The sequence below is a fragment of the Rosa rugosa genome, chromosome 6 (assembly GCF_958449725.1).
Source record: "Rosa rugosa chromosome 6, drRosRugo1.1, whole genome shotgun sequence".
In the NCBI taxonomy this organism is placed as follows: Eukaryota; Viridiplantae; Streptophyta; class Magnoliopsida; order Rosales; family Rosaceae; genus Rosa; species Rosa rugosa.
Window position 1 is genome coordinate 38,923,836 of NC_084825.1, and position 60,948 is coordinate 38,984,783.

At 38.0% G+C, this 60,948-nt stretch overlaps 6 protein-coding genes and 1 long non-coding RNA gene across 10 annotated transcripts; 4 read left to right on the plus strand and 3 right to left on the minus strand.

Annotated features, from left to right (window-relative positions):
• Nucleotides 1-21,700: 21,700 nt before the first annotated feature.
• Nucleotides 21,701-22,299, minus strand: LOC133716757 (uncharacterized). Its single transcript, XM_062143419.1, has 2 exons — nt 22,247-22,299; nt 21,701-22,205 (listed from the first exon to the last, which is right to left on the minus strand). The coding sequence occupies exons 1-2, from the start codon at nt 22,297-22,299 to the stop codon at nt 21,701-21,703; spliced, it is 558 nt and encodes a 185-aa protein (XP_061999403.1).
• Nucleotides 22,300-26,342: 4,043 nt separating this feature from the next.
• On the minus strand, nt 26,343-28,608 carry LOC133716758 (uncharacterized). Its single transcript, XM_062143420.1, has 4 exons — nt 28,056-28,608; nt 27,704-27,860; nt 27,485-27,647; nt 26,343-27,383 (listed from the first exon to the last, which is right to left on the minus strand). The coding sequence occupies exons 1-4, from the start codon at nt 28,606-28,608 to the stop codon at nt 26,343-26,345; spliced, it is 1,914 nt and encodes a 637-aa protein (XP_061999404.1).
• Nucleotides 28,609-33,043: 4,435 nt separating this feature from the next.
• LOC133713941 (jasmonoyl--L-amino acid synthetase JAR6) lies at nt 33,044-37,688 on the plus strand. 3 transcript variants are annotated; one of them, XM_062139961.1, is made up of 5 exons: nt 33,044-33,376; nt 34,798-35,098; nt 35,201-35,302; nt 35,561-36,339; nt 37,077-37,688. In XM_062139961.1, exons 2-5 carry the CDS (start codon nt 34,806-34,808, stop codon nt 37,619-37,621), a joined length of 1,719 nt encoding a protein of 572 aa, XP_061995945.1. In that variant the 5' UTR covers nt 33,044-33,376; nt 34,798-34,805; the 3' UTR covers nt 37,622-37,688. The 3 variants fall into 3 exon arrangements, with proteins under 3 accessions (XP_061995945.1, XP_061995946.1, XP_061995944.1); XM_062139962.1 differs by having other exon boundaries at nt 34,806-35,098; XM_062139960.1 differs by lacking the exon at nt 33,044-33,376 and adding an exon at nt 33,476-34,048.
• Nucleotides 37,689-40,050: 2,362 nt separating this feature from the next.
• On the plus strand, nt 40,051-40,611 carry LOC133716759 (uncharacterized). Its single transcript, XM_062143421.1, has 2 exons — nt 40,051-40,062; nt 40,207-40,611. Exons 1-2 carry the CDS (start codon nt 40,051-40,053, stop codon nt 40,609-40,611), a joined length of 417 nt encoding a protein of 138 aa, XP_061999405.1.
• A 7,710-nt stretch (nt 40,612-48,321) lies between these two features.
• On the plus strand, nt 48,322-53,435 carry LOC133714527 (protein ENHANCED DISEASE RESISTANCE 4-like). 2 transcript variants are annotated; one of them, XM_062140650.1, is made up of 5 exons: nt 48,322-49,148; nt 49,769-51,947; nt 52,104-52,164; nt 52,264-52,487; nt 53,009-53,435. In XM_062140650.1, the coding sequence occupies exons 1-5, from the start codon at nt 49,031-49,033 to the stop codon at nt 53,061-53,063; spliced, it is 2,637 nt and encodes an 878-aa protein (XP_061996634.1). In that variant the 5' UTR covers nt 48,322-49,030; the 3' UTR covers nt 53,064-53,435. The 2 variants fall into 2 exon arrangements, with proteins under 2 accessions (XP_061996634.1, XP_061996633.1); XM_062140649.1 differs by having other exon boundaries at nt 48,324-49,148; nt 49,637-51,947.
• A 1,791-nt stretch (nt 53,436-55,226) lies between these two features.
• On the plus strand, nt 55,227-58,039 carry LOC133717331 (protein trichome birefringence-like 25). Its single transcript, XM_062144028.1, has 3 exons — nt 55,227-55,711; nt 56,191-56,468; nt 57,237-58,039. Exons 1-3 carry the CDS (start codon nt 55,408-55,410, stop codon nt 58,020-58,022), a joined length of 1,368 nt encoding a protein of 455 aa, XP_062000012.1. The 5' UTR covers nt 55,227-55,407; the 3' UTR covers nt 58,023-58,039.
• A 412-nt stretch (nt 58,040-58,451) lies between these two features.
• LOC133717332 (uncharacterized) lies at nt 58,452-60,110 on the minus strand. The gene is made up of 2 exons (XR_009849536.1): nt 59,892-60,110; nt 58,452-58,748 (listed from the first exon to the last, which is right to left on the minus strand). It is a non-coding gene; the product is annotated as an uncharacterized LOC133717332 (long non-coding RNA).
• Between the last annotated feature and the right edge of the window lie 838 nt (nt 60,111-60,948).

Sequence of the window (60,948 nt, forward strand, 5' to 3'; positions counted from 1 at the left end):
TACAGTAGCAAAGAGCAAGCTATCCTTATCTTAACACATTTAATTCCTTTCAACTAGAAGTAATGATAAAATTGTCAGCACAAATACTTCAATAATGTATATTGAAGCATGAATTACCCAAATAATTTAGTAGAAAATAACAAAAACCAATGTACCAGTCCACAACATTTCTTCATAAAAATAAAAGCTAATAAACAAGAGTAACTAGAAGCATCAAAACCAATCAACCCTCAATAAAAAACACAAACCCTTGCTGAAACCCACCCCCACCCCCACAAACAACCACTCCTTATCTCTGAAACCCCCCTCAACTCATATTTGTATAATTTTCCTATGGCAAAATCTTTCATATTCTAGCATAATATAGTAAAGCAAACCATGTCTATAATCATAAGGCTATCATAATTAGGCTGCTGTAAAGTTATATAGTTGCTCAATGGATTCAAATACACCAAATATTTTCAGTTAGAATTTTACCAAGAATTAATGATGGATTCAAAAGGACTCGAATGATCACTGAACTCATATTTTTCTCACATGTCTCCATTGCCAATCAAGTGTAAAATTTTCTCCAAAGATGGGTCTAAAGTTGCTTGTTCTACTTTGATTGAACTTCAGAGCATCACATTAGAGAGATAGAATGACTATGCTAGAGAAGTTTTGATGGGAAAAAAAAAATTGAAAAGAGTTTTGAAGTCCTTTGTGCTTGCGGGAAAATAAGGATTTAGGATTTGGGAATGATTGAATTGCCAAATAGAAAAAGAAGAAAAACTTAATTGCAAGAGAGGGTAATTAGGGTAATTTGTAAAAAAATGATTTAAAGTAATAGAAAAATAGAGGGGGTGTGTGAATAGAGAAAAATGGTGTGTGAATAGCACCACCCTTTCTTAAATGATGTTACTCCCTGAGGTTTAGGGCCAACATCATGTTAGTCCCTGTGGTTTCAATTTAATCAAGAACACCCCTATACTATAAAATTTCATCAACCGTGTCCAATTTTTCTTGCTCCGTCCAAATTGGACGTTAACTCTAGTGATGAGGCCCACTTTAAGGGCTAAAATGGTCATATCGCGACAAGAAAAAATCCCACGACGAACAAACTCATCTGCTACTATTCCACTCACTCTCAGACTCAGCTTCACAGTCAACACCACAAAACTGACTCGCCCAGAACATCCTCACCTAGGACCTCGCCGACAAGCTGGTCCTCATCGACCCACCCCGCCTTCATCCCTCTACTCCGACCAGTGAAACTCATAACCTGCAAACCAAAATTAGACCAAGCCCACCAAATATCAAATACCCATCAAAGAATTCAGAATAATCATCATCTTCTTCATAACTTTTCCGAATTTCAGATTCAGCTCTTTCCGGTACCGAAATTCCTCATCGCTCATCACCACCCTCTTCTCGTTACTGGGTCTCCAAGATTTCATCGAACCCGACAATGCCTGGTCTGACCCGCCCTACCCAACTAGGATCCCTGAATTCCAGTCCGTCTTCGCCTTGCTGATCAGCGAAATCCTCCCCGTCATGAAGTTCTCAAACCTGGTTGACCCGCCTGAGTCTTGCGTCATCTGTTGAGAAAATCTCTTCTTTGACGAAGAGAGTGCTGAAAAATCTGAACACAACAGAGTCGAAAAACTGAGCAATCATTTGCGGGAAACACTAAAATCCAAGTCGGTATTTACCTCATATTGAAATTGGGATCGATTTGAGACTTGCCCAATTTGGGAGAGATCGAAAATTAAAGATTTGATCCTTCTCTCCTTCCATCAAGAACTTCGATGCTTTAGCAGTCCATCTCGGAAATGAGACTCAAAGATTGTATCGACCGGGAAAGAGAGCAACTTGTGTCGGCGGAAAGTATGGGGAGGATGATATCGTTTTCGAGCTTGTAGCCTCTGACTAGCCCTTTGAAAACCAAGGGAGTGGAGAAGTTTCTCAATTTGGGATTTGGGTTCGACTTGTTCAAGATCTAGTGGTGGAGGTCATGGCGGAGGTGGTGCAATAGACTGTCGTGGGGTTACGCTTATTATTCTAACTTTTTTTCCTTTTTTTTTCTTTTTTCTTTTTAATGTTGTCTTATTTGTATTTTTAAAATTCTAAATAGATCTGAGGGTTACAAACGTAATTTAGCCCTCTAGGTGGACCCAAGCATGGGAGAATGAACGTCCACATCAGCAGTTAACGTCCAATTTGGACGGAGCACGAAAAATTGGACACGGTTGATGTAATTTCAGAGTATAGGGGTGTTCTTGATTAAATTGAAACCACAGGGACTAACATGATGTTGGCCCTAAACCTCAGGGAGGTAAACTGAAATTAATCATTTCTTAAATATTGTTGTATTTTGTTTAATGTGCTATGTTGACTGACGAACAGATAATTGAGAGGGTCATGGGAAATGATCAAGATGTTGAAGCTGAAGATGATATATAGTTCTACTATGGAGCTTGTTTCACGAAAGGAACCACTCAAAACAGTGATGACATTGAATAATTTTTTGTTGCAGCATGAGAAAATCACACCAGAACTTCTTACTATGTTAAGAAAAGTAAAAAAAAAAAAGAAGATCTAATGTGACATTGTTAACGTTAGTGATCCGTGGGGATCTCTAGTTAGCTATAAATAAAGAAAGAGAGAGAGAGAGAGATTGACACAAGATGTATAGTGGTTCGCCTCCGCATGAGTGGGAGACTACGTCCACTTGAAAGCTTATACTAGTGTGTCGAGCCTTGCGGCCTAACAAGATTACAAGGGATGTAATGAATGTGTTGAGTTGTGGGAGGAGGCATTCCTTTTATAGATGAAGGAATGCTTCTCATTTACTTGTTCTTCGATGTGGGACAAGCAAAGTTACTATTCTAGTCTTTTTAACATGCAGAAAACTATGTTATGGAGGCATGTTGGCAAGGGCGGAAAGGTGGCTTCCCGGTGGCGGATTTGTGACTTCCGGATACCGCCGCGTAGCCTGAACATAGGGCTACACGATGCATGTCTCAGTTGGGCCTTGCCATGTCTTGTGGATGTCCCAAAGTGGGTGTTACTTATGCTTGGTGATGTAGTAAATACTCCATATTATTGGAGGTATGTACAAGTCCCCGAAGTCCCCAAGTAAGAGGAGCTTCTTGGTTGGGGAGTTCAAATCATGAAGTCATCAAGCATAAGTAACCGGGCGGTACGGAGCCCCTACAAGTCCCCGAACTCCGTAAGCAAGAAGGGACTCGTGAACCTGCACAACAAAAACAAAAAGCAGGCATACGTAGAATGCGCGTTGCATGGAGCAACAAATGTGAATTTGTATGGATATGCGTTGGCATATATAAACGTATGAGGTGCGTGATACATGTTGATGTATACACGCGAATGGCGTCGAGGACGATCGATTATGACGTACAAGCTCGAGAGCGCGTATGGTCATGTGAGCATATGGATTGCAAATGATAAATGCAAGTTGTATGAGTGCTGCGAAGGTAAGCGTTTGTAGCGTGTAAATGATGAGTACGTGAACGTTTGTGTTGGGTTGGCTATCGCTCGTATTAATGGAACGTGAAAAGAATTCAATTTGTCGGGAGCGACAAATGGTAGAAGAATTCCATGTTCCATTAACGTGTGGTGTGTCGAGTAGACATGAATGTGAAGATTGGGAATGCCGGGAAGGCGTGAGCGGGAAGCTCGAGGATTGCCGGGAAGGCATGAGCGGGAAGCTCGTGAGCGGAAGCTCAAGGGGTGCCGGGAAGGCATGAGCGGGAAGCTCGTAAGCGGAAGCTCGTGAGCGGAAGCTCAATGGGGTGCCGGGAAGGCATGAGCGGGAAGCTCGTGAGCGGAAGCCCAATGGGGCGGGCCCCTGGTAGGCCCCGCTAGAGAGTCCCCGACTCCCCAGCCATGTTTGTTGAGGGGGAGCTGCACGGAGCAGAGGGTGTTGGGAAGCGATCCCAATCTTTGGTACCCAAGCGTCGGGGTTAACTGCCGGATCAATGGCTGCCGTAGGCTGCGTTAACTAGTCCCTTGCTGCTGGATCAATGGCTATTATGAGGCGTTGCCTGACCGCATGGCGGTTTTGGTCGTAGACCGTGGATGTGTACAGTATGTATCTTATGCCGATTTGGAGCAAGTTGGAGTTGGCCAAGCATGACGCTCCATTGCTTGTGGCGGATAAAGTACTCTGATAATGTACATCAACGCGTAGTTGAGGTTGAATGCTCAATAGAAATAGTGGAATTTCCTTGAAACAAAAGGAATGATTAATATGTGGATTTGTAAAATCGACACCTATAATTTGTATATGTGCAGCAGCCTATAGACCGAAGAAGCTAAATGTCTGCATGGCATGAGTTCAAACAATTGCATGTTATGCGCCTATTAACCAAGTGTGGTTGCAGTAGCCGCCATTGAACACAAACATGGTATGAAAGGAAAGTAGGCCAGTTGGAGTTAATTGCTTATTCCGTAGCTATACAAGAATATATGCATGTGGTCACTTTAATTGAAATGTACAACAGTGTCACTTGCGCCGTGGGACGTTGTCCAGGCAAATGTACTGATGCCCATTAAAATAGCTGCAAGATTAAGATAAAGGAGCCACACGTGCATTATGGACGGCCATGAGTGTTTGTGTGCCAATATAATAGCTGCAAGATTAAGATAATGTAGTTGCCGACATACCATTAGTTAGATTAAGATGATCTATGCATGGGGGGACTCATGGTATTGAATATAATATATATATTACCATGAATCATTTTAACCTCTGTGGCGCCCCATACCCATGCATGAAGAGCATGTTGTAAGTGTAATGATTAAATATGCTTGTGCTGTATGTGTGCATGGCAGACAAGGGAACATATGGCATAGCATTTTAGTTATGTCTCTGTTGACTTCTACGCTGATACTGAGCAAGTGGTGGGCACATCAAATAAAAGAAGACCCAGAAGACTTATCTCGTTGGCTTCTGCTGCAAGCGGAATTGACGAAGGACCCAACATTCAGAGCAAGAGTTGCAAGTGACCGGCAGAAGTGAGCATTGGCTCGGTGACAGTTGCAATTGCAGATTGCAGATTGGCCAGCGGGGAGTGCTACGTAGCTGAGCTTTGGTCGGCGGTGAAGCTATCCGGCGGTGGAGTTCAGCGGAGAACTTGCAGCGGTGAAGTTAGGATGTGAAGCTATCCAGCTGTGGCGGAGGAAAATTAGGCGGAGAAAGCTTGCCGGTGGAGCTCGTTCGGCGGGAAGCTTGGTAGCGGTCAAGCGTGCTGTTGGCGGAGCGCTGCCTATCAGCGGAAGCTCGGGGCTATAGTTGGGCGGATGTATTGCCGGCGGTCTGGCTAGCTGCTGGTGCTGGAGGAGCGCCGCTGGTGGTAGTGTCCAGCGGTGATGGTTCGTCGAAGAGAGGCTGGCGGAGGTAGGCTAGCTGAAGAGTTCAGCGAAGGCTTTGCTGGTCAGCGGAGCTTCGGAGCGCAGCAAACATAGCTCGGCGGTGGCTCCGAGTTCGGCGGTGCCTGACCGCTTGGCAGAGGTGATGGTTGAGCGGAGTCTGTCCGCTGATAAAGTACAGCAGAACAAGTCCGGCGGAGCTATGGCCGAATGGAGGCCGCTGGTGACCGGCGGAGCGGAGCCTTGTGCTCACTTGGAGCTCGACGGAGATTCGACACTAGCTCAGCAGAGGATTCGAAGTTCAGCGGAGAGGTGTTGCTCAGCGGAGGAGTTGCAGCTGGCGGAAAAAAATTTGAAAACAAAGGAAATGGGTGCCCAGAGAAATTTTCTGGGTGCCTAGAGCATTTTGCCGCCACCCTTTTTTTTTTTTTTTTTAGGCAGCCAGCGTTGACCTTCATGGGTTGGGCGTTGACCAACCTTGACTGGCGTTGACTGAATGTTGATCGGCCCCAATGGGCGTTGACCAGCTATGATGGGCATTGACCGACTCCGCCGGGCGTTGACCGACCCTGTCGGGCGTTGACCAAGCATTGACCGCCCCACATGCTGGTGTTTTGAGCAGTTTCTGCAAGTTGACCACTTCTTGGGCGTTGACTAACTCCGCTGGGCGTTGACCACGTGTTGACCAGCCTGCAAGGTGCAAATTTCTGCACACTCTGCTCTAGTTGCCGCCCAGAAACATTAATTCAAACATAAACTCAAAGAAGGAAGGAATTTCTTCAAGCTCCGCTAAGCAGACTTAGCTCATGGAAGGTGACGAAGCCATTGTGTTGGCTTCCCACAGACGGCGCCAATGTTAACGTTAGTGATCCGTGGGGATCTCTAGTTAGCTATAAATAAAGAAAGAGAGAGAGAGAGAGATTGACACAAGATGTATAGTGGTTCGCCTCCGCATGAGCGGGAGACTACGTCCACTTGAAAGCTTATACTAGTGTGTCGAGCCTTGCGGCCTAACAAGATTACAAGGGATGTAATGAATGTGTTGAGTTGTGGGAGGAGGCATTCCTTTTATAGATGAAGGAATGCTTCTCATTTACTTGTTCTTCGATGTGGGACAAGCAAAGTTACTATTCTAGTCTTTTTAACATGCAGAAAGCTATGTTATGGAGGCATGTTGGCAAGGGCGGAAAGGTGGCTTCCCGGTGGCGGATTTGTGACTTCCGGATACCGCCGCGTAGCCTGAACATAGGGCTACACGATGCATGTCTCGGTTGGGCCTTGCCATGTCTTGTGGATGTCCCAAAGTGGGTGTTACTTATGCTTGGTGATGTAGTAAATACTCCATATTATTGGAGGTATGTACAGACATCAATTTCAAGAAGAAACAAACAGCGATTTAGTTATTCTTTACGAATGCCACATAATCGAATTATAAACACTATGTATCAAGAAATTATTACATGGAGTCTATTTGATTTTATTAAAATGTATTATCTTATAAAATTAGCGAATTATTAATTTAGCACGTTGTCCCAAAATCGGGACCTGCCAAAAATATTATTTAATTGAGGTTATTAATTTATTGAGGTTTTATTATATAATCTTACTTTGTTGATCATATTGTGACATGTACTTAGATTTCTTTGAATGGTAGAACAGATTATTGGAAAGTTGGAATAGTACACACACCAATACAAGACATAGGCCTACACCTACATTGGTACATCAACTACTCCAAAATATGTTAAAGCACATGAGTCTAAAACTAACAAAAGAAACTTCGCCTTCAGAAGAAAATATAGGTTGTCGCTAAACCTTCGCCGAGCATGCAATTGTGGTACGCACGTTGAGCAATACTTTTAAGAAGACTCATAGAAGATCTTCAACTAGGACAGACTAGGTCAACCCTAAGCAAGCACCATATCCTTCCCCTTAAGGTTGGAGATCCCATTTGCACGAGCTTTCATCTTCTGCTCTGGACTTAAGTTGAACTTGCATTAGCATTCTTGGGCTCAAAATTGAGCCCAAAAGCAAGAGCACAAAACCCAATGGGCATTACAATCCCACTTGCTAGAAATCTTGGGCCCAAACCCAATAATGCATAAATAACAACTTAAACATTATCGATATCACAACACGTAGCGCCACCGTCGATTGGAATCGCAGCATACATGTCGCAGTTGAATCGTCGCCCATGAGAACAAGGAAACCAGTCACATCGAGACACCAGTTCTGCAGCGCTTGTCAAGGTTTCAGATTGAAGTCGGGCCGCCGCGAAGGAGTCGGCAGCCACCAAGCGAGATGGAGTTTAAGGTCACCGTCGAGAGCCAACCGCGACCATATGAAACCTGAAAGAAAGCCACCAGCTCAAGAGGGCGGTCTAACCATTGACGTATCAGAAACATCATGGTCATCACCACCAAATCCTGACAGATTTAGATGAGGAAGTACGAGAAATCGACGATCAAGGGCCATGGGGAGGAAAAAGACATCCTAAAATTGATTGACTAGAGCCGCTGTGATCCTCACCGCCACACAGAGGCAACGCTAGAAGTAATGCAAGAGAATGCCCCGCTAGAGAGAATATAGAATTTCTCTGACAATTTTATATTATTTAAACAAGAGGTGACATGTACTTAAGATTGTTCCAACACTTACCTAACTTGAAAGTTAATTTATTATTAATAAATCTAATTAGTATAGGTGGCAAACGGGCCGACCCGGCCCGACCCGACCCATTTTAAGCGGGCCTAGTCGTGCTTCGTGCCGGCCCATTTATTATCGTGTCGAGCTCGTGCCGGCCCATTTACTTAAACATTAAGCCCGGTCCGGCCCATGGCCCGAGCCCATATCGTGCCGGGTCAATAAACGGGCAGTGCTCGTGCCTACCCACTATAAAGCACGATTTTAAAATCTTAATTTGAACAAATAAAAATTAATTTTATTTAACTATTTTGAAAATTAAAATAAATTCAGTTCTACAATGTTTTTCTTAATCTTAGCTTTTTAAGATTAGTTTTCTAATATTTTTTTATATTCCACTATAAGAAAGAAAGAAAAAAATAACTCAAAATAGATTGTTTTTAGTATATTATTGTGAGATTATCTTTATTAATATAATGAAGATTTAGTATCATATTATTCTTTCCTTCATTCTATAGTTGTATTATTATGAGATTAGTCTTTATTAATAAACATATATTTAATAGCCAATAGAGAAAAAAACCCTAAGCGGCCTCCACTTTGCCGCACCAAACCCTAAGCCAACGTCGACCATTGTTGTCGTCGTTCTCCACCATTTTTCAACCCCTACATCATCTCCTTCAGAACTCATCATGTCGAACATTGATTCTGTCACCAAAAGCTTTGCTACCTCACTGGCTATTGCTACCAATGAGGTTGTGGACATCTCCTCCATGGCGGATGGGAGAGCACAGCGGAATGCTCAATCGTATCTTCTGGCAAGGCCTCTGACTCTGAAACCAACAAATGTTGCTGACCTGCGTAGGCATTTTCCTCGCATTTGGGTGCTGAATAAAGGCTCCAGCGTCCAGCAAAAAGCTCCGAATCGTTTTCTTTTCTCCTTTGATCTTAAGGGAGATAGAAACAAGGTATTAATGGGTGGACCGTGGAGTTTTAATCGGGCTTTGGTTGTTATTCAGCCTTATGATGGAGTGGCACCTCTGCAATCTGTAGAGATGGAGGATCTTTTCTTTTGGGTTCGGATCACCAATATGCCACGAGCATATGAGCAGAGGAAGACTACTATTGCCAATGTTGCCTCTGTTGCGGGTAAATTTCTTCATCTGGATCAAAAGCTATTTGATGCAACTCGTGATATTAGGGTTAGGGTTTCTCATGCAATTTCGAAACCCTTTTTCATGCAAAAAAAACCCTAAAGTTTGCCACACCAACAAGAGGTTCACTTCTTCTTTGAGAATATGGTGGGCAAATGCAATACTTGTCATTGTGTGTATCATAAGGATGATGCATGTAAGGTTGAAGATACCACACCAACAAGCATGGCTACTCCTTCGCCGGCGGCGAGAAAATTGGAACTCGATGGTCCTTTTTTCTGTTTTCAAGCAAATTAATTCAAGGTCTTAGGTAGCATGGCTATTCCTTCGCCGGATGGACTGTTTCACTTCCAAGGTCTTACTACCCCCATTCTTCCGCCTGTGGGAAGATCTCTTTTTGGAGGGGCTGAGACAAGTAAGGTACGCAAGCCCATTGTTATTCGTAATGCAGAGAAAAAACAAGCTAATGAGGATAATGCTTTGGCTCTGGTACCCGTGGACACTGACCAGTCTACAAAGAGGGATCGTCCATTTCCATCTCCAAATAAGCTGCAATTTTTGATGTCTGATTTAGTGGAGGGTAAAACTAGCCCTATTGCTCCCTCAAAGAAAGTGAAGATGCCTGAATTCCCTACAAAGTTTAATGCAAAATCTCTTGGATTAGTGGAGACACTAGGTGGTTTGCTAGTGCATGTGGAGGTTATGATGCCTAAACCGGTAAAAGTAGAGCTTCCTGAAGGCAAGAAGAAGAGAGGGAGGCCATTGGGAGCCAAGAAAAAAAATGCCTAACCTGGTAAGATTCCTGCTGAAGATGTCCTGAGTGTTCTGTATTCGGGTAAGCCTCCAAGCCCTAGTCTAAAGGGCAAGGAGAAGATATAGGGTTTTTCTTTATGTTTAGCCTATAAACTATGAAAATGTCTTGCATAGTTATAGGCTCGCTTTAATAAGTGAGCGGTAAGTTCTAATATAGTTGGTCTGTCCTATGTACCACTGTGGCTCCTCCACGAAGTCTTGTCTAGACATTGGAATGTGTCAGCGGATGGGTATGTAATGGCCTTCTTGGTATGAGTTTTTATCAATGAAATTTCATTAGTTCAAAAAAAAAAAAAAAAACATATATATAAGATTTAGAAAAAATACTTATGTCAAAACAAGGATATAATGTTTTATTTCACTATTTTGACAACATAAAAGAAAAAACATTGGTGGAATTGTCATGAGATTTTAAATAAAGATGTATAATATTCAAATCTCATCATTGTAGTTTTTAAATATTTTTAAAAACAAAATGAAATTTTGTGTTTGTAACAGGCCGGCCCACAATATGTCGTGCTCGGGCCGGGCTGGACCAATGGGCCAATATTCCTAGGCCCAACCCAACCCGTTATTCTAACGTGCTCGGGTCGTGTCGGGCCACTAACGGGCTTGGACCGTGCCAAGCCGCTTTTAAACGTGTCGGGACCGTGCCGTGCTCGTGCTTAGCGACCTATTTGCCACCAATGAAATGAGGTCAAATAAATTAAAAAGTCTTGTGCTCAACTTTAACCTAATAAAATGTTAGAAAAATAGAAAAAGTGCTCTAAGGTTTTAAGAAGAAAGTTTCTTCTTAAATCGTGACTACACGTCTACTCAGTAAATTATTTTTTAATCTCGTATCACCTTACCTTTTCTCAATGATTGTCATATTAACTTGTAGTTGTTCCTGTGCCTAACAACAACCTACGAGCTGTATCCCCATTCTGGGTTCAATGATTAGGAACAAGAACCATAAACATTCGCATCAAAAAAGAACCATAAACATGGTGGTAGCGACAAGACCATATATGATATATGACAATTTCTTCCAAAGATCTAAAAGATAATTTAAAATAGAGGCAATGGAGATTTTTTTTTTTACTTTTATTTTTATTTTTATTTTTTTTGTTGGTATATATAAGTCACTTCTAAAAATGCTTTGAAATAAAAAAGTGATACATAGTAAAGCCAAAATTTAGATGATCAACCCACTAACCTAAACATGATCGAAGAACCTAAAATATAACTTAAAAAATCGTTTGTGTCGGCAGGTTTTTTTGTTTTGTTTTTTTGGGTGGGAAGGGTGGGCACCGGGCAGTTTTCGAGACAAGCGTCTGCTAATTAAAGTGAAAATATTCCCAGAGAAAATTATTGGTGGGGATCAATTGTTCTTACAAAAGTGGGATACAATTTTTTTTTGATGACAAGTGGGATACAATTTATCTAGATCCTTTGGTGGATTTCAAACCACATCACTGAAGTACTTAATTGTGTGCTTGTTTCTAACCATAATTAAGTGTGAAGTAATGTACAACTTAATTATGATTAGTCTACGTACCAGTGGGTGATTAAAATATGTAAATCAATTACGTAAGTGTAGCTAGAGGAAAATGTCCGGCATGATTAATCAAACTTATGATCTAAGATATATGTGAAATTCAGTTTACTATTTGAATGTTATACTGAAAATCATATCAGTCCCTAATATTTTAATTTCGTTACCAACACTCTTTCTTATCAATTTAATCAGTTTAGTCTCATCAATTAGTTTTGATTGCTAAGTGATGATATCGCTTGATAGGATCCATATTTTTTTAAATATGACACCGATGACTTAGGATTGAATAATGACAAATGGGTCTCAAACCAAAGTTAAACCCTCAAAATTGCCAATTGGATCCAAATTGGGTATTCCAAGTCAACATCACGTCATAAAAAATGTGGGTTATACTTCAGCCACGTCAACACTTAATTGTCAAAATTGACGGATTGGACTATACTGATCTAGATTGACATAATGTTCGGTGTAAAATTCAAGGTAGTGAACTGATGTGCTCATATTTTCCTATATTTCTATGCCTCTTAATCTTGATATTTATGTTTAGTTCTCTTGATTTATGATTCATTTACATCTTTGAGTGTTTTTGTAGGTTTGTTCCATAGAAAGAAAAAAAGAAGATAAAATGAGCTAACTAGGATTGAAAAGACAATGTGCAATCTGAGACTGGGAATCTGCCTGTGCAGAACATCCAACTTCACCGAATTACTGGGAGTTATCCAGATCGAATCAGATAATGAGCCTTATATCATTGGAAAGCTACGGATGTCTACTTTCTGTAGAATTTTACGGATATTGATTTCAATACTTCTGGACAAAGTTATGATTATTTGAGTGAAGATAGGTCGGACAGGAAATCTGCTCGGGAATTTACAACCATTCGTGGAGAACTCAAGTTCCGTGGCACAAGATCATCAATCCTAATGTTTCAAGGAAGTTAATTCAGATGAGTATTCAATGATGAACTTATTCCTACTTCTACAAGAGATATTTCAAGGTTTTCCCATTCCAAATGAAGAAATGAATCTAAATCCAAGTTTTACAAGGAAACATGAAGCCAAAGATGAGCAGAAATCTTCCCTATATAAGGAAGCACGAATTTACATGAGAGAAGAGTCTGGGAGCACAATGTAGACGCCTAAGGAGCAGAGACGACTCATCCATCCTTCCCCTTCTTTTCCCCTTCCATTCTTTTTATGTTTTTCCTATATTTTATTTAGTTATCTTTTGTTAAACTTTTTTTTAGGGTTAGGATAATGCTCTATCACGATTGTTTATGTACTTTGATGTTTTATTGATGGATTTATAGTTTCTTTATGATGAATGCTTAATCACTATTTGAATTTATGCTTTATGTTTAAGTTCTTTGATTGATCACCTTAGGGCTTTGCATATAGTAATTGGAAGACAAATTTGAAGCAGAGATGCAATATAATTTGATTAGCTTCTTGTGATTAAGTGTGGTAAATTACATTATTACTTGAGAAAGACTAATGGTTTGCTTGATTCCCTTGTTTTCTAAAGCGTAATGAGTCTTGCATGTTAAATTTATACCTGAGAAGGATAAACTGCATAGTTAGGATATAAGATCTTTACCCGAGAGGGAGAGCATCATACACTTAAGGAAAACTATGGTCTAGAGTACCTGAGAAGGACTTAGATACGGGAATTATCATCTAGAGAAACAAAAGAATCTGTTAATTGCATTGAAACATAAATAGGATTGTTAGTGGTTGATTCCGAAACCCTAGGTTTTATCATTATTTGTTTCTTTCTTTCTTTCTTTAATTTTCACATTATTTGTTTAGTTGAAAACCTCAAAACCATATCTTCTTTAGCTTGATTGTTTATATGATTTTGTGTTTGGATTAATTAGGTTAGGATTTAAATTGATTATCAATCCTCAGTTGGAACGACCTCGTACTTGCACACTATACTAACGACGATTCGTGCGCTTGCGAGTTTTAATTAAAATTTCACAACATGAACTGAATTTAGTCATAATATGTAAAAAAGAGAGAGAAAGGTTTCAAATAATTAGAATACCGACATGGGGCTGTCACAGACCCTCTGATGATCAAATCATATGAAATTCAATAAGTAATAAGCTTAGAATATGGTTTTGTAGGTTACCTCTTTATGGCATAGATAAAGGTTTATAATGTAGTTAAATAGGGTACTTGAAAGGTAGGAGTTCTTAAGTCACAATAATCGGGGATCTTTAAAGGTTAAGTAAAACTTATTAGGATTAGGTTATTTTTTCTAGAAGTATTCCACTATGTTCTATTCTAAATATAATATGTTAGTAAGTAATTTTTTTATCATGTATTAAAAAGTTCTAAAAAGAAACAAACCCTAAAACTCTCTCTCTCGAGAACACTAAGCTTGCGGCGGCATCGGCAGCTCTAGCCCTCGTCTGGTGGCTCTCCGACGTCGCCTTGATGTTGTGGTGATGCTGCCGGACGGGCGACACATGGTGTAGCCCTCTGGGATCTTTGCTTATGGTTTTGACAGGTAGCTGGGCTTATTTGGATTGAAACAGCTTGGGGCTGGTGGTTCGTGCATACCGGTTCAGATCGACGGCGACGACTGGTTTTCGTTTCATCCCTTACGACGGCGGCTGGGTTTCGATTCGGACGGCGGCGGCTAGGTTTTGCTCCAACCGGCGGTGAGTGTGCGACCCATACCATATTGGGGTTGAGTTTCAATATGTGGTGCGGTTCGTCCCTCTCTTCTGGGTTGGGCGCGAGCTCGGAGGCGGTGGCGGCGAGGCGGGGTCACGGCGGCAATCTGCAGACTTGCGTGGAGCTTGAAGGCTTGGGGCTGTGGAGAGAAGATAGGCTGGGCTTCGCAGTTGGGCCTGGCAGGATGTCCTTTAGGGCTGCTGGTTATTGGCCTGGGTCTTCACTTTGTCTTTTGGGCTAAGTATTGATCCTAGAGCTCCTAATTGGGTCTGTTTGGCCTCCAAAATTAGATAGATTTTTTCTTTCTAAGTTATACCCTATTTTTTTAGGGACCTATGCACTTTTGTTTTATTTTGTGCCTATTTGCTATGTATGTTCATAGTTCATAGGCTCACTGAATAAGTGAGCATTGGTTGTCTAATGGGTGGTGCTAGCATACCACGTCCTAAACTTGCCCTAGAGTTGGCAAGGGAAGGTATGTATCCGTGCCATTCTGGCTTGAGATGAATGAATGATTATTGGTTCAAAAAAAAAAAAAAAAATGTTCTATTCTAAATCTGAATTAGGCTCGAGTCATAAATTTACTTACTGAATTCAGAACTGAGACCTTAGAGATTTTTAGAGACTCGAACTCAATCCCAAGTTCCTCAATAATTCCTTATTCCCAAAAACAATGCTAGAAAGTGCTAAATGATGTTGTACAAAGAACGCTTGCTTCAATATTTATATATTACCGTGAGCGTTGTCTGATTATCGCCAGTCCCTTTTCATTGAATAAAGAAAAACAAAAATCGGGATCGAAAGAAGGAAGTTGTTCTGAAAACAGAACATAATTTTCCCTAATCAAGGGAAAGGTCCCCAAATAATTGACCCTACCGCACGGGGCCGACTCAAGTCAATAACCTCAGCAAACTTTTCTCGGAGATGATCATAAAAGGCGACACTTGCACTGTTGCACAAGACTTATCAACCCACTTTTCCAAAACTCACCAATAAAACTCGGGTTTGGCTTAATTGCTATCATGCCTAAACCATCCATACTCCACAAATATTCAATCAAGAAAGCTGCAACCTGTATCGCTAAAAGTAACTTCTCTTATCCATAAACTTTGTTAGTGGCTTCAAACTGGAGTTTTGGTCCAAGTAGAAAACACTTGCAATGCTTTATTCATTTGCCGCAAATACCATGTTTTCCACGCGAACTTTCGTTTTGTGTAGGGAAAAGTATCACCGGCTAAAATCGAAGCTCGAATATCTTGTTTTAGGGTTAAGCCAAGGCCGTCGATATCCAGGGATCCATCTGAGAGTTGCAGCCATTAAGCTAAAAAACAATGCATGTTTTTCATGCGTGTATATTTATAAACACACACCGATATATACTTATAGATAGATATACCAGTGTAGGGTACTGAGGCATTTTTTATGGTTCTCTGTCGAAGTTGATCGATCAGGAACTCAGAAAGTAGTGAACTACAACTCTACAAGGATCCAAATGCCACATACGATAAAGTTTCTTTCTGCACGGGTTTAAAACTTTAAATTAAATTGAAATACGGCTGAGCTACTTCATTGTTCGTTACTTCGTTTCACATGGATAGATGCAATTCATTGGAAGTCGGATGGTACCTCTTTTCCTGACTTGAAAATAATTGAAGTGATGAAGTCTTTTCCTAATTATATTCATATATAAAAAACAACATTAAAATACGGGTGATGGGTCTTGATCAGATCTGTCACGGAATTGATATATGATACGACTTTAAGAAACTATTGGAAGTTAAGAGGAATTGTCTTTTGGTTAACTATCAGTATATCACATACCTGTCATACTTGCGATGAATTAGGGTTTGGAAGATGGAAATGACTCGTATTTGGTCCTTGTTAATATAATGCGGCACGTGAATGTATTTAATATAGAGACTAAGGTCTGCTCACCTAAGTGATAGTTTTTAAGGGACTGTGAGGGACAAGTGAATCTGACGACTGAAAATAAATGCACAGTTTTAAGTTATTATAATATCTGCTTTTATATTTAATACATGTGGTTGAGATGCATTTGTCCCTCACAGTCCCTTAAAACTGTCTCTTAGGTGAGCAAATCTGTATGGAGACTTGCGAAAATTCTACTATGGACCATGGTCATGGTTAAATTGGAGGCGTGCATGAGGTATGAAATGTGATCTGCTCTTCGAGCTCTACGTGACTGTATTGTGTATTGACGGATGGATGATTTGTATTTTTCGTTGTCTTTGGGCTTCGTCGGAGTTCATCGACCACGGGGCGTTACATAGGCAGACAAGGTGGCGATGTTCTGGTCAACGGGAGTGTCGACCTTGACGAGAATAATCACCGATCTGGGGCGCTGGAGAGACAACACCAAATTTTGGGGTTGTACTGATCGGAAAGAGGGTGGTTGCCTTCGGCCAAGGCACAATCGACGGTCTCGGAGTTGGTGCGGTTGCAAACGGAGATGGGGAAGCCTTTCTGTGCGATATTGAGGGCGAGGTTCTAGCCCATGACAGCGACGCCGGCGAGAGGGCAATACATCCTCTGCATAACCAGTCGTAGTTAAGTAACAGCGTGTGTCGTTCAAGCGCCGGATTTTAGCTTGGTGCAGGTGGACTTTAGTCCACTGAAGACTCTTCGCGAGACTTGATATAAGTCTTAGTTTGTTGTTTCTTGTCTGACTTGGAATAGTGCGGTACTTTTTAAAAAAAAAAAATTATAATTGTGAGATTTAGTTCCACATGCATGGTCCATGGAATATGTGCTGGGAAGACCTAAAAATACTTGACTATATAGTAGAGCAAGGTAACTAAAAATACTTGACTATGTGCTCCGAACAGAAATTTAAACAATTAAGCTTTATGACAAGTAGTTCTTTTAGTTAATGAGAAAAATTTTCACGACTAAATTCTATTATTAGGTAAAAATAGATCAAGGTAAACTTCGGCATGTGTAGTACTATAACTTCAGCTGCTTTTTACGAGTTTCAGATCAAATCCAAGTTGTCGATCGACCTCCGAGTTTACTACATATATTATTACCCTCATTCAGCTTTTACCATTGAACTGTACACGAGTTTTTTATGCTAACGTCTGGGAAATATGATATGTCTGCTGGCTAACTTTCTGATTTGACTATACAGTTTTCATGCGTAGGATCCAATTTAGCCCCGCATGCAGAAGATTACTGTGTTTGAAGTGTGAGTGACATCGATTTCCACTGTGTATATAAGAGTGGCTAGGGCGCACAATCAAATGGGCTTTCTTTTCAGCTGAGAGGGATTGCAGATAGCTCATTTACTCATTATCTTCAAAGTTGATCTTGATTGCAGAAAGTGGCAGGCTAGAGTACGCCCGTGATGTCCTCCTTATCCGTCATAGTCACAGTTCATACTGTTAATTTATTTTCCTATGTAATTAAGTAAACTATCACTTTCAAGTAACCCAGATTGATCTCTCTGTTTAAGATATTTAGTTGAAAATTTTGATGGCTTTGCATTGCATGGGCTCATAAAAGTGATCATCCGTTCCCTTTATAGTTTTAACAGAGATATCAAAAACCATTAAAAGATCAAAATACGACATTATTGCTTTTTTTTCTTTCTTTTAACTTCTAAGAATCCATGTACTATGCTATTGATGATACTATATATACCTAGAATTTTGTTACGAATATGTGAACTGTGAAGGAAGTCTCAATATCACTTTTTTTTTTTTGAGAATAAGAAACCTTTATTGAAAATAATCAATATTACATAATACGGGAATGACCGGTGGTGGACATGAACTCCTCATTCTCCTTCCTAAAACCTAAACCAGTTACGGGTCCGTTATCATCAATGACCTCCATGAGCCGAAAGGGCCCAACCCCTAACTATCGCCCAATCTCTCGGGCTATAGAAAATCCCGAGAATCTTGATACCACCTCATAGACAACCGCCAGAAAAACCAACTTCCTCTTCCACACCGTGTCCCAAAAATACCAGACCACGTGCAAAGATCGCTCGTCAGCACATTGACCATAAGATAAAACTAAAAACAAACCAATTTGTCCCCAGGAAAGACACCACATCCATGGCACCTCAATTTGACCCAACCCTAACTCAAAAGAGTAGGGACATACCAATGACCAAAAAAAACTAACCAGAAACAAGCCCCTTTTAAGTAGCAAATATGTAATGTAAATGTTATTATATATGTTTCCATGTTATTTTTTAATATTTTCTCTAAATGATTGACAAAATGAGATTCGAACCCACTATACCACATTTTCTTTTTCAATGTAGGGATATCCGGATATTTAATAGCTATATGCATCTAGGGTTATAAATATTTGATTGCATGTGGTAGAAACCAAGCGAGCCATGGGATTCCATCACTGTTTACCAAACCACATTGCAAAAATCAAAGAAACTATGTACACAAGTGATTTTTGGATACAAAAATCCAGGCTTAGAAGCCATATATAACAATGACCAAAATATCGAAGATCATGGAAATATCGATAGTTCTATTTTTTGAAATTTCGAAGGAAATATCGAGAAAATATTTAATATCGATAGAAATTATACCAAAATTTTAGATAAAAGTTATATGATCTGCTAAAAATATATTTAAAATAACATATCATAAAGATGTTAAAATTAATATCGATGCTAGTAAAAAACAAAAATTTTGAAGAAATATCGAGAATATCTTCAATATTTTAGTCCTTGATATATAGAGTAGTCACACTCACGAAATGCAAGCATACACTAAATTTGGTCAGATCGAGATCGACCAAAAGGAATGGCACAAAATTTGGTAGTGGACATAGTCATATAGTATACACCGACACGAGCCTCATAAACAATTGCTTCTTATTTGAATTTGTGTGTCCAAGTTCTCGCACTAAGTCAAGGACAATGGCTTTGCCTTTCCGAAAAAAAGGATCACTACACCCTCTTATCGATCGGTCCCTCACTTTGTAGGCCACATAAATAATAAATAAACAAAACTGTTTTTTTTATCTCAGACTAGCTTGATGATTAACAATGGTTAATAACGACTTTGTTTGGAATTGACGGATTTAATGGGTTCACCCAAAGCGCTATATTATGGTATTTTTGACGAGATGTTAGAATTTTACAATATTAGGTTCTGACGCTGTATCAGCTAAATATATCATATCATGTTTCTCGATCGAGAAATCTAGTATGATTAATTTAGATTTGTAATCAGCTTATCTACACTTGTACTTTGTAGTTTTTTGAATAAAATTTGTACTCTATAGCAATGGTGGACCAAGATTTTTTTTTTTTTTTAGGTAAGGCAAGATTATTAATAGACTTCTTTTCAATTGGTTTTCAAAGAAAATTTTCTTATATTTTAATTGGAGTTATAAACTCTTAAACATGTAGCAATTACATACATGAAAATCGGAGCACAAATAGATATCACTTACTAAAGCAAAATTATGAAAAACAAAAAGAACAAAAAGAAAAATTATCAAGGGGAGAAGAGAGAAGTATAGTTTTTTTTTAAAGGAGAAATCTGTAGTTTATAAAAGTATAAATATTATGTTATCTAAAAAGGAAAAATCTTAAACAAAAAATATTTAAAGAAATACACAATTCTCTAAACCTAGTGTAGAATAGTGATGCTGATGCCACGTGTGTTATGTTATATTTTTGACAAGTATTATCTATACTATATTTAAGAGAAGAGTGCTTACTCACCATAACTGAATTTGTTTACTTTTATACCCCTAAAATATTAAATAACTTTATGTATCTTTCTAATTGTCAGGGATAAGTCAAAATTTAAATAAATAATTAATAAGAAAATTTATTTATTTTTGAGGAACCACCCACTTCTAGACAGGTAACCACCCACTTCTCCACACTCACAGGATGTAAACAGTTTCTAGTGTTATTTATATTTAATTGTATTTAAATCTAATTATGACTCTTATCCCTAATTAAAGATTTCAAAATACGAGATGGTGTCTTTATTGGAGAGAAAAAACAGAAAGGACGTGCAGGGTATCGTCCCAACCCTCTTGCCCTCTCCTTCAGAAAAGAATTCTGCAAAACCATAAATACCAAAGAGACTTCCATAGCTTATCTTAAGTTTCGAGGTTAGGCAACTGCATAGACTCGAGCCCTCCTGAATCTGCCCATGCTCTGTAGTTAATACAACAATCCGATGTCTTGTTTCAAATAAAATATAAAATACATTGTTCAATAGAATGTATTATTGGCAATATTGATATTTACGTTAAAACATTTCCAAATGCATGCATGGTCGAACAGCTTAAAAGGTCCAAGACTTTCCTCCAAAATTGTAATATAAGGTTGTCCTCATCAGAGTACCAACCTCCTAGCTCATATAATAAGGCACATTTATTTGAAGCTTTAATACCTTTCGTTTTGTACACTTTGGCAGCTAGGGCTGCACATGGATTGGGTTGGATCGGTTTTGACTCCAAACCGTCTCTATGCCAAAATGAGCGGTTTAGGTATTTTGGAAAACCGGTCATAAAAAAAAAAAAGCTCAATCCTACCCAATCCAATCCAATTAAAGATGGTTTGGTTCGGTCGGTTAGGCGGTTTTCACTTATATATAATATTAACATGCTATTTATGAAAAAATTCATAGTAAAAATTCAATCTAAAAAATTGAAATTATGTTAAATTATCTAATTAAAATCCAAAACATATAGTCCAAAACTAAAACCTAAATTAGATTCAAAGTGATTCACTTATTTAACGACTTAGCCATCAATACTAGCTTAATATGATAATATTAAAGGTCAAAGAATGAGAGATTGAGAGATCAGAGATGTGATATGAAAGGATCAAAAAAATTATAGCGATTATATACTAAGGTTTTAGGCCTTTGGGCCTTGAATTCAATATGATAGTATATCATTTTAGAATAAACTTATAACTGGAGATTTAGAACTTACTTAGAACAAACCGAACAAATGAATATATATTTATTATGTGTGCATATATATAAAAACAATTTCTCTTATATTTCAAACATACCGGTCGGTTCGGGTTCCGCGGTTTAAGTACAAGAGATACCAAACCAACCCAGTTCATAAATGGTTTGGTTCGGTAGTGAACCGATTTTCAATTTTTAAAGTTAAAAAACCTTAACCAAACCATATTTATCGGTCAGTTTTGACCGGTTTGGCCGGTTTGTACCATGTTTTGCACACCCCTATTTTTTTGAATCAAAGAGGTCAAACTTTATTAATCAATGATCAAATTACACATGACATTGCTCAGCTGTAATCACAGCTAGCAGGAAAGGAGGAGGAGAGAAATAAAAAAATTCATGAGCCATAGAACTAGCAAAAGCAGTCATCAAATGTGCTGCCCTATTTGCACTTCTTCTAGTATGAATAACCTTCAAAGTCTAATGAGTACTCAAGGTAGCACTCAAATCCTCATATAGTCGTCCCAGCTGCGACCAGTTACTATCTTCACTCCTGCATAGCTATTGTTGTACAAGAAGAGAATTAGTTTCCACTATTGCTGGCACCAAATTTTGTTCCAACGCAACACCAAAAGCAAATCCACAAGCCATTGCTTCAGCATGTTCTGCCGATAGCAACCCAAACAGAGGCTTCCCTCCTGCTGCAATCATTGTACCAGTGCTATCCCTTACCACAAAACCACAACTACCCTTTCTTGTGACATGGTTAAAACTACCACCCACATTAATCTTATACAATCCAAAAGCTGGGGCTTTCCATTGCTCCAATCGTGATCTGCTATTTAGTTTCACAGAAGGTTGATTATGAAGATCAAAATCCCGCAACCTTGTAGAAGTCTTGAGAAACACATCCCAAGGCTGACAACTTTTCTCATCCCAAACCCTGTTGTTGCGTTCTTTCCAAGCTCCCCACAACAAGTAAAGCAACTCCCCCAGATTAGTCTGCGACAAACTCTGAACACAGATCTTCAACCATCCTACTAAGTCACTACCCAAAGCCTCAGGGCTAAAGCAAGTTTAAGCCACCACCCCATTATTCTGCAATACCAACTTTGTAAAAGGGCAATCTTTGCATAGATGAATGGTAGTTTCAACTGCATGCGCACAAAGTACACAGTCCTGTGTTTTTAATGGCACTCGTCTGGACATTAGTCTCTCTCTTGAAGGTAAAATATTATGACATACTCTCCATAAATGAATCTTCGCTGAACTAGGTATCAACACCTTCCATATTTTCTTCCAAAAATCATTATTCACAAATAACCCAAAAGGACTACGGGCATGAGAATGAGAAAAAGAAAAACGGTATGCACTTTTAACCACTACAAAAAAAAGCATTATTTGTGACACCTTATTTGCGACAGGAGGCGCGGCCGTCGCAAATGTCTTTAATTTTAGGCGGAATTAAGCGCCCAAAGTTGGCGCCAATATATTTGCGTCCCTTATTAAGTGCCGTCGCACAAATTGTCGTAAATAGGCATAAAACAAAGAGGGTTTGCGACACATCGTGAAATACGTCGTATTTAACAACCAAAAAAAAAAAAAAAAACTGCATACGAGATGAAGTCAGTTCCTATCACGTCTCCAATAGCTAGACGTACGGCAAGACTCTCCCTCTCCCTCCCTCCCTCTCGCTCGCTCGCTCAAAGCTAGTTCTTAGCAATACTTTGTTGCTATCACGACTGCAGAATCAAGCAAGATCATTCAATCGAAATCATTCTCTTCGTCTCTATCAGGTAAGGTCATTCAAAGTATCGTTTTTTTTGTTTTCTATGAACTGGGTGAGTCTTCCTTTTGTGATTTATCTACTGTGAATTGATTAGGGTTTAGCTATTGTAAATTCCCAATTGCAATTTGTAGTGACCTTGTATGTGTGAACCCACCCATTTTGTGCTTCTGAAATTGAATGCGAGAAAGTTAGTTTTAATTTCATGAAGGCATTAGTTGTAAACATCAAGTTTCCCTATCCTTGTCATTGCTGCAAAAACTACAGCAATTGGAAGAAAGTTTGAAAATTCATATTGCCTCTGTTAAGTGATTAAAGAAAACCCAAGAACGGGAACTTTGATTTGTGGGTATGTTGTCAAGTATATTGTTATTTGTCTTTGGTATTGGATAGAGATTGCTTTGGTGGATTTTCCATGACCTGTTTTCTTGTTTAAAATTCTGGGTTGTCTGTGATTTTCCATGAATGTACATTTGAAAGGCATAGCTGTTCAATTTTTAAAAAGTTGTTTTCTGTAGAACCGAAATCCCATATATTGAAACCCCTGTTCTCACTCAATTTTAGAGTCCTGTTTCTTTGGATGAACTTAAAAGTGTTGTGTAGTCCATTAGTTACCTGCACATTAATATTTAAAAGCTTGCAATTTCTTTCTTGCTATAACAGAGTCTCAAAGATCGTAGAGAATCACTAACATTTATTAGATGCAGATATGAGTTTGCTTTACAATTTAAGAAATATGGATTAGCTGGACTGTAAAATATGGCTACATATAAGACCTGCACCTAATACTCTAGCTAATAGGGGGTTCATGTATATATGGTTGTTAGGATTTTTTTTTTCCTGTATTTTATATCTACTTCTTTAATTGAAGCTGAAGATAGTTGTTGGTATTAATTTGACCCTTGTTTTAATTATAAGGAATTGGTATTTGCTGCATTTATATGCTTCTGAGGTCTCTTTAACAGTCCATAATGCTTTTCTCTGAGTGGTATAATTCCTAATGGATTAATTCATACCATCATTAACCCCCAGCTCATTCCAGATTTGTTTGAACAGAGAGCTAAGGACACTTTCTATCTAGTGAATGGGAGGCTACTAGAATTGAAGCATTGCACTGGATTTTCAACCTCTTCTGAATAGACATCGTACTGAGGTAATCTGGAACTTGTTTGCATGGTTGGATGTAATCATTTTTCAAGGAGGTACCAATTGCACTATATTTTTGACTCCCCAAAAAGAAGTTTGTATTTAATGAATCATGAATGTATGCTTCCTCTTTCTCTCTTTCATTTTAATTTTGGAGATCACATGCTTGGTTATGCTTGTATATGTATAGTGTTATTTCAAGGTACTTGGTTCTTGTATATATATATATATATATATATATATATATATATATATTTACTTGTAAGTTTATGTATGCGTCCAACACATAGTGATCGCTGAACTACCTCAATTCTTGTACATTGCAAAGTCATTTATTTTTCCCCATATGTTATGATTTCAGAATTATTGTTCTGCAAATGTAAGCTAAATGTTAATGTGTTTCATGAGTCCAGTGAGTAGTGTAGTTATGACACTGTCTCAGTTTTAGTATGGAATGCATTAATTTTTTGTTTTGTTTTCTAAGTTGCTATTTACTCTAGGAACTGACTTGAATACTTGAATGTTTGTAAGCATATAGGAACTTGAAGTCTCTCTCTTTACTCATCTAGGAACTGACTTGAGTACTTGAATGTTTGTAAGCATATGGGAACATGAATACTTGCTATTTACTCATATATGAACTTGAATACTTGCTTATTGAGGAAAGAGCCTAACACGAGATAGCCTAATGGCAAGAAAAGTGACCTGTGAACCTTTTCAATCAATTCATTTTGTATGTTCTTGTCCTTTCATTGTTTGATTCTTCTAGTGAGTTTCCTCAACTTAATTATTCACAGGAGCTTATATCTTTGTATAGTTAATGTGAAAGGTGTGTCTGTCACTCTTTTCTTAGTTAAAATGTCGAAGATATGTTTCTTTGAGGCTTCAATGCTGCAAACTTGTATACCTTTTATATGGGACTTCTATCAAATACTTCTGCAAAGTTATTTTTTGATGCAAAAATGCAAAAAAAAAAAAAAAAAAAAGTTCCAAACTTCCTAGTTTGGTTAAGACTTGCAACAGTATGCATGGAAGAGGGGAATTTTGACAAATTCATGTGGTGACTCAAAGAGTGAGGTGTGAATATATATCATATTGATCATTATGATTAGTCTGTTTTTTTTTTTTTTTTGAAAGGTGATTAGTCTGTTTATGGATACTAGGTTTATACAATTTTGTATTGTTTATTGCTTCTGTGTGTATCCAACTATAGTATTAGGAGATTTCAGTTGCATTTTGACTGCAAATGACAGAGTAGGACGATCTCTACATTTAAATGATTCTTACTTATAATTTGAAAATTTTATTATTAATGCAGGGCTGAAGGAAGCACCATCAAAGGAAAGCACTTTCACTTGGACAAATAATCAGGATCCAGGTACTAAGATATGCGCCAAATTAGATAGAGTACTTTATAATTCTGTTTTTTATAAAACAAAGAGGGTTTGCAACAAATGTCTTTGTCAACTTCAACATAAAAGAACAAGGTGTGCAATAAAATACATTCTTATAATAGAATTTGAACCATTAATTTCATGACTTTAATGAATATTTTTTTTTTCACTCTTGTTCATTCAGGTCAGGGGTGGCCTATTATTGGGTTATGCAAAAGGATGTGATCAAGATAATTCCATCAATTCATATGCTACTCTCTACTCATTAGATATTTAAAGATTTTCATTGTTATTGCATTTGACTATTTGAATATGTATGACTAGAAAAATGTGTTATGAATCAATGGTTGTTTGTTTTTAATAATAATTCAATTGCGTAAATACATACCATATGACATGAAAGATGTCACAAATGATATTAGCGACGATTAAAAATAGATCATAGTATGTGTACAATTTTACATGCGACATTTGATGAATGTGTGAAATGAATTCAGGTAAAATATGACTTTTTACGTCAGAAACACCAAATGTCGTAAAAAGATGTCAGATGAAATATGACCTTTTACGACGCTAACTAAACGTCGTAAAAAAAAATTAGATAAAATATGACTTTTTACGACGCTAACTAAACGTCATAAAAAATGTCAGATAAAATATGACTTTTTACGACACCAACCAAACGTCGTAAAAGTAATTTTTTGCGACGGGAAAAAATGTCGCAACATAGTGTAGCAAAAAAATTATGATATCCGACACCACTTTTTACGACGGACAACGTACGTCGCAAATCCGTCGCAATAACTTTATTACGACGAAAGCCAAACGTCGCAAATGCCTCTAGAGTATTTGCTACGCGTTTTTTGCCGACGCTTTGTTATCCGTCGCAATGCCGTCGCAAAAAAGCTTTTGCGACGGATTTTGTATTATTTGCGACGTTTTTGTACCGTCGCAAAAGATCTCTTTTTTTGTAGTGAACAGAATACTTACCATTCTTTTCCAACTTCCAAACTAATCTGTTTGCCAAATCTCTTGAGCTTAGTGGAATACTCAAAACCGCTACAGCTTCTTCAACTGAAAATAGTCGGTTAACAAGAGGTACATTCCAAGTTCCCGGACTCGAAAAAATATCACAGACCCTAGAGACCTTTGCCAAAGCCGCTTCATTGATATCTGGCTTACCATTTCGTAAATTAGGTATCCAAGAATCCGACCAGATGTTTACATTGACACCATTCCCAATCTGCCAATAGACACTTTGTTGAAGTAGCTCCCTTGTAAAAAATATACTTCTCCAAGAGTATGACGGAGAAGGATGTAGGTCTACTGTCCAAAAGGACTCAGTTGGAAAGTACCTCGCTTTATAAATACGAGCAATAAGAGAATTAGGATTGCAAAGCACCCTCCAAGCTTGTTTTGCAAGCAAAGCAGAGTTAAAATTTGATAAACTTCGAAACCCCAGTCCTCCTGCTTCTCTCGGATTGCACAAAGCGTTCCATGTTTTCCAATGGATTTTCCTCTTATCATTAGTGCTTCCCCACCAAAACCGAGCACACATCTGTTCAAGATCATCACAAAAATTCTTTGTCAATTGAAAGACACTCATAGCATAGCTCGGCAAAGCTTGAGCCACTACTCGAATCAGAATATCTTTCCCTGCTCCACTTAATAGTTTCCCTTGCCAACAAGAGAGTTTCTTAGCTAGATTCTCCTTTATGTAATGGAAAGTTGAAGTCTTCTTCCTACCCACATAAGTGGGTAACCCTAGATACCGCTCATGAGAGGCAACCACCTCCACTCCCATCAAATTTGACACTTCCTCTTGCATGAAAGACGAAACATTTTTGCTAAAAACAACCGAGCTCTTATCAAAATTAACAAGCTGTCCCGATGCTCGCCCATATGTTTCAATAACATTCTGAATTTTGGTAGCAATCCTCCAGAGTAGCTTGAGCATATAACATATATATTATCATCCGCGAATAAAAGATGGTTCACATGTGGAGCATCAGCACACACTCCAATCCCTGGAAGCAAACCCAACTCTTGTTTCTGTCTAAGTAACGCTGAGAATCCTTCAGCTCCAAGCAAGAAAAGATAAGGGGATAAGGGATCCCCTTGTCTTAAGCCTCTGCTTGGAATGACAAGACCACGTGGTTTTCCTCGAATGAAAAAAGAGTACCTGACAGTGGTAACACATTGCATCACCATCTCAATCCAAGAATGAGCAACCCAAACCTATCCAGAACTTTCCTCAAGAAAGTCCACTCCATGCGATCATACGCCTTACTTAAGTCAAGCTTCAGAGCCATAAACCCCTCACCTCCCTCTTTCTTATTGTGAACAAAATGAGCAATCTCATTGGCTACAAGAATGTTATCCGTAATCAATCTCCCTGGCACGAAAGCACTTTGATATTGAGATATCAAAATCGGTAGAATTAACTTCAACCTATTTGCAATGACTTTTGAGCAAATCTTATAGATCACATTGCATAAAGCAATTGGCCTCAAATCAGACATACGTTCTGGTGTGACCACTTTTGGAATCAAACAAATATGAGTAAAATTAATTTAGCGAAGGAGTTGACCTGACTGCATAAAGCCTTGAACTACCTCTGTGATTTCTGCACCAACAACGTCCCAATAGTGTTGGAAAAAAAGGGGTGGCATCCCATCCGGTCCAGGGGACTTGGTGGGATACATCTGAAATAATGCATTTTGTACCTCCTCATGAGAACACACTACGCACAACTGCTCATTCATACTCTGTGTAACACAAGGCTGTATAGCCGCCAATGTAGTTTCTACAACCTCCAAAGCTATGTCTGAAGCACTGAATATGTTTGTGAAATAGTCAGTAACAACTTTTTCCATTCCCTCATCGTCATCACACCACTGACCATTCTCATTATACAATCCCGGAATAGTGTTTTTTCTCTTCCGATTAGCAGCTTTTCTATGAAAGAATCCCGTGTTCCGGTCACCCTCCTTCAACCAAACAACTTTCGACCGTTGCCTCCAGAAAGCCTCCTCCTGCGACAGGAATATTTGCAATCGCCCCATGAGATCTTTCTTCTCATTCTGAACCTCTGATGAGTTCGGTGTATTGAGCAGGACTTCCAGCCTTTCCCTAATGCCCATCATTTGCTGTTGTCGTTCCTTGAACGTTGAACGTCTTCCTCTGCCAAACATCTAGCTTCAAACGTGTATGCTCAATTTTTTTAGCAACACTAAACATGGGACTTCCCACCACATCAGTAGACCAGGCGTCCTTCACCACCCCATCGCATAATTTGTCAAAATTTTCTGATTATATATATATATTTTTTTCTAAAAACCTATTTTTTTTTCATTTACAAAATTCTGCTATAGACTAAAAAAAAAGAAAAAAAGAGTCTGCACGATGTGCAACTCCTAATCTCCTTTGAGGGGCCATGAGGCTCCATGTATGTTACTTTTCTAGAAAACCAATCAGCATCAAGTTCCTTCAGAAACAATTATGACTTTTTCCTTGTAAAATTGATGATGTTGTGAAATAGTGACATTTTCTTTTCAATTTATGTAAAGAGAAATAGTGGCAAATCGTTAATTACTAAACAATCGTTAATGTTATCTATCAAGTTGAGTGTGGCCAACTGAGTACGTGACTAGCTAATATTCCTCGTGAAATACTGCAAATATCCATCTAAGTGCAAGAGTTGTGATTTTTTCTTTTCTCTGGGATATTCTCTTCATACGCAATGTGACTACAGGGTTTTCTGGGCATCTTAGGGTTAATACGATTGTAGTCTTGATAATGGCATCTATAGCCGTCTTGTGCCTTCCTTGTGCCCATCGTCATGTGTTGGTGGCTGGTGGTTTGAGCCAATGGGTCGAGAATTAATTCCTTCTTAATTTAGCTTGCAATGTTTGATCTAAAATTCATATTCATGCACACTATAGGCCGATTTACATGCGTTATGAGATGTTTCACAGCCTAGCAGTATGCATTCTTTTTATCACTATATATGATGAGTGCGAGGTTGCTTAGGCAATAGCTCATTTTTTTCCTATCTCTTTGAGTCATTATATTAAATTTTTCACTTGATCTTATTCTTAATCTAATTTAATGTTTTTATTTCAAAAAAAAAAAAAACAAATTATTAAGTGTCAACGCGATTAGTTAGGTTGTCTCTGTTGCCCTACTAACCGCTATGACATTCTTCTTATTAATTTCATATATTTCCTTTTGCCTTCCAAAATATCCTTCTTGATTATAATATAGTTTCAAACTGAGTTAATATCATTCACAGTGTTCTCCCATATTTAAGAAGGTGATCACATCCTTGCAACCAACAATTAGTTGACGTTCTTAAAAAAAAAAAAAACAATTAGTTGACGCAAGCTTGTCATCATGCCTTTTTTTTAGCAAGATTGTCATCATGCCTTGTGCTTTGCATTCTACAATCATCATATTTAGACGGGGGTCAATGCATTGTGCATAATATTGCATTGTTTCTCAATTCTAACTAATCTTAGTATCACTAGTTTAGAGTTGTTTCTCTAATAATGAACTAGTTATAGTCATTTTTAAATGTCATTACTAATTTTAACTAATAATTGACCTAAAGGGTTCATTAGAACAAATGTGAACAGTATAAATGCATGAGGTACCAAATATAGACTTGTATTATATGGAATATTCAAACTGCGCACCACATGGCAAGACTAATGGGCAATCATCACTACCCTAATTAAGCCCCTCCCCCCATAATCTGTGGATTAAATTCAAACTTATCCATATAATCACATAATTAGTTGATATAACAAGAATGCATGCAACCTAGTATGGAACTTAAGGCCGGCAGAGCTATAAAAACCTAATGATAAGCTACCAGAGAGTATTATAATAGCCTAATTGGCTAATTAGGTAGGTTGTACCGTTGTAATGACTAATGAGGCAAACTCAAGATCTTCTATTTATAAACTAGCCTTCTCCATACATGCTCTGCATGTCAGCATGTATAGTAGTTTTTTTTTTATTTTATTTGAGAAAATAAAAAAGAAAAGAATTGAATAAAACAGTTATTGTAGAGAGAGATAGTGGGAGAAAACAGTGGGTTGTGGGATAACTTCTTTTTATTTTTTAAGAAAAATCTATTTTGTAATTATCATATTTACCCTTGTGATTTAATTTATTATCAAAGTATTTTAATTTTTTAGGATTATTTTTGTCAAAATTTTGAGTTTTGACTAACAAAACCTCTTCTATTAATAATAGTAAGAATCGATAAGAGATATATCGCTAGATTAATTAATTTTCCGTGAGCAATAACATAAATAGTTACCGAGATGACTTTGAACGAGTATATTACAATTGAAATGGGTAACTTGTATACTTCTTACTTTCTTAGATAGCAAGTTGCATATATGTGCCATTTGAGTTGGTATATATAATATAATTATTCGATTACACATTTAGGTTGATGCTTTCAACATGTTTATATCATCTGAGAGTGATGCATAGGCTACGGTCAAATTTCCAGTTTGTTCTATGCGCGTATTGTAGTATTGCAAGTTTATCAGTTAAATTATAAATGAAAAATAGGCCATTTCGTACATGACACGGGCTTAGAAGCTTCTCTATCCCTAAAATAATAATTAGCAGCGGAATTAAGAAACAAAGAAAGAGATACATGAACAAAAAATTGCAGTACTAGAAAGTCTGTTTAGTACTGTAGTTAATTATACAGAGCAATATATGAACACTATTCATAAACAAAATGAATTAGGGAAGAAAATGCAAACACTATTCTCTGATGATATAAAAGGATCATGGCCTCATGGCACATGAACTGTGAAGGTTGTTCGAATAATTTCCAAAACTAAGTAAGAGTGAGAAAGAAATAAAGGAAATTTTACTGTTCTCGTTGTCATGTATTTTAACTAGAACCATTGCGTACATATTCGCTGAAACGGCAATAGTTCAAAGTCGACTCTAAATTCACATTTTTGTAATTCTAAATTCTGAAAAATGATTCCTATAAAAAAAGGTTGATGATGTGGCAGATGATTATCATACATTGTTTGCTAGCTGTGTGTTTAAAGAGTTAGAAACAAGTTGGTGTCAAAATTTATTGTCCAAACTAATATGCTATTCAAATGCATTGAATCGAAAGAGAGTCCTAATCTTATGATATCGGTCATAATCCAAATTAAAAATATGCATACATGTATCCGTTCAAAGAAATGTGAATTCGCTTTTTCTGTTAGTGGTTATATATAGAAATTCCACCATACATGTTTTTTTTTTTTTTTGTATTTGGATGAGAAAATTATAAAATTCGTAGAAATTTAATTATAAATTCTGAAATCTACAATTTCATCAATTAGAATTCTATTAATTGCAAATTTTATTGTTTGGTTGTATCTATTTAGGATGTAAAATGTGTAATAAATTAATAAAGTTTAAAACAAATAAAAAAAATTAAATGAAAAAACCCCTTGTTTTGGAAATAAATAAAGAACTAAAAATTGAATACCACGAAAAAATTTGAAATTACACATATTTTGGTGGAAATTGAAATGAGAAATTGAGCAGTGAATTTCTTCATTTTTTTTTCCACAAAGAAATTTAAAAATTTTAATCCAAAAATGCTCGTTTGGCAAATTGACTTTTAGAAATTATGAAATCATCACTTTCAATAAAATTTTATCATCTTTTTCCCCATCCATACACATACACCCATACTGTGATTAATCCTCATGAGTAAATTTCACCGTTTGAAGAACTTGAATCAAAAGAGACATGTGGACAACACTCGTACGTATTACATTGGTTATAAATATTTTACCATAGAATCATATATGCTTGTATTCACATGTTTTACGGTTTCCATTGCATTAACTCAATTCTTCACCCATCAAACCACTTGAATTAACCTTAAAGGCTTAATAGTACAATTTCATGTCAAAAAAACCCGTTACATGCTGATTTTAAATTATCTAGATGGTTATCGACTTTACCATATTAGACTGATTGCATATATCAATTTTAATATTTCTTTTTGTCAAAAGTAATATCAGTTAACAGTTTCTTTTTCTTTGATTTGAAAAACGTCAGTTAAATTAGTGAATTACTAATAATATATATATATTTTAATCAAATACAGATAACTCATATTTTAATGGACCGTTACAAGTAAGAGAAATTCTTACATAGGGCAAAGTGGCAAACGTATCACGTGGTGGTGGGACAGGCCAATTAAAATCCAAAAGATTTTAAATGTGTTTTAAAACTATCCTTACTTATTAAAATAAAAAACCAAAAACATCTCCTTGTATGTGACTATGTTCACTGATTGGACAGCCCTGCCTGCCACGTGGTTCGTTTGCCCTACATAAGAATTTCTCAAAATTGAAGTCATTTTAAAGACGAATATGACATCATTTTAAGGAAGAATATAAAACGACCAATGAAAAATTAAAAACCACCAAAAGGCCACGACGGTTGTAATCTGGAAAATCCAAAAAAGCAAAGCCAACTCTGCACGGTAATGGGGAGAGGGCCTATATATACGATTCCACCCCCTCATGGAATCTTCGCTCACTTCCCTCCCACCACCCACTCTAGAAAATTTAAGCCAAACAGAGCTTACCAAATCCCATTGGCTTCTCAAAAACTGAAAAAACAAACCACCATTTTTATAATACTATACTCTTCTTCTTCGCCCTCTCTCTCTCTCTCTCTCTCTCTCTCTAGAAACTGCTTCCTCTGTGCTTTGAGCCTTTGACAGAAGAAACAGATTGCGTAGAATTCAGTGATTCTGTAACGTTTTGCTCACTGTGTCCGTAATTATCTGCTTCTTTTTCTTCTCAAAACAGAGTGCTCTCTTTTCCCCTGTTTCTTACAGAAAGACTTTGATTTCAGGTACTGTTTCTGCTTACTTGGTTGGTCTTTGGACTTTTGGAGTTCAATTGGGTTTTGAGATTTGTGCATAATTGAGACAAGTTCAATCTTCTTCCCTCTGTTCTCTTCGTTTTTTTCTTTCATTTACTGTTGGAATTTCCTGAAAGTCAAGCAGAGTCTCTTGGACAATTACAAGCTTTTGTGTGTGTGTGTGTGTGTCTCTCTCTCTCTCTCTCTGGCTCTTGATCCTGTTGTTTTCGATTTTGAATTAACCACTTTTTCGATGAAGTCATTTATATTTCCTGATTTGGAACAATCATGTTTGTTTTTAACCCAAAGTGGACAAGAACAGCAACTTTTGAAGCTCGTTTTCCACATGGGTGTCTGAATTTTTATACTTTACCGGCTCCTGTTTATCATTGCTTCAATTTCAATCATTACCCCAACTGGGTACAACTGACTTGGTGTTTGGAGTAAGAATTTCATGATTTACAGACCCTTTTACCTTTGGCTTTGTTCATCTTGTTGAATCACTTTCAATCTTCTTGTAAAGCTTCTCTCTCTCTCTCTGAGATTTATGTGTGTTCCTGGAAAATTCTGAAGAGTTGACTTAGTTGACTGCAGTCACTGAAAGATGAAAGCTTTGAAGCTTCGTCTTCTGATTCCCACTTGAAGGTTTCTTGATGAGAGTTGGTGTGAACTCTACAGCTCTACTTTCAACTTACTTTTCGAAAATTTGACCTTATCTTCTCTGCTGTTGCCTAACCATAGCCTCTAGCTAGTTTTTTGTTTCTTTAAGTTTTCTACAATAAAGTGGTCTCTCTTCTTTTTCTTTTTCTTCCCTGAAGTAGCTTAATTAATGAATGATTGCAACTTTGTCTGGAATCCTCATTTGAGCTCTGTTTGGTTGCTGAGAAAAGCCTGTGGAAAATAAACGATAAGACCATTGAAACTTTGGGTTCTTTCGCTTTTTTAATCTCTTGGGTTTCAATTACTCACCCAACTCCAGCTGCTAATCTACAAACAATTGTAGTCGCTCTTAGCTGTTATGAATGCCTCAGTTGTTTTGTTGCATTGTGCTTCATTACTTATTTTGATTGGAGTTGTTTGTCTCTTTCTTCTTGCCAGGCAAGGTTCTCTCGCTTTTTCTTTGTTTCTGAGTGAGAATGGGTTGTGTAAGAATCTTAAAAGGAGTTGATTAGATTGAGACAGATAAAGGTTTTCTGTTGTTATTGATGAATTTTAGTACCTTTTGAGTTTTGGACTTTTCAGATTCTTGTCTTTTGGTTTTCGCCAGAAGATGGCTTTGTGAGATTTAATTACAGGTCTTATGGTGCTTAAATGAGATTAAATTACAGGTCGTTTCATTTTATTTTTGAGCATCTATAAAAGGGGCCTCTTTTCCTTGGTTTTGATCATTTCTGGCGTCTTTGTTCTTCTAGCTGTGAAGATGTTGGAGAAGATTGGAGAGTTCAACATGGAGAAGGTCATAGAGGATTTTGAAGCAATGACAAGTGATGCGGAGAGGATCCAGAAGGAGACCCTCAAGAAGATTCTTGAACAAAACAGATCCGCGGAGTACTTGCAGCTTCTGGGACTCAATGGAAGAACTGACCTGGAGAGTTTCAAGAGGGTTGTTCCTCTTGTTACTCACACGGATTTGGACCCTTATATTCAGAGAATTGCAGATGGTGATTCCTCTCCAGTTCTCACTGGAAAACCAATCACAACAATCTCACTGAGGTAATTATTGGTTCTTTTCTTTTATTGCCTCATCAATTGAATTGAATCTCGAGTTGACTGGTAAGTTTTTGGTTTCTGATGTCTGTTTTGTACAATCTGCAGTTCTGGTACTACTCAAGGAAGGTCAAAGTTTATACCTTTCAATGATGAACTGATGGAAAATACCATGCAGATATATCAAACCTCTTTTGCCTTCAGAAACAGGTACTAACAAAAATCTTATCTGTAGCTGCTGAAAGTTATTAGTAAATTCAATACATGAAATCCCACATCGGTAATGGCACTATTGATGTTTAGAATGCTTGTAGCAAGACTCATGAAATCAAAGTGAATTTGGTTTTACACTATCTGCTGGGACCTTGAATTAAATTATTCCCTATAAAAACCTTTTGAATGTCCTAGTTTAGCACTTTAGCATTTTTAGTTCTCCTCTGATGATCCAAAGAATTCGCATTGTTTCAGGGAGTTTCCTATTGGGAATGGGAAGGCCTTACAGTTCATCTATGGAAGCAAGCAGTTCCAAACTAAAGGTGGTTTGGCAGCTGGAACTGCCACCACCAATGTTTACCGTTGTTCAAAGTTCAAGGAGACAATGAAGGCAATGCAGACCCCTTGCTGCAGCCCTGATGAAGTAATATTTGGTCTTGAGTTCCACCAATCCCTTTATTGCCATCTGTTATGTGGACTGTTATTCAGTGATGAAGTTCAGTTGGTATCCTCAACATTTGCTCACAGCATAGTCCAAGCCTTCAGAACCTTTGAGCTATTGTGGGAGGAACTATGTGCTGACATTCGAGATGGCAGTCTCAGCAGCCGGATCACAGTCCCATCAATCCGTGCAGCCATGTTGAAATTACTCGAGCCAAACCCGGAATTGGCTGATTCGGTTTACAGAAAATGTTCAGGACTGAGTAACTGGTATGGACTGATACCAGCCCTTTTTCCAAATGCCAAGTACATATATGGTGTTATGACTGGGTCAATGGAGCTTTATTTGAACAAGCTGAGGCACTATGCAGCGGACTTACCTTTGTTGAGTGCTGATTATGGTGCTTCTGAAGGTTGGATTGCAGCAAATGTCAACCCAAAGGTACCAACTGAGATGACCACTTATGTTGTGCTCCCTAATATTGGCTACTTTGAATTCATCCCTGTTAGGGATGGCATTGATTTCAAGCCAGTGGGTCTTACTGAAGTGAAAATTGGTGAAGAGTATGAGGTTGTGGTCACTAATTTTGCAGGTACATCCTTGCTCTAAAGTATCTTTGATTTCTTTGGGTTTTTGATTTAAGGATTGCTTCCTAGAACTCCACAATATGCAGATTGATTTAAAATTCATATATTTGAAATTGAGACTGATATATGATCCAACCATTACGCTTCTAGAGTCCCAAGTTTTGCTTAATTGCTGACCATGTGACGTCAAAATTAGGGACAATTTCTTCTGTTCTTGTGCCCTTTCCATACTCTGCTGTTCTTTTCAATTATTGCTTCTGTCTTTTGGTAAGTCTTCTCTCAAAATGAGCTTCTGACTCTTTTCACTAGTTGACATAACCGACCCAGCTGGCTTAGAAGCTAGAACCACATGCATCCATTATTGTGTTCAACGACAGAATAAAAGAATTAGTGAAAAATCCATTATTATATAATTGATTGTTCTGCAGTGAGATAGATACCCTCTAAGATCATCTAAGCATATAATCCTTGTTGGCATGGTTGGCATCTTTTGATGCCCCACATGTACTTACTACACATCAGAATTCTTCAAAACTTGTGTCTGATTCATTGGATTAAACGCTCAAAAGGATATAGAGACAATTCTTGTGATAGGATACAGTTTTAAATAATTCTAGGGAGGTAGACTTTGTATTTTAGTTGGTAGCCAAAGAATATTGAATCTGCAAGTTGTCACATCTGATCTGGTTATTAATTGCTTAGTTTTCTGTTGGTTTGATTTCCTCATCAAATCTATTTGCAGGTTTGTACCGATATAGACTAGGAGATGTAGTGAAGGTGATGGGGTTCCATAACTCGACACCTGAGCTCAAATTCCTCTGCCGTAGCAATCTTCTGCTCACCATCAACATTGACAAGAACACCGAGAAAGATTTGCAGATATCTGTTGAAGAAGCAGCCAAGCTTTTAGCTGCAGAAAAATTAGAAGTTGTTGATTTTTCAAGCCATGTAGACTTGTCCACAAACCCTGGTCACTATGTGATCTTCTGGGAACTTAGTGGTGAAGCATCCCAAGAGGTTCTCAATGAATGCTGCAACTGTTTGGACAAGTCTTTTGTGGATGCAGGCTACAGGAGCTCAAGGAAAGTCAACGGAATAGGTCCACTCGAGCTCCGAATTCTTCGGAAGGGAACTTTCCAAAAGGTTCTCAACCATTACCTTGCACAAGGATCTGCTGTTAATCAGTTCAAGACCCCAAGATGTGTAGGGGTTAACAACAGCAAGGTTTTGCAAATCCTATGTGGCAATGTAGTTAGGAGCTTCACTAGTACTGCTTATGATATATAAGTCGATATAGATTGGACGTTGTTGGTTAATTTTCCATATGGATCCAATATGTTTTTAGCTTTCTTAAGTGACTAGCTTCTCTCTTCTCTCATTCAGTCGATTTTCTTTCGAGTAGATTGTTACATATCTCAAGTTCTCAACTTAAATAGAATGATGTTTCAAGCTCAATTCTCTCGTTTGTCTTTCCTTATCTTATGGGTTGGATTAGACTAGTCAGTTCATATATTTGCTAATGATGATTGATTACTCTAAATGAAGGGGATGAACATCATCATGTTCTAAGCAAACTAATGAATGCATGTCCTTTCAATCTCTTGAAGAACAACGTTACAAGGGGGAGGTTGTTAAGGTTATGAAAGTATATGTCTCTCAATGAGCACAAAGATTTTGACAATTGAAGCTGCCTTCACATGTGATGTCGGTATTGGGTATTCCCAATATGTGCCACATACTTGAGTGTAGTGCCATTCCCATTTTGTTTAATGGACAATTGGACAGGACCACATGAATGTAGATCACACACTCTTCATATCAGACAAAAACTAACCCTAATTTTTAGGTTGGTGTACGACAATGCATTCCTACAAAAAACTAATAAATTTCATTATATGTTATAGATATTTTATTTTTTCAAAAGAGGAGGTCAATTTATATATAAATGAGTTAAACTATGACATGTTTTCGTGACGCACGATAGAAAAGAGTCATTATCTAAGTAAATTTATTTTCTGTTAAGACTAGTTGAAATAAAATGATCGAGTTAATGACCTATAGGGCTATAGTCTCTTATTAGATTTAGGATTTGAAACACCAAATCAAAGACGATCAATTTTATTTCATATTGAAAAGTGCACTACAAAAGTAAGGATGTATGTGAAAACATCCTTCACTTCACTCTCCTACCTTAGTGCCTTGGCAACTAAGAGTAGAGGCGTGATCCATAAAATTTAGACTAAATTATCATGTAAGTGACCTGACCTAAAAGGATAAATCATAATAACCAAAACAACAATTGAGGATAACATAGAAAGACCTAAGTCGGGTCAATTCTGATAAGGGATCCACACTCCTACAACCCAAGAGCAAACGTACTCCACCACCCTCAAATAGCATACCACAACCATCGATAGGTCTCAACTCCACCAAAAGCCGTAACTACCATCCCAAAACCGTAGTTGCATTCGATCAATATCCATATCAGGCACGCGCATTGCCATTCCTCATAAGAAAACAAGCAAGCTCATGTGGTTATCCTAAGTGGTGAGTGGAGGTCGGAAATTGGGTTAAGAATAGGTTAAGTCAAAGGTTCAATTCCTCTCCAATGTAATCAAAAACAAAATTGATAATAATATTGAAAGATAAGTTAAGGGTCATGGGGAGAAGTTGGCATCAATAAGAAGAGTTATGGTGAAATTGAATGCATTATTATTGTTTGTGGGTCATTTTACAATTGTATGAAAAATTAGAATAAATTGACGATAGAGCATCTAATAGAAGGGAGAGTTATCTACCGTTTAACTTCTCCCATGTTACATCATTTGCATATAGAATTATAGAAGGACAAATGTAGAGTCAAAAACTAAGAAATACAAACAACATTATCCTAAACAATAATAATAAGATAATAATATTCTTAGCTAGGTTCATACACCTATACAATCTACAATTAGATTCCTCAAATCTTACAAGTTGATATAAACTATGCCTCCTACAGCTATTTTTTTATGGAGTGATGTAACCTAAAACGACTTTGTTGATCAAGATCAAACATTACTTGGAACACTCATCATCTCCACCTCAATACAAGAAACATGTTCATCTATGAATTTTGATGATAAACTACATCACTTGTATATCAAAAAAATCCATAAAATCGATGTAGACATCGACAATTTGTGGCAAAACGAAAGAGTAATTTGGCGATTATGCCTATGATTTCTAATGAATCCAAGACCTATGAAAACAAAGATCTCATATATAGTAGTTTAGCTAAGAAGAAACACTTCTATTCTTAATTTCTTTCTTTCTTTTTGTCAATTGCTGTCAAAACTTACACATTCTTAGTATCTCAGACTGCATCAGACTGCAGAATTGTGCTTATGCAGTGTGATTAATTCACCCATATATAGCTAATTAATTAAGAAAGAAATCGGTGTTCCTAGGTCAGAAGTCAGATACAAACAAAGCTCATGCATAAATGTTTATATGCTAATTAGATACTCCTCCCTACACAAATCTGATTATAAACTAATTTAAGTAATGAGTCGTCGGATCTGTCATGTTCCTTCCGAAAGACAATCATGTATACATTGAATTTCCCATTATATACATCAAAAATGGAAAATAATCTTCCTATTAAGGGGGCACTATAGTCAGTTTAAGATATAATACTTGTCCTAATCACGCAGGGTGGTGCGTCCACCAAAAACATGAATGGTGTGGTATGCCAACCTAAACAGAATATGCATGATTGTCACTTGTCATCCCAAATCAGTAACGTTTATTATAAGTTCATCACTTGAAACAATTCATCTTATTGGTATCAGTTAGTCTATGATCTTCGATAATTTCAAATGCAAATGCAGGAAACAGTGGAAGGAAAAGGAGATCATGAAGCGGCACTGGCTATATGGGACTGTGGCAGCCCCTTGTATGACTCGTATGAACTGGCATCGGTTAGTCATCTAATCGAGCGCCATCTGATGGCATTCCCATCTCTTGGAGGATCATCGAAGCGGTTCATAGCCAAGTTCTCTCATTCTTCTTCATCGAAGACGACCTCCACTACTAGTACTAGTACTACAATGAAGGAGGCAAAGGGGTCTAATTCAATGGAGGAAAACTTGAGCAAGATCTTGGGGATCAAGAAGATGTGGAAGAGGAAGGGTTTGTTTGGAGCAACGAAAGAAAAGACCAAGAAAATGAAGACCACTGGATTTTCTGGCTTTTACAGTAGGTTTGGTCTCTGGAGGAAGAAGGAATGCAGGTGATATCAAGTTCAGTAATTTCACTCATTTTTAGTACTTTCTATATATATTTGCAATGTTAATAATGAAGATAGAAAGGCACATATATATATATATATGATTTTGGGTGTTATTCAAGCTTATTTCTGATTTATGAACCAATTTGAATGAAATGAAATCTTATGTATGCATTGGATCCCATTAATTAGTAGTATCTAGATCTGTAAATCATATATATTTCCTTGTCTGTTCAGATGCACTTCACACATTTCATACTCCAACCATTCTTCTGTATAATTTTAAAAATCTTTTCACTGTAGCTTAATTCCATAATGTGCATTCTTCAGTCTAATTAGGGTTTGAATTTTCTTTTTTCTTTAGTGGTAGGGATAAGAGAAAGTGGCTGTCTTCATCACCAGAAGGGACTAGAACTAGGTGGAGCAGCAGTCTAACTAACTTGAACAAAGGAGGGTCAATGAAATTTATTAGTTACCACAGATTATAGTGCAGCATCACCGTCACCATCACCTTTCTATGGATTGAGTGAGCTCACATCACAACTCGTTGAACTGATTTGCTGCTACTTGGAAATCATTTTGCACTTGTCGGGTGACTTACCGATCAGGTAGCACTCACTAGTCTACGGAGTGACGTTTAATTAGTGGGTTTCACGGCATCATAATAATTAAATCGAAACTTGTTTAATAATCTAGTTATGAGTAAATAATTAGATGAAGTGATGAACACAATAAATTTTAGTAATAATTATTGAAATGATCGTAATCATAATCCAATTAAATGATATTTGATCTATTTGGGTTTTGCAAGAACGGTTCTCAAAGGATAACTAAAAATGAACGTTTCAAGTTACTATGAAATGAGTGCAACATCACTATCACTATCGCCTTTCCATGGTTTGAGTGAGCTCACATTACAACTTGTTGAATTGACTTGTTGATACTTTTTTTTTTGGTCCGAGACTTGTTGATACTTGGAAATCATTTTGCACTTGTCGGGTGACTTTTCAATCAGGAAGCACTCACTAGTCAACGGAGAGACATTCATGGTATCATAATGATTAAATCGAATATCATTTAATGATCTAGTCGTGAGTAAAGAACTACATGAACACAACATTTTCTTTTCGTAATAGATATTGAAATGATCATTATCATAATCTAATTAAATGATTTTTGATCTATTTGGGTTTTGCAAGAACAATCCTTAAAGGAGAACTAAAATGAACATTTCAAGTTACGGGATCACATTGATCTTATGGGTGGACATAAGTTGCTTTGGTTCGGCTTTGAACCCAGAATGAAAAAACCGAACCAACCCTGTTACTAAGGTACGCCATGGAATACCAAGATCAACAACCGATCGTGTCTACCCGGTTCACCGAACTTTTGGGCCGGTATTCGGTTTTTTGACCGAATTGGGTTTCTTCTCCTTTTGCTGGGCTGAGATTGTTATATATAGATATCTCGAACCAGCCCATCCATTATGGGCTTAGTTGGTGAGTCTAGGAGATCAGAAACCAGGAATTCTTGTAGCCCAACATCAACCAGTCAAAAAAAGACTAGTGACCTCCCACCGAACAAAACACACATTTCTAAAACCTCATCCCCGCCTTCATTAGTTTCTCGATCACCTTTGAAACAATCAACAGGGGTCTTACTATAAAACTATCAATTCAAGAAAACTCAACTGCTGAACTGCCAACCACTGATATTAATTTCAATACTAAAGGTCTAAAGTGATGATTAGTCATGCTTACCATCCATTCTAAGTTTTAAGGATTCCACAACCTGCTGAATTGACTGAGGATCATATTCATATAAACCCTATGCTTGATAAGTTGATATCAAAGTATTAAAAGCATAGACCTTGTTAGTTGAACAGCCTATATCCAAGAGTCTTGCTGCTTTGTGGTTTATATATGCGCCACCAACTATATACAACTGTTTTGGATTTGCTCTATCCGAAGCTATTGCACATCATTTGCCTTCCTTCTCAAGCAGGCAATAACTATTTTCAAAATTAGCAGGCAACTATTTTCAAAATTAAAAACAAAGGCAGACTCGCAGCATTTATTCCACTGATCTGACTTGTAAAAGATATTGTTTAAGAAATCTTCGTTCAACGGAGGCTAGCGTTCCCTCAAGAACTCGGGTTTTTGGCTCGATCGTCACAGACAATATGTCGTCATTCTTGATTACTTGCAATTCTACGGAAGTAATTGTTTCCTTCATTTTTGTTCAAGATGATGATATTCCGCACTTTGTGGATAACGAGTCAACTAAGCAATCTGTTATTAGAAGGTTAAGGAATTACCCGGTAAGATCTCAGAAAGAAGAAGAGGGCTGGGTTAGGAAGCAATCTGAAAATATTATTGATCATGAGGGCCTGAAGCTTGTGTTACAAGAAGAGAGATGGTTCTGCTTAAGCTCTTACGTACTGTAATCAGTATGGTATATAATTTCAAAGAGCACGACCATTTGCGGCTAAGCTAAGCATGTTTGTTTAAGCAATGAGTGTGCTGCTGTAACATTTGTCCATCTCTTGGCATGGGTTGTTTTTTTTTTTTTTGACTTTGTCAAGGGGAACCCAAAGGCTTCCTAGGCCCAAGATAAACCCCTTCGGCGCATGTGAAATGCTCCAACTGTGCATTGCAGCACAGTGCCTCGCCACTTTGACAGCTTCGGGGTTCGAACTTAGGTTGGGGAGCACACCCAACTAAGCAAGAACCACTAGGCCACTTGCAGTGGTTGGCATGGGTTGTTAATATATAGTAATACTATAATAATAGAAGATAATAGCTGTACGTTTTTCTTAATTATAGCAAATGACATGAGATATTTAGTTGTCACTAATAAAATCCCTAATAAAATCTTTGAGATATTTAGTTGTCACTAATAAAATCCTTGAGATATTTAGTTGTCACTAATAAAATCCTTGTTCGCCTACTAATCTATAGCACTACACAAATAAGATCCAAAGTCAGTTTTACGTTCTTGATGATACAAAAAACTCGCGTTTAAGTTGAATTTAGAACATATCACTTATAATTTACACTTGTCACTGCAACTTGTCTTTAAAATATTAATTTCGAAGTTAATTTTTCAAGTGATAGTCTATCAAACAGATTTGCAGAATAATATATGTTTAATTGGGTTCAAAAATAAATCCTAAAAACATTTCTAGGGTTAGATTATTGACCTAGCGCTCTGCTAGGGTTTCGGAATCCTCTTCCCAAGGGCGGCGGTTTCTCGTATGCTCGTTGTTGCTCGTCAATGGCGGTTATGGCAGACTTGGGTATGCTTATTCTCTTCTTCATTGCGCTGGGTGGCGCTGAGACGGTGTTGATTTCATGGGGTGGGGGCGCTGTTGTTTCCGCGTCCAAACTAGTTGGTGAAGTGAAAGATGCGGCCTCTTTTGCAGGGATGGCATCTAGGTGGCGGATGAGCGGTGATCCGATCTTGGGTTGGGATGTCGGTGACCTTGCTGTGGTGGATGACGATGATCTGCTGGTTTGCTTGACCTCGGGGTCTGCCATCTCTAATGGAGATCTGACGCTGCCGGAGATGAGACCGACTCTGTTTCCCTCGGGCTCGGACTCTCTGTTGGTGGGGCGGATGACTTCTTTCTACTCATCAGAAGCAGCTGCTTTTGCTGGTGGTAACCCGGTGGCCGGGATGTTGGCTGCGAGCTCTGACATCGGTGTATGCGCAGATTGTGACGAAGCTCGATGGCAGGAAGGGGATGAGATCGGGTCTTTGGCGTTTTGCTCGTCGTCTGAACTGGTTCGCCTGGAATCGGGCCCCACCAGTGAAGGTGGCAGAACGGGCGCCGTCCTCTGACGGGTGGTGGTCGGTAGTGGGGGCAGGGCTGTCTTCTCACTTCGAGTTTGCCCTAGGTGGGTTGACTGGGCTTGGCATTGGAATTGGGCTGAGAGAGCTTTGCTTTGGGCTTGGACAGCTGTACTGTTTCCCATTTTCATTTTCAGTTTGGGCCTTCATCTTTTTGTTCTGAAAGATTATTGGCCTGATTATTTCTTGCTTTGAGTGGGAAAGATCGCAAAGAAAAGAGAGACCCTGTTGAGCCTCGTTTTTCGGGGTGTTATTTTTAATTCCTCAGGGCTCTTCTTTTCTTTGTTTGGGCTTAATACTAGAAGGTGGGTGTGCTAGGAGATTACTAGTTTTGTTTGCTCTGTTTAGGGGTAGCTTTGTAGTAGTTTCTACGGAACGGTTCTTTCTGTCGCCCCCATAGGGGGGGATCGTTTTTGTACTGCTTGCTGAGCTGCATAATGGGTGACCTTTACCCGCAAAAAAAAAAAAAAAAAAAAAAAGTTTAATTGGGTTCGATAACAAACGTAATTTCTTACATTGAAAAATCAAAGGACTAGCATCAACTAATGCAATCAAATTTAGCTAATGCAATAAAAGATGCAAGGTTCTTATTTTACTCATGTTTATCGTCAAACCAATGTTGTGGCTCACAATTTAGCTAGTTTTGCTCATTCTTCTTCTAGTTCTTTATTTTGGGGCTCAGAGCCTCCATCTTGTATTATTGATGTACTTTCAAAGGAGTTTTCCTCCTAGTTTAATTTGAGTTGACAGTTTCTCAAAAAAAAAAAAAAAAAAAAATCAACTAATGCAATAAAATTTCTTTACAAACTTGGGTGGCAAATTTCATCAAAAAAAAAAAAAACTTGGGTGGCAAATACTATTCGGTAAAAAGTCATAAAATTACTTACAAACACCAATTATTAGCTTGCCATTGTCCATAGTGCTATCCCACATTCCCACTACTTAACTCAAACAAGGAATATTGTGCAAAAGAGAAGTCCTGTCACTTTAAAGCAAAGAACTCCTACCTGTCTCATGCCTCAATTCTAACCAACTTGTTATAGATATGGACCCTTACATAACTTGTTCTGCTACCAACAAGGCAACAATATCAGTACCATGTTTGCATGACCAGCGTTTAGCAACTTTATCTTAATATTATGTCCCTTTGCTTGAATAGAGCCATTAAAATTCCTAGGGGTGGGTTCGGATCGGTTTAAGGCCCAAACCGCAACCAAACCGCTTTTTTCGGTTGACCTATATATCAAACCGCAACCGCATTACAAAAGGGATGAACCGATTATTTCGGTTACACCATTTTTCGGTGCGGTGTGGGTCGGTTTCGGTTTGGACCGATTTATTAATTTCAACTAGAAAGAGAGGGCCAAAATCATGCTTATATTTACCTAACAGGTTTCAATAAGGCTTAAATAAATTTTGAATGCATTTAGAGTCCACACAAATCGGCAAATGTCACCAAAATATCAAGCAACTTGCAGAAAGACCATATTTGAACACTTAACAAACCCATATATATATATATATATATATATAATCAAGCAAACATAGCAACTTATTACAAACTGAAAATCTAAACAAAAATGGATTTCTTATATATTAAAAACCAACATTTCCATCAACAGAGAAATAATAAATAAAAAAAATGTAATTAAAACAAATTCGGTGCGGGTCGGTTTAAATCGGGTGGTTTATGACCCGAAACCGCAACCGAACCGCTTTTATGCGGTTCGGTGCGGTGTGACCATGAAACGATACCGTTTTAGTTCGGTGTGGTTACCGAACCGCTTTTTCGGTGCGGTTCGGGTCGGTAACCGCATTTTCGGTACAAAGTGCCCACCCCTAAAAATTCCAACTAGCAACATCAATTTGAGATCAATTTCAACCAAACCCGAAAATTACATCGAACAGCTGTTTGTATATTGAAGATTGGTGTGGTTCACATTTCACACTTCACATCACTAAGGTTGGACGTGGTTCACACTTCACACTATTATTGGACGTGGTTTGGTAGTTGGTTTGAGCTACAACATTGTGTGGAAGTAACGAATGAGTATCACACGCATATTAATATGCGATATTTTCTCTACTTTAGCCACGTGGTGGAAATCATTTGAAGTTTTGATACAAAATGTCTCGACATTAGTGCATATACACATGGTAGCATTTTTTATAACGCAATAAATGACTCTTTACTTTTCTAATGTGAGATTCCAAAAACTCTAATTTTAGTTGCACTTCAACAGATATTGAAACCAAGTAAAATGACAAGATCCAAGTAAATCTGGACAGTGCAATTTCAGCACAATAGTTATGGTGTCCTAAAACGATGTAATTCCGATAGATCTTTACAGGCACTGTACTCATCAATGGTTCAAACTTGAAGGACAATGGTTCAACTTCATCGTAGTAGGTTAACCAACACTTACAATTTCAATTACAGTTCATGAAACTCATATAAACCATCAGGCTGTGTCCGGTGGACGGTTTCGATCAAAACTCCGCGGTTTTACCTCCAAGTCCGGCCCTACGGTACCCTAGTTTTTCACATGGTAGAAAATTCCAAAAATCTCGCAAGTCCTGATTCCAAAGTAAAACATTCACTCTTTTTTATCCGACAAAGTAAAAACATTCATTACCAAACTCACCACTAGTACTCCATTAACTTCATCTTCTTGTTCCAGATTTCCTCCCTGCGTATCATTTGGGTTCATCTTTTGCCCAAAAGTCAAAACCTGGCAGTGAAAGAGATGTGCATGCCAATAACAGGTACTGATTGGACAATGACACAATCACTGGGGTCAGGGTCCCCTACGGTGTGGGGTAGAGAAGAATCCGATTATTACCTCCGGTCAGAGTCGTCTGAGTCGGAGTGAATCACAACCGTCCGTTTTGGACTTTGTCAGTGGGAAGGGAAAGCTTTAAGCTCCCTCTCTCTTTTGTTTTTTCTTTTTAGGAGTTCTTCTTCTTCTCACTTTCACGTCGGCCAAAACAGTGCTTTTCTCTCACCGGTCGCGACCTACCAAAGTGGGAAATTGGAAAAAAAAAATCCCAAAGAAGAAATTTAAAGAGAATCTCATACTGGACAAAGTTAAAGCTAAAGAGGAAAAGATAAAGAGGGATTGGAGTGGGATTGTTTAGAGCACTGTAGTCATGGTGAGTTGGAATTTAGATTTTTGGCTTACTTTATTTACAAGTAGAATGAATATAAGTCGAAATCGCGCTGTTTCGAACAACGACGACAAAGTATATGCTGCTTAACACATTTATAAGATATCGAATTTGATTATAATTTGATTTTTTCTTTAAGATTGGCCGAGTTATTATGTGTCAAAGATAAGTTTTTATATTGAATAATTTTCAATATTCGTAAAAACTTATTTTATGGAATCAAGAGCATATGCCTGAAAAATATTAGAGGTTCTTTGGAATTCAAAGATTTTGTTTAACTTTTAATATTTTATGAGAAACTAGGGAGAGATTGCACTATTGTCGAGGTAAGCCGATTTATAAAATTTATCGATTGATACTACTTTTCTGGTCACGTTACGCCGTTATGATATACAATATAATTCACAGTTAAAGATTAATTTATTTTATAACAAATGAAATTTTCTTTCGTACTGCTTTATTTCCTTTTCGATGTCTTTGGGCATCGTATCGTTGTAATTTTTCAATTTCAATAAATGACTGAACTCCTCGGATTCAAAAAAAAAAAACTTATTCTGTCTTATTACAAGTAGAGTTTTCAGTTTCAAAACGAGTTAAAAACAAACCAAATTCGAATCAAATTAGTCCATAATGCATCCAACAATTCCACTATTTCAACGAGTAAAGAGTCCTGTCCCAAACAGTCTCAAACCAGGAAGGGTCACCCTTGTGACCAGTCCTAGTCCAACCAAAAAGTCGCCGATTTACTTTCTCCTCCTAATCGGAAGGTACACTACACCCCACTAGGGCGCGCGAAACGGCATCCTTTCACACCCAAAACGGCGTAGTACCTTGGAAAACGGGCCCCTGTTGATTCCTGAACCAAAGCGGGGCTGTTTCTTTTTTCAAGACTCATACTTTGGTGTTCTGTCTCTCTTTACATATTAGTTTCTGAGAAAAAACACAGAAAATGCAGATTTTCCCACAAGACAGAAAATGTGGTGAGTTGAGTTACATAAATTCTGGGCTTGTTCAATTCAAACTGCTCTCATGGTTTTCTGGGCAGTAGTACTGATTTGTCCCCACAAAACCTTCTCTCACTTTACCTGCAGCTTGATTTTGATTCCCACAGAAAGCTGATAAAGAAGGGGAAGTTAAAAAAGAAAAAGAGAGTTCCTGTCTTTCACTCACTCACAAAAAATATTCCAGCTCTTTTGAGTATTCTATAACAGCTCCTTAAAACCCAGACCCAGCTCAGCTTAGAGTCCTTGGACCAAAAGCACCAACCCCTTGTTTCATTTTTTTCAAAGGCTGAGTTTTCGTTTTGGGGTTTTGTCTGGTGTTGAACTTTGACTGTGAACAGTGGGGGTTTTGTTTTGTTTTCTTTTGGGTTTCTGGGTTTTGTTGGGTAGCTTTGGTTATGAGCAATGGGGGATTCTGGTGGAAAAGTGAGGTTGGTTCGGTGCCCAAAGTGTGAGAATCTTCTTCCTGAGCTAGCTGATTACTCTGTGTATCAGTGTGGTGGTTGTGGTGCTGTTCTCAGAGGTATGCTTTCTTTTTCTCTTTGATTCAATTTTTTTTTTTTGGCTTTCTGTTTTTGTCTGTGAGGAACTTTAGAGAAAGATGGGATTTTTATGTGGAAAATCTTACAATTACCAAATTGGGGAGTTTAATTTTAAGTCTTTATGATGGTGATAGTTGTGATTCTTGTAGAAATTTGTGTTTGATTTATGAGAAAGTTAGGAACCCAAATGAGATCAGGGTTTTTGGCCTTGAGATTTGGTATGGTATAAACCCCAAAAACACACACCAACACAAAAAGGACTAATCATTTCGATTTGTGGGGCTGAGTTTTTTATAGCTGAAAAAGAATGCAACTTGCAAAGTTCTTAACTCAACAGCATTCCATTTCCTGTAGTGTTTTCTGCCACCGAAATAAAGCAAGTTTTTGTTTAGTTTTGAAAGAAGTTTGCTCTTTTCGGGGCGTTCTCTTTAGAATAGAGGATCAAATTTTGGGTTTCTTTCATTTACAGCAAAAAAGAAAAGGCAAGATGGGGATACTTTGTCAGAGAAGTCGGATGAAGAAACGGTGGGAGGAGTTTTTGCTAAATTGGCTGGTTCAGATGATAAAGGATTATTAGTTTTAAGTGATGTTTCTGATACAGATGTTAAGTCAAGTGAAGGCTCTTTGGTTTCTGATCAAAGGGTTTTAGAGAAGGAAGATGCTGAGATATGTAGGAAGCCAACCAAAGCTGCGACTGATAACTGGGCTGTAGATAATGGCCTTGATATGAGCATGAAAAAAGATGTACCGGGGAATGCAGCAAGAAATGCAATGGGAAGAGGACATGGAGATTTGAGTTCTGAATCTGGTTCCACGAGCTTAAGCCGAAGATCAGCATGGATGGCAGCTTGGCAAGCTGAGGAGAATAGTGCAAAAGAGGGGTTTCGAAGAAATCCAAGAATTGATGTGGAAGGTATGAGGTCATCAACTTCCAATTATCCTGAAGAGGGTCCATCAAATTACCAGTTGGGTTCTTCTCACAGGATTGGGGAAGCGTTGAGGAAATCTAATGACCAAGATGGGGCAACAAGAGTTCTGTCCCTTGAACAAGACCGAGCTGAGCTGCTGAGGAAGCTGGATGAGTTGAGGGATCAACTTAGTCGGTCTTGTGATATGGCTGATAAGTCGAAAGAGAAGGCTCCTCTTGATGGGAGAATGGTTCCTCCAGATCCTTATGGTGGTTCTGACACTTCATATCCAGGTGCTTCTTCAGGACCAAGTAGACCTTCTATGCAGTACTTTGGACCTGATAAACATCTTTCAGGACACCCTCATTTTAATCAATATCCTGAGCATTTTCCCTACACCAATGGCCATGAAACTGCTATGCCTAGCTTCACTCCTTCCATGCATAACTCAAACAGTTTTTCGGGTTATGGGGATCCTTACGGACCCCAAATGCTCAGTGGAGCTCCACATCCATTTCCTAGGCAATACCAACAGCCATCTCATCCATACTTTTCTGGACAGTATGCTGAAAATCATCCTGATCCATATGAGCTACATCCACATAATGGAATGCTTCACCAACCTTCTTGCCCTTGTTACTATTGCTATGAAAAACACAGGCGGTCATCAGCACCAGTTCCACCCACTGCTTTTCAAAATAAAAGCTTCCCTGACTTCCCAAGCAATCCCATATTGGCCCATCCTGAAAACCCTGGGTTGATTGGTCCTAATGATCACTACAGACATAGGACTGCAGTTCCCCCGCCCTTTCAAGTTCCACAGCCCCATACAAGATGGCCAAGTGACCTCAACTCCTACACGGGCAGTTTTGCTCATTCCCGTCCTCCAAGGACGGAGCTGGCCAGTGTTGGTCGGCGATGTCGTCCATTTTCTGGTGGTGCTCCATTTGTCACATGCAACAATTGCTTTGAAATTCTGCAGCTGCCCAAAAAAGTATTGCTTATGGAAAAGAGTCAACAGAAAATACGATGTGGCGCTTGTTCTACTGTAGTTGATTTTGCAGTTTCTAATAGGAAAATTGTTCTTTCTCATCATGCTGAAATGAAACAAAATCATTCAGAAGTCAATAATGGATTGAACGAGGTGGTTAGAGACGGTTCTTCACATTCTCATGGTCATGTTTCCCGGATCTATGCTCATTTCTCTTCTGAAGATTATGATAATTCTGGTTATGATTTTCAGTCTATAGATAGAGAACCTGCTTTACCATTTCCAGAACCTAGTTCAACAGCAAGCAAGCCTCATGAGATGCAAAGCTTTCATTCTTCGTCTCCCAGTACCTCTGAGGATGACTGCAACCCACCAGAAGTTCCAATTGCTTCAAGAGATGTCACAAATTCTGTTCAGCAGCCTATTAAAGCCACTTTTTCGCCACCACCTCCTGGTTCACCTCTGCAGGATCATTTTGATTACTCAGGTAATAATGTGGTAAACCGCCTTGGGAAGGGAAACCGAAGTAGTCGCTCAGATCAAGAGAAGGTGAAGCCAAATAAGATTACATCGAGACAAAATTCCTTAAAAGAGACATCATTGGCTACTGAAATGGAGGTATCATTCAATGAGTACTCTAATACTGGGGTTTCCCAAGATTCGTGGGATGCTAGCAAAGAGGAGGATCCGCCTAAAGTCAACAAAGGGGGTGATTCATTCATTGCAAACTTTATTAAGAAGAGCTTTAGAGATCTTTCCAAGTCGAATCAGACAAACGAGCATGGTAGGAGCAGTGTTTCAATTAATGGGCACCCCATACCAGACCGTGTGGTGAAGAAGGCTGAAAAGATTGCTGGAACAGTCCATCCTGGACAATATTGGTAAGTTTACACTCCCTAAGTGCATTTCTAAGCGTGCTGTTGATCAATGCTTTGTTAGAGTATAAGATAAATGTTGGACCACATCCTAAAAATCTTTTGTTTTCGTTTTCTTCCATTGGTAATTAATGTCTTTGTTTTCTTCAATTGGCCAAACAGGTATGATTTCCGAGCAGGATTCTGGGGTATCATGGGTGGGCCTGGTCAGGGCATAATTCCTGTAAGAAAAATGGATTACACACTACTATCATTGCATAAGCTATTAATTATAGTTGTTACCTGCTTATAATATTGATGAAGAATTCTTTTTATTGTGCAGCCATTTATTGAAGAGTTCAATTACCCGATGCCTGAGAACTGTGCTGGTGGAAATACTGGTATTTTTGTAAATGGAAGAGAGCTTCATGAAAGGGATTTGGATTTGTTGGCCAGTAGAGGACTTCCCACTGCCAGAGATAGATCTTACATCATTGAGATCTCAGGGAGAGTCCTAGATGAGGACACTGGTGAAGAACTTGATAGCCTTGGCAAGCTTGCCCCAACGTAAGCACAAATTATAATACGATCGCTTCCTAGTTAATTGCTTGAGAGTAACATGTTTCTATGATCACTGGCAGTAGATAGATACATCCAAATCATCTTATGTCATTCATGATGTAAATGCTGTTTCTTTTAGGGTAGAAATGAAGACACATTGACCATTTTGTGCATACATGATCTAGGAAGATATCATGAAGTCATGAACAAAAAATGATGCGAGCGTTAATTTACATATTGTACTGTGTCTCATCTGGTGCATATTTCAGCTCCTTTGGTATCAGCATCATGTATACAAATTGATCAGCCTTTTAATGTTGTAAACTGATGCCCGTGGCTGGGGGTTTGGGAGTTAACAACTTTTTAAAGTTTTACTGATTGCTATTCTATGATGTAGTTACACCCTGCTCTCATGTCACCTCTAGCTTTGTAGTTTATTTTGTCATCATAATGTCACCCGTGTAGTATCACTTCCCTGAGTGTCTTTGCAGATTTTCTAATGTTGTTTACTTTGACACTTCCTACAGGGTTCAGAAGGTGAAACGAGGATTTGGCATGAAGCCTCCAAAAGTACCTACATGATCAACTTTAGAGATCATTAATCGCTTCTGACATTGGGTAGAATCTCAAGTTTTCCATCCTGAGCTGGAAAGTAGAATCATGAAAAGAAGAAGAAAAGCAAGAACAGGTCCTGCACAATATTGCAGATTACCAAAAATGAATGATAAGCTGCTTAGGATGGTTAGTAGGTTGGTTTGTTCTAGAGTCTTGTGCATTTCCTGAAGTAGTCTAGTTATGTTTCGGCATATCAAAATGATCCTGTGCCCTATAATGATTGTGCTATGTAGATCAAGTAGGTTTCTCTTTCAGCTGACTTCCAATTTTTCCTGTATATGGTTTGGTTTCTCGTTTCTTTATATTATAATACAAGGTTGGGAATTGATCTTGTTCAAATGCTGGTTTTACAAATTCATCTCTAAACTATACAGAAGTTTTCAATTTTCTTATCTTCCTTTTTTCTGTTGTCTTGCAATTGCTGCTAGAAAACAGTTTGGTTTCTCTTTTCTTTCTATTATAATCCAAAGTAGGAAATTCATCTTGTTCAAATGCTGGTTTTACAAATTCATCTCTAAACCATAAGGAATTTTGTCAAATTTGTGGATAGTGTGGGCTTTTTTCTAGTAGCAATTGCAAGAGAACCAAAAAAACAAAGAAAACTGGTTCAGACTTGGATTGCAGTCTGCAGATGATAAATGGCTTAAAGCCAGTGCATAGAAATTGACATAGAATGTGATTGTGAAATGAAAGCTCTTTAAAGCTTTCACTTTCCCATTTGGTCCCCCCTATAAGCCTTCATGCTTTGCAATTTGCAAAGATATTGCTATTTTTGTAGAAGGATCCATTATGCTATGCTGTTTAGAGTTTAGATACAGATACAAGGAAAATCAAACAAATGATAACAGACAGACTTTTTGTTTATTAATCTATACTTAGCATCACGAGGTGTTATTACATCCATGGCTTGTCTAACCTCGAAATTATTGTTTAATCTAGAAACAAAATAGATATATTGTACTTCATTAAATTTTCTATTTTCCAACAACCACATTTCCAACAACCACATATCACCGCACAAGAGACCAATCAAACCTTCCAGAAAATTTGACTATCTTAATCAGATTAATATAAAATCTATTTCTGGTACAAATTAAAAGTATTTTAAATTCAGCTAACTCATTTATATTTGTAAAGTTATATTTTGAGATTAAAATTAATTGACAATAGGTGATGATATGCGAACTCTTACAAATACAAAATTTAAAATTTAAGACATTCCACATTCTTACACACTTTCTTGCATGAAGTAACCGGCTCTAATATCTTAAAGAAGGAATCTACACATCTAACCTAAAACAAAATCTGGAGAATCTCAAACCCTTATAAGTTCCTAATAAACTCTAAAAATTTATTTTTCTTCATCAAGACTATAAGTACACGACACACTTTCAAACCCACAAATTTATATTTATTATGGAACATTTATTTTCTACAATCCAGGGATGAAGAGTCTAATCTCTGTGAATAATGCACAAATTCTAGTTCTTGGGACCATGTGTAAATTAATGTGTCTTCTTTCCTTCTCAAAGACAAACACAAAGTTAGAAAGGTGCTTCTTGGGATGTAAATTAGCCATTAAAGCTGTTCAACCAGCTGTTTTGAGGTAATCTAATAATCTAACCACTGCTTAGTGAACAAAGTTCATATCTTGGGTCCCCATATCTTGATCATATCAAAGTTGTAAGGATTCACTAATGAAGAAGTAGAGCATGTGCATTTAGACCTTAAAATCTAATAATCTAAGTAGAATGACACTCATTCTCATGCTTTGCTGTTTTCTACAGTGCAGATGTTACACATGGCAACCACCTTTTCTTCTAAAAGAGCCTCATTTTCCTACTCCCTCTTAGAAAACACTAAACTTTCCAAATTGCATTCTGATTATATAAATATTGGTTAGGTGAGGACAATATTGACTCCTGGACATTTTATTTACCAAAAATAAGTATACTGAAAAATAAGGAATATTTCTATATATTTTCAACTTGTCATAACGGTTTTAAAAGTTAATGTTTTAAAAATTAATGTTTTCGTCATTTTGCTATACATAATTTGTGAGCCATAACAAAATGACAAACTGGAAGCGAGAATATAACCAAACAGGGCAATAACATATCACAAAAGCTACTCTCTTTGCTCTCACGTCAGTGTACAGACAACATGTCTCTGTATTAAACATTAGCCACCTCAAAAATAAAACCAAGGCTATGAATTTGTTGCGAAAAAAACACAGTTTCTCATTTAAACATTTCAGGCTTCTATCCTCTCTCTGCGTCAGAGGTTTTACTTGGCCTCTCTCCAACACCAAATGGTGAAGGAGATGAAGTTTGAGTCCTCATCATCAAACCCATTTTCATCACCATCATCGTTCCTCAAACATAATCATGTCTTTCTGAAGTTTGCAGTTTGTTTCCTCTTAGTGGGTTTGGCTTTTCGCTTCTCTGATTCGATTCGATTAATCTCAGTACTACAGCCATTGCCACCTTCAATTGAAACAGAGCAAGAACCAGAGGAAACAGAGTCCCCTGTTTCTTCTTTCCTTGCTCAAACGCCTAGTTCTTCTCCAACTATTGATTTTCCTGCAACTAATATCACCCAAAATTCTGAGAATGGTAAGCAAGATTTACTTCTTTGTTTCATTGATCCATGCATGAATGTGGAAATGAATATCAGAGAAAATAAAGTGAGATACTTTCTGGTATTTTGGTAGGATGCATGTTTCACTGTTTCAGTTGTAGGCTTGAGAAGTGTTCCTTTTGTGATTGATTCCCCCCCCATACATGCAAAGAATTTGAAAATTCTTCATTAAATTTTTTTTTTTGAAGTAACCCAACTCTCGCATCTGACTTCCTAACTTGATTTTAGACTTTTAGTAATCTTACTTCTGTTTCTTTGGTTACTTTTGTTTTCCTCTGTAATAAGTTCGATGTTTCTTGAACCTTGTAATCCAGCTAGTTCATCTACATAGTTTTATAGTTCAAGTGTGAAAATCCTTTGTTGCTTAAAGTAAGTAGAGCAATGAGCACTAAAAATAGTTAAAAACCTCTGTCACTTTGGGGAAATTGATTTATTTTACCTGATGTACTTGCAGTAAAATGTGACATTTTCACTGGAGAATGGGTACCAGACCCATCAGGGCCAAGATACACCAACGAGAGCTGCCCTGTGATTGAGTCTCATCAGAATTGTATGAAGAATGGTCGCCCCGATTCGGCCTACTTTTACTGGAGGTGGAATCCAAGAGACTGTGAGCTTCCCAAATTCAATGCACAGAGATTTCTTGCTCTTATGAGGAACAAGTCATGGGCATTTATCGGGGATTCAATTTCTCGTAACCATGTCCAGTCATTGCTTTGCCTTCTCTCCCAGGTACCTTTTAAACCATTTCACAAACTATTAGTCTATTACTTATCATCAGTGTGGACCTGTTTGCGTAACTATACTTCGACCGAGTTTAACTTTCAATGTTTGAAACTTTAGCCTCTTTTCTATTTGGGAATTAGTTTCTGTGTACATTAGTGATGCATGTGTACTAATCATGGGGACTAAGGGTGCTACTTTAATTACTGCAATCTCTTGCTTCTGTGGCAAGTCTTTGTCTTATTCCTTGATCTATGAATGATTAGTAATCCTACTTCAAATCCAACAGAATTGTTGAGGTTAGTTGTGGACTACAGCTACACATATATGCATTTAGACCACTTCTTTTCAAGTTGGTTACATAGTCTTTTTCTCTAGCTGGTTTACCTACCATGAATATGGGATCATAATTGTAGTTTCAGTGTCAACCTCGTTTGTGGGACATTAATAATGATCGATGTATGCATAGACCTATGTAATTATTTAGCAACAAAGACTGTTACTTCCTACCTAAGCAGTGTCTATGTTCTTATGTTTTGATCGTTTATAACAATTGGAGAAGATGGAATTTGAATTGAGGACCTCTTTTTGAGACCAAGAGATATGGTTATGAATTGTCTAAATGACTACCCCAATTTGGTAGCTAGATACAGAAGGACCTACATGTATTCTATTTATACCTTGTTCTGTAGCATTACACATATTCCTTGTTGTTGGATTTTGGTCATTTGGTCCAAAATATGGGGTTGATCAAATTTCAGTGGTTATGTCCCACAGGTGGAACAAGCTGTTGAGGTATACCATGACAAAGAATACAGGTCTAAGAGATGGCTCTTCCCTTCTCACAACTTCACACTTTCGGTCATCTGGACTCCTTTCCTTGTCAAAGCAGCTACTTTTGAAGACATGAATGGAGTTTCCACTTCAGAGATCCAGCTTTATCTTGACAAACTCGATAAGACATGGACTGATCAATACAACAGCTTGGATTACCTGGTCATTTCCGGTGGGAAATGGTTCCTTAAAACTGCGATATACTATGAAAACGACACGGTCAGTGGCTGCCATTACTGCCCCGGAAAGAACTTAACTGAGCTAGGATTTGAACACGCCTATCACAATGCTCTCCGCCTGGTTTTCAACTTCATCAAAGGCTCGGATCATAAAGCATCTGTATTATTCAGAACCACGACGCCTGACCACTTTGAGAATGGAGAATGGTTTAGTGGAGGGTATTGCAACAGAACAGTGCCATTCAAAGAAGGTGAGGTTGACATGAAAGATGCAGACACCGTAATGCGTAACATTGAGTTGGAAGAATTCGAGAAGGCTTCGGACAAAGGAGCTGAAGAGGGAGAGCGTTTAAAGCTATTGGATACAACACACCTTTCATTGTTGAGACCCGATGGGCATCCAGGTCCTTACAGGCAGTTCCAGCCATTTGCAAAGGACCAAAATGCCAAAGTTCAGACTGACTGCCTACATTGGTGCTTGCCTGGGCCTATAGACTCCTGGAATGATTTGGTGATGGAAATGTTGATTAACGGCGAAAAATATAAATGATCAAACCATATTTTGAACCTTGGGTTATCATTCAGCTCTTAAAATTCTGGCATCAGTTAAGTTTTGGTATTAGGATTGGCAAGGAATGGATGTTTCCTGCGGAAGGCTCACCAAGAAGAATTGAAGTTGAAAATGTATAAACCAAAGTGCATGCAAAAAACTTGGATCTATAATTGACAAAATATGAGTTTGGGAATTTCGAGATGAATCACTCTTCTTATTTTGGAGATATTAATGGATGGTGGATTGGATACATGATTTCACCTTGCAACTTTATGATCAAGTTGAGCAATTGAACTAAGTTGTATACATGGTCCAATGTCCAACTACCACAAGCATGAAGCATGAAATAAAATGCATTTTGATCAAGAATCAAGAATCAAGGGTCAACAATGAAATCAAACTCAGACCTCAACTTTATGGTGAATATATAACAAAAGCAATGGAATTTGGTCATTTATTAGCTTGAAATCAAGCCATGTCATTGTAACACAGAATCCATATTCATGAAACTGACTTCACAACCTTAAATCAGAACCCAAATTGCAATTCTGGATTATTAACTAACAAGTCATGTCTGAGACTCTTAACACCACCACAATTTTGTTCAACATATTCAGCAGATAAAAAAAAAGTCACATTAGAATGCAACTCTTCATCCTTCTCATCTTATTTTCTTGAAGTGGCGGCTTCTGCCTTCCTTGGATCTGTCTTAAGAAATCGATCCTGCACCAAAGTTTAACAAATGTGATTTACAATGTTTGTCACTAACCAATTTAGAAATGGGTCTCTTTCCCAAAAACTTGTTCTATTTTAAGCAAATGGTAGCTGTTATATACATACAATACATACATCCCCTAAATCTTTTACTCAGAACCCGTATGAAACAGCAAATAGGTAAATTACAATAAGCCTAAGCCTTCAATTGGGCAATCTAAGATAGTGATCCAACCTAATTTGTATGCAAGTTGACATACGAAACCAGAAGAATGCTCAAATTGATGGAAACAAAGATACACAAAGCTAGAGTCCAAAATCTTGAATTAAGAAAGTGAAACAAACGAACTCTAGTATCATCATTGCTAAGCTACAACATCAGTTATAAACAAATCAAGCTAGCTAAGACACTAGATAACAAAACAATTGACTGGTTTTCTCTCTCAGCAATATCATTCCCATTTACCCATTGCAACTAAGCTTTTAGAATCAAAATCCTCTAGCTCAATTCTGTCAAACCTCAACGTATTGCTGGTCCTTCCTGGTACCTCCACAGGTCATGTTCGTTATCCTGGAATCTCCCCTATCATTCTCCCCATTACATTCATCCTAAGGTGCCTGTCATCTGACCCAACTTCACTGCTCTTCTCAGAGCCCACAACTACCTCGGAGCACACTTGGCTTTCATGACAAACCCAAGCCTGCTTTACACCTAAATTTCTCAAATCAACAACGAACATCCCACCGGAATTCACACCAATCTGAACATTGCTAATAAGTTTTCCGAAACCATGACATCCGAAAAGCAATCAACTTTCTCTTGTATTTCCCGAACTGTAATACATTTCCACACCTTGTATCCCAGAATCTAATCTCACCATACACTCCAGAAAAGCCATAATACCCATACCCCATTAACAAATTGTAACCCGAAACTGAATCTGCTGAGTTGATCTCACCATAAAAATTTTCATACCAGCCAATCTTATTCACAGAAACCAAGTACAAACCGATCGTCCTAAATCCTAAAACTTCAATAAAAAAAAAAAAAAAAAACTGAATCACTGAAACCCCAGAAGTCGAAATCGTAAAGCTTTCATCTGGTTTGGATGATATGCTAAATGAATAGAAATCAAGGGGAGACGAACTTACGTTACCGACGAAGACGAAGTGGGCGACGACGACCGTGCCGACTATGCCTCCCAATACAGCTACGGGCCCAGTCAGCAGACTCCATTTCCTGTATATCATCTTCTTCTTCTTCTCTCTCGCGGAGTCTCAGATTTCTGGTGAGTTTTGGCTTTTTGTTAATTTTAGTACTGGTAGTATGGTATGTGGAAAGGCCACTCTGTGTTTTGGGCTCAGCTTGGGCCTCCTACAAGCCAAGCCCATTTTGTTTTCCTGGATTTCTATGCCACGAAAGAGTTTTTATCACAAACATTTTCTAAAATTTGAGTCATTTGACATTTCGGTCAATATGGATCTAAAATTATCACATTGGTACCTCAAAATTAAAATTTGACATACTTTTAGTACCATCTGTTAATAACACCATTAACTCCTCCTTTTTGACAAGAGCAATTTTATCTTTCCATGTCCCATAGACCCATATTAATTAGGGAAAATTTTGTACATCAACTTAAGGTGACTGTGCATTTCTGTACACAAAGTTACAAATTATAAATTTTAGTACACGAACTTCTAACCCCGACCAACTATATGTACATGCCGTGACTAACACCGTTAGTCAACGTGCCACCTAGCATAATTTGAGGGGTAATTTGGTCTCTTTACATTTGTACTCTGGGCACCTAGCTCTCTTTCTCTCCCTTACTCTAGGCACCCATCTCTCTCTCTCTCTCTCTCTCTCTCTCTCTCTCTCCTGCACCTAAAGAACGAGTTTTGTCAAATCCAGAACCAATCTCTTCCCTTTACCGCTACTCGAATCCATGCTCAGATTCTGACTTGCCAGTGGCGAAGTGGGCAAATCCAAATCCGACGCCATTACTTCCCTCATAATTGAATCAAACTCAGCTTGGAAGCAATGAGAGGCGAAATCTCCACCATCCGAGATTGATTGAAATCTTGATCGAAAATGTTGAAGATCACAAAAGGGTCAGCTATTGAGAAGATATAGGTTCGCTTTTTGACGGTGTGGGTGAACAAGGAATGGTGCAGTGGGGATTTCTCGATGCATTTCTGAGCTAGG

Bases quoted from the DNA above. Each gene is read 5' to 3' on its own strand.
- LOC133716758 (XM_062143420.1), bottom strand. From the start codon at position 28,608: ATGGGCATTAGGGAAAGGCTGGAAGTCCTGCTCAATACACCGAACTCA. The intron at 27,861-28,055 runs GTCAACTCCTTC...CTTTCGTGCCAG, and splicing joins TCAAGGCTTTATGCAGTCAG to GGAGATTGATTACGGATAAC. The intron at 27,384-27,484 runs GTGTGTGCTGAT...ACCAAAATTCAG, and splicing joins GTTTGCTTCCAGGGATTGGA to AATGTTATTGAAACATATGG.
- LOC133717331 (XM_062144028.1), top strand. From the start codon at position 55,408: ATGGTGAAGGAGATGAAGTTTGAGTCCTCATCATCAAACCCATTTTCA. The intron at 55,712-56,190 runs GTAAGCAAGATT...ATGTACTTGCAG, and splicing joins CACCCAAAATTCTGAGAATG to TAAAATGTGACATTTTCACT. The intron at 56,469-57,236 runs GTACCTTTTAAA...TATGTCCCACAG, and splicing joins TGCTTTGCCTTCTCTCCCAG to GTGGAACAAGCTGTTGAGGT.
- LOC133714527 (XM_062140649.1), top strand. From the start codon at position 49,031: ATGGGGGATTCTGGTGGAAAAGTGAGGTTGGTTCGGTGCCCAAAGTGT. The intron at 49,149-49,636 runs GTATGCTTTCTT...TTTCATTTACAG, and splicing joins TTGTGGTGCTGTTCTCAGAG to CAAAAAAGAAAAGGCAAGAT. The intron at 51,948-52,103 runs GTAAGTTTACAC...TTGGCCAAACAG, and splicing joins GTCCATCCTGGACAATATTG to GTATGATTTCCGAGCAGGAT.
- LOC133713941 (XM_062139960.1), top strand. The intron at 35,099-35,200 runs GTAATTATTGGT...TACAATCTGCAG, and splicing joins ATCACAACAATCTCACTGAG to TTCTGGTACTACTCAAGGAA. The intron at 36,340-37,076 runs GTACATCCTTGC...ATCTATTTGCAG, and splicing joins TGTGGTCACTAATTTTGCAG to GTTTGTACCGATATAGACTA.
- LOC133716757 (XM_062143419.1), bottom strand. From the start codon at position 22,299: ATGCAGTTGAAACTACCATTCATCTATGCAAAGATTGCCCTTTTACAA. The intron at 22,206-22,246 runs GTATTGCAGAAT...AACTTGCTTTAG, and splicing joins ATTGCCCTTTTACAAAGTTG to CCCTGAGGCTTTGGGTAGTG.